Below are 71,091 nucleotides of genomic sequence, written 5' to 3'. Positions count from 1 at the left end.
GAGATTCAAGAGGTTCTACGAAGAAGAAGGTGAATTTGAGATACTTACCCTAGCTAATTGGTTCTCCCACTATTCATACTCGAGGACGAGCATTTATTCAAGCATGGGGGGATGGCTGGGTAAGTATTCTATGTTATCAAAAGTTCTAAGGAGCAAAAAGAAAGAAAAAGAGAAAAATAGAAAAATGAAAAAAAGAGGAGAAAAGAAAAATGAAAGAAAAAAAGAGAAGAATAAAATGCTCCTTAGTTCTTTTTGGCTTCATTAATTTTCCAAGTTACTTTGAAGAACTATTCCATACTCAAATCTTCCAACCATGTGCAATCCGATAACGAGAACTTCATTTGTGCCTCGGGATCATCCATTTGCCACTTGCACATGTCCACCTATCTAAATGTGTGTGTTTCATCTTTCTCCCTCTCCAACATTATTTTCCAATGGCCTTTTTGACAAGTCTCAGTAAATCCAATAGATCTCTCTCTTAATTTGACAATATTTCAGATATAATGTTTTGCTAGGATTGTTTTTACCTACCTAGCTCCACATAAGCCTTCCACTTTTATATATGAGTAGAATAGGTTGAAGACAATCTAATGTAGGCTTGAGAGACTTGATGAGATGAGTATTTCCATGATCTTTTGCAAGAGAACCTCACTTATGTTTGATATGCATTCTTTTGAAAACTCTTCATGATGAAACAAGGTAAAGGTTTGAAGTTCGCTTAAGTTTGAGAGCATTGCATTTATTTATTATTGTGGCTTGTTCTTTAATTGCTAGTCTATCTTCCATAATGAAAAAGTAGCCGGTCACAACATGAACTTAAATGCTAAATACTTGAGAGAGCAATATGTCTTGTTATGTATGACTAAGTGCAGAGAGGACATTGAGGGGCAACACTGATTTCTTTATAAGCAAAGCTCCTGGACTTACTCGAGGACGAGCAAGGTTTAAGCATGGAGGGAATGTTGGCGCTCCTTAAGTACCAATTTTATCCCTTGTTTATCCTTGATAATGGCATGAATTTAATATCAAAATCACTAACCGTCCTAACCCCGGCCTAATTATTGGTCATTTTCACATTTGCACATATATTTTTGGAGGAACTTCGTTTTTGCAGGTTTTTGGACTATTTTGGAGCATGAAATGACGAGGCCCGTGATCGAGCGCTAACACGGAGAAAGATGAAGGCCAAAGCCCAAAGGAAGGACCAAAGCCCATGTTGATTCGAAGCTCATTCATGCACATCCATCCTCCAAGAGAGCCCAAAGGACCAAGCCCACGAAGATGAGATCAATATACTTCGGGATTAAGCAAAGCAAATGAAGATTTAAGGAAAGATTCCCTATCATATCCTTTCCTCGAAGATATCTCCAAGATAACGACGTCCAAAGGGGTGCAATCGTGAAGGACATAAACTCTAGAAGATGTGAGGAGTCTACACGCGAAAGATGAGACCGAGGCGGGCCCGAAAGATGGTAGGCCGGCTGGCCTAGGCCCATGAAGCCAGCCGGCCTAGTCTGTTTTCGAGGCGGATCGGCCTCCCCTTCGACCGGTGGCTTCCTCGGCTTATAAATAGCTTGCACCTTATTCAACTCACGGAATCAATCCACCCAAAACTCGACGAAAACCTAGGGCCAAGACCGGAGGGAGACGATGGCTGCCGCAAGTCTTCGAAGGTACCTAGGAGATGGCTTAGGCCACCCCTAGCCGCCATGGCCTCCCTGCGAGGTTGTGCCATGGTGGAGTTCGGGAGTCACCCCAACATTCGTCGGGGTATGTACACACACGATGGCGATATCAATCTACTATTTATTCTAGTTGTCTCGACTTTGGTCTTCTTCAATGCATGCTTTTTTTTCTCATATGTGATGCATCCATATGTTGATAGTAAGATTAGATCTATTCGTGGTGATTAGTCTATATCTTGCGGATACATTGAGGTAGCGTGTTTTAGCTAGTTGGTTGATTACCCCGGTGTGGTGACAACATGGCGGAGGGAAAAGTTCTAGCGACGACATGATGTGGAATAGGATCGATGGCGAGTACCATGGGAGTCGTTGCGCGGCCACCAAGAGGAGGAGCTTCGAGTAAGAGCACTTGGTGGGCGTTTGGGGTAAAACTTTGGGAAACCGTAGGCGTCGACACGCACCTTGCACCGGTGACCTTGGGAAAGTAGGCCGCTTGCGAGCCGCCTTTTTGAGAGATGATTTCGTGTACCTTTAGTTGAGATGCAATCTATGTTTTGATCACCTTTTTGACTAGAACTGCACCTAGAGACGATAGGCCCTAGCTCCTTGGTTGTGTTATCTCATCTACGGTTGTGGGTGTGATGAACACTTATGCTTTATTCATATCTATCAAGTGTTCAGTTTATATGCAATATTCGCTTCATGTTTAGGATAGGTTCAATAGATTAGATGGTAAACTCTAGTCGGTTCGCTTCCGATCCACGGATTGATAAACCTTGGGGGAGTACTCTAAGGGAAAAGCTACCACGATCCGTGCGCTTGCGGTACATAAATTAGGGCTCTAAGGAGTGTCAACAAGCTTTTCTTCATCTTGATTTGATTGGTGATCTTCTTCATGCGGTTGTATATTTCCTTGACTATTTCATCTTTGTTCATTGACAATAGACTTATCTCATCCTCCAAAGTAATGGGAACGTGGGTTCCTGATCTTCCGTCAGGTTCTAGATAACTCTCGTTGTAGGCAGAGCGAGACACACTGATCCAGCTTCAGATCCTAAGACCCAAATCCAGCAATCTTAGCACCACAACTCCTCTGGTTATCAACCGTGTCACAACCCAGTTGACCTCGCCAAGAAGGCTAATCCCTACAAGTGCAACGAAGAACACAAGCAATAACTCAAAAGAACGCAGCTCAACTGAAGTGACTCTGCACATGAATGATTAATCTCACAAGTTGGGGTCTCACAAACCAACTCGGCGGCGAAACTGTTCTTGACAGAATAATCTAAGCAAAACCCAAAGTCTAATGATGGCGTCAGCGGCAGCTAATAAAGGGTTTAGGTCGTGCAAGACCCCCCTGGTCGCACCCCTAATGAGCTCAACTCGATACATGGCCCAAAGACCGAAAAATGGTGATGCAACACCGAGACAGATTCTGGTCGTCGTCTTGTTTCGATGATTCCTGTTGATACAGAAGGACTTTAGGGGTGGGACCAGATCCATTGGAAATGTCTTCGTCTTAGCTTTCCGTGAAAATGTAGAACGTCCAAAACCGAGCCCGTATGCGACCTGGGCGACTGTTTTAATGTTGACTGCTCCTGAATTACGAGTAGGACTCAGTCGAATTCGATTGGGCCTCCAACTTGGGTTGGATGCCCTTGCTGGCCTCCTAAGGAGGTGACCAAGGTGGAGGACGTCCAAAGACTTTCTTGACGCTGTCTTCATGGAGTGTGCTCCAACTTGGGCCAGGATACCAATTGTGAATAACAAGCCCGTGACGATGACATAGCAACTTTGATGGACTTGCACTTTGAGAAATATTTGCACCTAGAAGCAAATAATGATATGTACATGTGGAACCAAGTGAATTGTGCCAAAAATCACTATGGAAAAGTAGGAGCAAGCTCACCTTATAAGCAATGGTCGTATCCGAAGGTGTCATGTCTCCATCACAAAGTCTTGATTCTTGACTCACAAACTTTTTTTGATCCTTGATGATTTACTTGGAGTGTATACCAAACATCCTTGGCGGTAGGAGCATCCTCAATCTTGTCAAATTCTTCCACACTTACGGAAGTGTGAAGGATGTTCAATGCTTGAAAATTGTGTTGCAACACATATGATTGAACTGGTGTTGGAGTTTCATCTTTATCCGGAATCTCAAAACCCACTTTCACAACTTTCCAAAGATCCTTGTGAATTGTGTTCAAGTAACCAAACATCTTTGTTTTTCGTTGATTGTAGCCTGTCCCATCAAAATAAGGGGACTTTCCCATGTGAATTGATGCACCATGGTCACTTGGAAGTTGAAGTTGAAAGCGTGATTGTCTTCTCTTGTAATCGGTGTCGGAGCCATCACTTGACTCAATCACAATCTTGGAGTTGTGTTTCTTCTTCCGAGAGGAATGGCGAGTACAAACTTCCCGTAGAGCTCACAAAACTTGCTAAGCACTCACGAGCATGCCTAGCCGTCTAGGAGCACAAGGCTCCAAAAGTAACAAACTTGAATCCACCAGCTTGATGAAGACTTAGTGCTCAAGAGTAGGAATGAAAACTCACTAGCACGAATTTTCTCTCTTGCAACACTCTCACTTGAATCTCTCAAGGAAATCACTCAAGAGTGGACGTGAGGGAGTGAGAGAGCTCTTTCAAAGCTTGCAAAGGTGTTTAGGCTGAAATGAGCAAGAGAGAGTGTAACTGAACGGATATGCGGGTATATATACTCCTCACATAGAAAACTAGCTGTTGGCAAAAGGGTACCCGAAGACTCCGGGTAAATGTCCGGATAAAACCTGCAGATCAAAGTGCCTCTTGATAATACGGGGTTCCTATACTCAAATATAAAATAAAAGTCTAGTCTTCAAGTAAATTTCAACCACCGCTTTTCATTTCCTTTTTCAGGGAATGTGCTTCAACTTTTGTTTCACTTATTCAGCCTTAACACCTGCACACAAGCCAGATACATGGGATTAAACATACATGTGTTTTGTCACCCAAACACCAAAACTACTAAGGGGCCTAGATATCTTTCAACAATTCTCAAAATTATTTTATTTAACGGAACCAGAATATCCCATATATATCCACGCCGGCATTGTCTTATATTATTGTATATCATACTGATTGAATAATTAATATACTATAATTAATTAATGTACCTATGCTAAATCAACTAATACCACAAGCATGCATGCATTTGTTCCATTTGTTCTCTAATTGATAAAAGCTCAAATCCATCATCTCCAGCATATTAATTTCATTATTTACCAGCCAAGGAAAAAGTCCATTCTACTACCCTCACCTATTTACTTTGTCTGCATAACCCCCGTGAGCAAAATTTAGGCTCAATTTACATCTCCGAATTATTTCACTTGATTCAATCTATCCCTAATTAGATTTCTTTTCTCTATTTCTTGGCGTATAAGTTGAGCTTTAATTTCAGATTTTGTCGGATGACATATAGACATTAGAAAAAAAATATTAGATTTTTTTCATGATTACTTTTCGTACAGTCTTGTATATCTAAGATCAATTTCATATAAATATTCCTAACCTATGAAAATAACCATGAAAAATTCTTAGTATAATTTTTTAGCATAACGTATCATGTTTATTTTGTATCTGTTCACAACTTTTGAAGTCAAAATTCAACTCATACACAGGGAAGTAAAAAAGAGGAATCTAATTAGCGGGTAGATTGGGCCAAATGAAATTGTTTAGGGGAGTAAAGTGAACCAAATTTTCATTCTGGACAAAGTGGATAGGTGAGGGGAGTAAAATAAACTTTTTCCAGGTAATAATACTCTACAATTAATGTCCGATCGATAGATCTATGTACCTTCTAGCTAGTGGTTTTGCTAGCTAATGCGCAACACTTGTAGGGGTAGAGTATACGTACGTGCGTTCGTAGAGATGAGTGTGCATGTATTGCAAGTGTCTGAGTTGTACTGTGTAATTGCAAAGAAAAAAAAAGAATAATGCACGAGAACAACGTAACAGAACTCAAAACATAGAAACCAAGAGGGTGTTGGTTGTTGGCTTGTTTTGTTTGCTTGCTTGCTATAAAAAGAGAGAAAGAAATTGACGCTCCTATTTATTCATTACAGTGCTATATGGAGTATATGCGTGCATGCAGCAGGGAAGTCGTTGATGGTCCGTCCCTACAAACTATCTAGCTAGTCGACCGCCCGCCTCCCCCTCTCTCCTACCTTAATTTGCCACAGAACAGACTTGAGGAGGAGGAGGATGGGACGGGGCAATTGCTCATCGTCTCCAGCGGCGGCGCCAGGCTGAAGCACCGCACCAACAAGAGACGCCGCCATTGCTCATCCTTGCCGTCACCCGCTTCGTCTTCCTCTTCCCGCAGCGGCAGCACCACCACACAGCAAGAGGAGGAAGACGAGGAGGCGGACGTGGCCAAGGGCCTCATCCTCCTCGCCCAGGGCCCGCCGTGGTCGTGGAGCCACAGCCACCAATAATAATGCCCAGGAGCACGAGCCGCCGCAGCAGGCACGCCGGCGTGCCTGCGGCGTACGAGTGCAAGACGTGCAACAAGTGCTTCCCCTCCTTCCAGGCCCTCGGCGGCCACCGCACCAGCCACAGCAACGACAGGAAGAAGCAGCCGCGGCGGCCGGAGCAGGAGGCCGCCGCTGCCGCCGCTGTCACCACGACGCTTAGCCTGCGCACAGCAGCACCGGGGAGGCCCCCTTCCTCCCAAAAATTTTTGAGACTTTTAGTTTATTTTAGTAGTCCTCTTATTACAAGCAACTCATGTATCCGAGTTCATTCATGGATCTTGCAGGACTATCCAGAGAGGACCACGTGCAATCATGTCTATTGCTTTTCTTATATTTTACATCGTTTGACTGCGATTGCTGGATAATGCGTCGCGACGCTCTCTTTTTATTGTATTCGCTAGCTGTTGCTACCTCACTGGCTGCGAAACTCGCTGGGCACTGTCGCCTGGATATAGGAAGAAGAGCACAAGGCTCCTAAGGGGCTTCAACTAGTCACTTTGTCGATTCTTTTCTAAAATTTAACCTTGCAAGTTCATAGATTTGTAGTTTTTGGTGATAACTTGATTTTTATGCTAATTGCTACCCTCAAAAGCTTAGGTAGCTAGATTTATATTATTTGATGACTCATGCATACTTATCTAATATCATCGCCAAGCTTTCTTTCCATTGCGCTCTAGAGCACCATGACATGTGGCACTTAAAGCTTGCCTCCGGTGTGACATGTTGACTCTTTGAGCTTGAGCCTTCACAAATTGACCCCCTTAATTTTATCTCACGCTCCGCCACTGGTAATATAGGCAGCGGCTGCTGCTGCAGGAGAGGAGCGCAGGACACGTCAACCTGGAGCTTGACCTCAACCTGCTGCCGGCTCCGTTGACGGAGCAGGAGGTGACATCCCCGGCAAAGCGCACGCATGCACCACCACTTGAATTGATTAGCTAGCTATATAGCTTCATCATCATACATATCATCATCACATTTCATCACTCTGTTCGCTTGACTGGTTTGTCAACCAACAATATTTTTTTCTCCTACCAAATCAGCACCCGCCACCAGCCACAACCAAACAAATATAACAACCAAACAAATATAATATGGCGGCGGCGGCGGCTTCTTCACACACACTCCATTGTAATCTTTGGGATTTCTTTTATTTTCATTTGTGTTTGTCCTATTATTACTTATTCATGTACTACTACGCCTTACAGCCATATATGCAGGCATCAATCAATCAGTCAGTACGTACTGCCTTCTAGCTGCAGACTCTAATGATCTGAATTGATCCTTTCAATTGCTATAGTAGTAGTCGTCGTCGTAGTTAGTAACACTACACCGATTGATTCTATTCCTAGCCATTTTTGACATGATAAGATGGAGCAAAGTGATTTCTTGGTCCATCACATGTAAACAGGCATGATGAACTAAAAATTCACAAGGATACATACATAATACATACGTACATCAGTGAAGTGTCTCGATCAAATACACGCGACCGTATTGCTGGGCAATATATTTAATTACTACTAGTTACCGGCCGTATTAGCAGAATGTCATCGCAGCGTGCATTCTACCCCACGCACTTGCTAGTTTGGGCTCGCGGGCAGCAGCGGCATATGCATATGCGTACACACTCTCTCAGGCTCTCCCCTCGTCCACAGGTTCGGCAGCTCTCCTCTCTTCCACCCGAGCGCGATCAACGTTCCTGCACCAACAAGACACACACATTTGCATCATGCAATGCAATGGTCCCTGCTTGGTCATTCATAATCTCCATATATAGATATGCATCCACTGCATAGTCTCAAGCCATCTTCATTATTACCTAGTGTGAAGGGCACAATGTACAGAAGGGCAGGTTGGCCATGCCCATCCATCAGGTTCAGCGCAACATATGTGATTAGAAGTCCTGACCACGTGGCCACAGAAGAAATAGCCAGTTAGTCCACTAAAAAAGGGAAATCATGGTTCAATCTTCTGCCCGCTGCATGGACACAAACTTACCGGAACCGTAGGCCACCATTGACCACAAAAAGTAACCAGACTGAAGGCTCTTCTTTGCAACAAAATCGTATCTGAACAACAAACAATTCAAACAAAATTCACCGCTTGAACTCAAAGAAAAGACACATGTGCTTTGCAGGCTAGACTTACCTTAGGGCGAAAGCAACTACCAGCCCAGGAAGAAGGATATCACCAAAGCCAATGATGCTGTATCCACCCCAAGGATCAAACATTCGTGGAATTTTTAGCAACATGGGCACACCATCCTCATCAGTCTTATCACCACGTGCAACCTATCAGAAGATTCCGGCATGTACAACCACAAAGTCAGGACACTATCACTGCTAAACATTATAACACCCTTTCACAATACTTACCACAATCATCACACTCTCATGAAACCACCTCTTGGAGACGAACACCCAGAAGATGTCATACAGGAAGGCACAACTGAGAAGAACTGAACCCACCTGATCATGGTCAGAAGGTAAACAAAATTGATTCCTCAACAGTTACCAACAAAACCCTTGGCAAAGGTCAACAGCAAGCAGAAAGTAAGAAAATCAAGAGCTATTTGATTACCTTGAGGTTGGGTACTCTGACAATTTGGATGACCGTAACTATCAGTGTGATACCCTGATAAGTAGAGTTTGGAGTCAGTTGATATTACCAACTACATTTTTAAACCTTTTTTTTGGTTGGGGGGGGGGGGCATCAAATGCTACAGGCAGTGATACTCACAAGAATATCTTGCCCAATCCAAGCATACGGAAGTTGGCGGAAAACAGCCCATAGAACAGCAAATGCAATGCAAAATGGACAAACTGCCAGAGTAAGATGTGAAACAGCTCCAATGAATGGTACTTTCACAAAAGATTCTGCAGCAGGCTTGAACCATCTGAAAGGTTCCAGAATTCAGTCAATATAAGTAATTCTTGGGGGAAAGGTTTGTAGAAGAGGCTCTTGAACATAATGCTTGATGCAAACAGAATCCATTTTACCTGGACAACAGAGCAACCAAGCATGTTTGCAAACCCTGCATAAACAAAGGCTGTAGTTCAAGAAAGGAAAAGTAGCAAAGTACTAACTACAACAGTTTGTGTAGCAATCAACTGGAGAACAGCGTAGGATCAGTGAACTAAGAGCACACTATCATTTTAGGTCATTTCAAGGTACTTGTACCATGAAATAGAAAGTAAGAGCAGCTAGTACCATTAAACCTTGCAATTCGTAATTATGTTTCTGAAAGGTGAACGATAGTGAGATAGAATTGCACCTCTACACCGCCGATGCAGAAGATTACCACCAGTAGCTCCACAAACCAGTAAGACATGAGTTTGTAGAGCATTATTAAGAAGCATGACGCAACCACCACAAACATTATTGCTGATACCACATTGATATCTACCATGCCACTAGAACCTCCAGCTTCAATATTCAGTAGGCCTTCATGGCCATCCTTAACAATAACAATAAGTGCATCTGTCAGTACATCATTTTAAGCTGATGCTACATTGGCGCAAGTGTCATGGCATGGAGGTCAAAACCTTCAGGAGCTTCTCTTGTTCAATAACTGCTTCTCTAGCACTCCATGCAGACCAGTATGAAGCACCGAGGACTGTACCGACAGCCATAAGCCATAGAAATACCTCTGCAGTGTCAACTACAGGACGGTCTGGAGAGTACAGCTGCACAGAAACTAAGGAAGAGACAAGGACACATCAGTACTCAGTGAGCTACTTCAGATGGGACAAATAACCAAAATGCACGTCCACATAAAGCTGAAAGAAAGTCTAGATAACAATAGCTAACGGCCACACCCTTATGTTCTATATGGAAATTGAAATGTTGGCGACCATGCGAGCTAACAGTTTACCTGCGTTACCGCTTGTAAGAAGTGTGTGTAAAGCAGAACCTGCATCTTTTGGTAGAAGAACTGCAGGTATATGTATGTCAAGATCTGTCTCATTCTTTTCACAGACCATCTTGTACAGTTCTGCAGGGTAAATGCATGATAGAGTAAGTGAAACAAAAAATTCCTCGAGTAGTGATACACGGTGTCCATTTTAATATCTTAACGACAGTATAGAATGTGTTGTTCGCTAGGTTCATATGAAAAATATTACAAGTCATAAATAGGGAAACTACGCACCGTGGACATGGTTTATGATTACTATGGCAGAAGCACCAGCAGCTTCAGCAAACTTTGCTTTCTTTGTGAATTTGCACTTGCCCCTTTGAACTAAAAGAATATCTCCAGAAACCTAGAACAAAAATGGAGCATTTAATTTACCCACTGGGGTACACAAGTTGGGTTTGAAATACGGACAAATAATAATAAGTGTGACTTGAAGTTGCACAAGATAAAACCTTGTCTTTTGGAGGAGAGCAGCACTCCATAGGGTCCGCCAGCGTGAGTTTAGTTCGGTTTGCGTGCTTCTCCTTGGAGACAATTTTGGGACCAAAGCGAGCACCAACTCCAACAAATTCATCACCCTCCTTGCCGTTGACCCAGCTTTGCACTTTTACCTTACAAGATTAGCACGGGAGATATATGATAGTAATATAACAGGGCAGGCGGTGATCTCTACTCTAGTATCTTGTAATAGAAGTAGTACTAGCTAGGAACTAACTAGAAGCAATGCAATTTCAGTACGGGGATTCGGTTCGGGGGCTAATGGAAAGCTAAACTGAAGTGGGCAGCTTGTTACCAGGATGAAGTCGTTGTTGCATCCGGGGATCTTGGGTGCCTCGTCGTCGTGGTGGACGATGTCACCGCCGGCCGCGGGCCCCGCCAGCGCCGACACCATGAGCAGCGCCAGGACCGCCGCGGCGGCCATCTGGCACCTGAGACCTGAGCGAGCCCACCCTTCCCCTGGGACGACGGCGAGAGCTGGGAGGTGGGTGGCCGAGGGGAATCGCTCGGGTGGGAAGGGGATGGTGGGTTGTTGACTGTGCTGACTCGCTCGGGTTGGGTTTGGGTCGGGTTGCTGCGGCCCACTCGCTCGCTCCAACTTTATTCTTGTTTTTATTTATTTATTTAATTTAATTTATTCACCGGTTCGTCCTACTCCTCTTTGTTTTTCAGCCAGCATATATATTCAGTACTCGCACCATGCATCAATATAAGATCTCTTTCTTATGAGGAGAATGTGTTTACCTTTCAATTCCTCTTACTATACATCTCATCAAACGAGAACCTAGATGTTGAGTTCTTCTGATAGGTTGCATTTGTTCTGTGATAAAAAAATAGATTTCATTGACTCAGACCTGATTTAGATGTAAAATTCAAAATTCTAAAACTATAACATCGAACGTATGCAACACATGCATGAAGTATTACATCTAGACGAAATAAAAAATTAATTATAGTTTTGCTTGTATATTACGAGACGAATCTAATGAACCTAATTATGATATGATTAGACACTAAATTGCTACAGTAATTGATACAATAAACATGTTCTGATGACAGATTAATTAGTCTTAGTAAATTCATCTCGTAGTTTTACAGATGAGTTCTGTAATTAATTTTTTAATTAGCCTATGTTTAATTAAAACATTTTTTTTCAAAAAATTTACACCCAAAATTTTACTCCCTTGATCACTAACAAGCCCTTTTTTTGTTTTATTTTACGTCAGATCCTTTGGCATTCCCCTGGAGATCTAAATGTAAATTCTACTGTGAAGAAGGACCAGGACATAAAATTCCGTGGGCAATGGTGAGCACGAGCAAGTAGGATTGAAAACGGATGGAAATATTCCTTTTGTTCGTCTGTTTCCGTATTTGTGGGATCTTGTTTCTGTATTTACGGAAGTAGAAATAAGGTTTCTCCGTCCGTTTCCGAGGAATTCCGTTTTTACATTTAATTAACCTGTATTTATTCCGTTTTTCATCCCGTTTTTAATCTACATAAGATATGTCTAAAAATTGATATGTTCAAAAACATACCAATCACTAAGTATGCATGTTAACATATTAACACATGGCATACTAGTGAATATTGGACTAATAACTTCGTACGTGTATATTATTTTGTGACTTTGTTAATGTATACTCGAGAATATTTGATCGCGTTATTCTTTCCGGCTCAATGTCCGTATTGATTCGTTTCCGTACTTCCGTGTAACCCGATCCTATTTTCGTACCCGTATTTTCCGAATCCAATCACATTTCTAAAAAAAATATAGAAATAAAAATAGAAATGAGCTTTTTTTTCATCCGTTTCTGTCCGTTTTCATCCCTACGAGCAAGCATGTCAATCACGGTTGAGAATTCTGTCTGTCTCGACCAAATCCCAATCCCAATTCTGACTGACGACCCCTCCTCCTCACTCCAGGTCCTCACTCCTCCCCATCCCATCCCACCCCGTTGCAGTTGCAGACAGAGAGAGAGAGAGAGAAGTAATAAGTAAAGGGAGGGCAAGGGGATCAATCGATCGATCGGATTCCAGGCAGCTAGCTGCTGCCATGCTCTCTCGATCCAATCCGGTTCTTGCCGAATGAGTTGAGGATGACGGCGGCGGAGGGATCCACATCCACCATGGAGAACGAGCCTGACGGCGCCGCCAACTCCTTCGTGCTGCGCTCCGGCGTCCGCGCCGGTCTCAAGCGCGAATTCGCCTTCGCCATCGCCTCCCAGGCCGCCCTCTCCGCGCCCCTCGGCCGCACCCGCCGCTCGTCCCGCACCCTCACCTCATCGCCCGCTTCCGACCCCAACTTGTCCAAGCCTAAGCGCCGCCGCCCTCCAGATCCTCCCCCTCCTCCCCAAGGCCCCGTGCTCGCCTTGATGGCTGCTGAGCCCACCAGCCCTCAGCCGCCGCTTCCGACTCCACCCCCACAGCCGCAGCCCGACGCCGAAGCGGATCCCAACACCATCATCATCCCGCCCGAGTCGCCGCCTAGGCGGATCACGCGCTCCATGCTCCACCACACACCTCCCCCTCCTCCTCACAATGCCACTCCGCTCAAGCCCAAGCCTGAACCGCCGGAGGAAGAGGAGGACGACAGACCTGGTCCAGCGCTCCGCCGCTTCACTAGATCACTCTTACTCAAGGATAAGGACAGCAACGACGACGACCTCTCAGGTACCACCACCGCCAGCAATGCCTCCTCCTCGCCACCACCCAACGCCACCACAAGTATCAGCAGCAACAAGCGGAATACAAAAAAGATCCCCACCAACCTCAGGGAGCTTCTCGCCACCGGCCTGCTCGAAGGCCAGCCCGTCAAGTACATCATGAGGAAAGGCAAGGTACTTATGCTCTCCTCTCTCTTTTTACCCACCCAATGCTCAACCTTTTTGTGGTTAAATAGTTGTGTTTTTTTGGATCCACACCATTATAATTTTCAAAGTTTGGAGAAACGCCATTGCTATTCGTCTATTTCGAAACATACCATTACAATTTTTCGCTTCTCATAAAAATGCCACGGAATACGTATGAAGACAACCTGGGCCAGGTGTACACGAATACGTATATTGCATTGAAGACCCTCTCTCCTACCACTGACTCGCGGGCCCCACATGTCATCTTCTTCTTCCTCCTCTCGCTATCTTCCCATTGCTGAGCCGCATCCGCCATCGTCGATGGTGAGCAGCAGCAGCATGTGGCCAGGTGGGCGAGCAGCAGCACGTCGAGCTCCGCGTCGGCCACGTCCGCCGCCGGCCCCTTGCTCCGCGTGCGAGCTCCGCCCGCTGCCACGTCCGCCGCCGGCCCCTTGCATCTTATGCAGTTCGAGTGGGCGTGGCAGCACCCCATAGAGTCCCTCGCCATGCGCAAGGCCGCCTCCGAGTTCAAGTCGCCCGGCAGAATCAGCAACAAGGTCGCTCCGTGTCGCGAGCTCCGCCCGCTGCCTGGAGCGCGAGCTCCATGCCGGCCGCGTGCTACGCCATCCGCTCGTTCAGCCTCCCTCTCCCTCCCTGGCTTGGCCTCACGCAGATCCGGTGGTTGGCGGCGGCGCGCTCCCGGCGGCAGGCGGGAGACCTGGCGCAGGCGCATCGCGTCGACCAGCAGCAGCTCGCCGCCGCCGCCGAGCCACCCGAGCTCTGTGCCTTCGCCATTGACAGCCATGGATGGTGCTCACCAAAAGAAGAGAAGAGGAGGAAGAAGATGACATGTGGGGCCCGCGAGTCAGTGATAGGAGAGAGGGCCTTCAATGCAATATACGTATTCGTGTACACCTGCAGCTGGGCCCAGGTTGTCTCCATACGTATTCCGTGGCATTTTTGTGAGAAACGAAAAATTGCAATGGTATGTTTCGAAATAGACGAATAGTAATGGCGTTTCTCCAAACTTTGAAAATTGTAATGGTGTGGATCCAAAAAACCCTAAATAGTTTCATGGTTGCTGTAATTTGGGAAATTGGCTGCAGGACATTGTTCAATGTTGGCTTTTGCTCAAAACCACTAAAAAACATCTCTTTGCCAAGAGACACTATTCAACCATACTAATTTGCCTTAGGAAGCTATGACTCGTATAATAGTATTTTCAGCTCAATGGAGTCATGAAATCCATAATCTGGACAATTTTACCCATACCCTTCACACCATATTTTAGTAGAGGATGTCGCATGCCGGCAGACCCTCTGCCAAAGAACACACGCGTCGGGAGGGGCCTCCGCTGCCTAGGCTAGCGCGTTGCAAGGGCCTGCATGCGCCAAGCACGCGCGCTCGGAGCAATGCCGCGCGCGGTGGCCGTCCGCTCGTAAGGCCCTAGTCCGAGCTCCACACTTGCGAACCGAAGCAGCAGCGATACGGGCGAGCGGCAGTAGCCACTAGCCAGTAGGGCCGCTGCGCACCGAACCAGGCTATCGGCAGTGTTCTAAAAAACGTTTTTAAACGTCGTTTAATCTTGATTAAACGCTGAACGGTGGCCAAGCGTTGCGTTTAATCACAGTGTCGTTTAATCACAACACACGTTTAATCATGTTCAATCTACGTTTAATCACAAAAAACTCTAAACCATAGGCAAGCGTTCGCCTAGCGTCTAGCGTTTTTTAGAACCTTGGCTATCGGTAGGAGGGGCTGTGGCCAGAACCTCCGCACTCCGCGGACTGAAGTGTAGCAGAACGGGCAGGCGCCAGGAGGACCGCACTCACCAGAGCTAGCAGGAGGACCAACGCTTGCCGCCGGCAGGTGGACCGTGGCGGGAGCCTTAGTGGCCCACGGACCAAAGCGACAGCTGCGCAGCAGAACGGGCATGCAGCAAGAGGGTCTCTGCACGCTGGAGCAGGGGCAGGCAGGAGGGCCGCCACTCGCTAGAGCAGGAGGGAGCAGGCGCGATGCGGAGGCCGGCGGATTCGATGCATATGGGGTTTGACTGGCTGTAGGCAGCTGGGGTAACTTGGTCATTTCCCGTTCCTTTTCAATTAATCTGAATAAAGAATGGACTCTGGTGTCCTGCAGCAAATTGGAATGTTTGAAGAGTGACTCTTGGCAAAGAGATGTTTTTTTAGTGGTCATGAACAAAAATCAATTTTAAAGCATGTCCTGGAGCCAATTTTGACCAGGGATCTGTTTCTGGTCTTATTTCAGCGGGCAGTACTCCGGGGAGTTGTCAAGCGTGCCGGCATATTGTGCGCTTGCTCTTCGTGCAAAGGCCGAAAGGTGAGTTTCTCTCCTCTTCTCCAAAATCACCACCTTTCTATCCCAACTTTTGAGGGTTGAACCATTGTGCCTTTGAATTGCAGGTCGTTTCACCTTACTATTTCGAGGTGCATGCTGGCAGTACCAAAAAACACCCATCCGACTACATTTTCCTGGAAAATGGAAATAATCTGCACGATGTGTTGAGGGCATGTGCAAATGCTACCTTAGACATGTTGGAGTCAGCAATACGAAAGGCGATAGGCCCAGCACCTCAGAAGAGAACATTCAGATGCCAAACCTGCAAAAGTGGGTGGTTTCTCCTCTCATCCCTACCTAACTCGCCTAGCTCAGTTTTGTTAATTTCTCAAATATTGATTAATATCTAATCTTTCAGGTTCATTCAGCACACTTCGCAGTGGGAAATTTGCTTTGTTTTGCGATTCATGTCTTGAGTCCAAGGGAGCTAAGAATAGTACCAGGTAATCTTTGTAGTAGATGTGGCCATCCCATTTTTTTTATCACATCAAATGTATTTGCATGGGGTTCCAAAGCATTGGCTGTTGCCCTACTTTCATTTAGGTCACCAAAAATTGCACGTGGTTTGACTTCATCTGCCAAGGGATATAAAAGTACATCCCCAGGAGCGAAGTCTGTGAGTGCAGGAAGGCTTACAAGAAAGTAGGTATTGTCAATTGTGATAAGCATCCTTTTCCTTGAGTTATTCACACCTCATAATCCCCAATGTGCTGTTTTATGACAAAAAAATAGGGATAAGGGATTGCATAAGGTGGTTTTCATGAGTGGTGTTTTACCAGAGGGTACTGATGTCGGCTACTATGTTGGTGGAAAGGTCATTGTCTTATTTCTCGTCTCACAATTTTTTCGGCCAGTGCAAATGTTATTTTGTTTATTAACACTTGTAGTGACAACTTTCTAGAGGTTACTAGATGGATATATAAAGGAACTTGGGATCTATTGTCATTGTTGCAACACAGTGGTAAGTTGTAGCCCCTTTCATCAGACACATCTTGAAATTTAATGGCACGTAACAACTCAACTGATAATCAAGCCCAGTCTAAATCTCGAATTCATTTAATTCAATGGACAGGTTAGTCCTTCACAATTTGAAGCTCATGCTGGTCGAGCTGCTCGACGCAAACCGTGAGTATATTCATGCAGTTTATTTTTGTAATGGTACAATTCAAACTCTAATCCCTTCCACAAAAACACTTGTAGGTATCACAACATATATATGTCGAATGGTGTTTCGCTGCATGAGCTGTCAATTTCACTCTCAAAAGGTCAAAAGATGTCAAACAGACAAAGTGATGACTTGTGCAGCATTTGTTCAGATGGTGGTCAGCTTCTCCTGTGTGATACCTGTCCAAGAGCTTTTCACAGAGGTAATGACATTGTGCATACCCATAGCTTGTATGAGATGCTTCGTGTTTGCTTACTGCTCAATTAAGCTACATTTAACTCTTTCATTACGATATGCGTATGTCGAAATATATGTGCTGAAGTATAAGTGAATTGCCTACCTCTTCCCATCAGTATGGTATTAGGGCCGGAGATCTCGAGTTCGAGTCGTGGCAGACGCGATTAAATAAAGTAATTGCAGCCGACTCCTAATTTCCATGTTTGAGGCCTGAGGGAGCCTGCACGTGAGGGGGAGTGTTGAAGTATAAGTGAATTGCCCACCTCTTCCCATCAGCTTAAGCTTTTGGGTTGAATTGATTGGTGCAAGCAAGTCAATAATATGTTTTCTAGTGGAAGGCTAAATTTACTCTCTACAGATATTTTACTGATGCTTGAAATTCAGACCTTCCAAAATCTAACTAAATTATGTTGTAACACTATGCTCGATTTGTAGTCTACATGGGGATTCCTGTTGTATAATCTTTTTCTTTGAATTGCAATGCTGCATATTTTTCACTCATGTTCAACTGATTTTTACTGGCATCTTGCAGTTCTTATTTCTAACATCTGGTGAAATCAAGAATTATGTTTCATATATTCCTTTTAGTCAACCCCTTTGAACAGAGCTGCATTGGTTGATTCTCATTGTTATGCTGTATTTCCTCCCTATCCATCTATTGCAGATTGTGTTGGCTTGTTTGCTACCCCGAAGGGAACTTGGTGTTGCCGATATTGTGAGAATAGACAACAGAGGGAAAGTTGTTTGGCATTTAACAACAATGCAATAGCTGCTGGGAGGATTGAAGGAGCTGACCCCTTGGAAGAAATATTCACACGGTCGATACGCATTGCTACATCACTCGAAACTGGATTTGGCGGTTGTGCACTGTGCAAGTAAGTGTTCGTCCATAGTCATGGTCCTTGTATATTCACTCTGGCTTTGCTTTTCTTTTATGCTTTCATAAACTATATGTGCTTTTAGACTTCCCTCAAACATTTCCTAGGCCAACAGAGGAAATTTGCTTCTTACCAAGTACTGGTATTTGCTTTATATAGTGGTTCAGCTAAGGGAGATTAATATCTGAATGCTTAATATCTTTAACCCTTACCAACTCACTGATTACTTTTGCATAGATGTTAATTTTGTTATTTTTATTTATGCTTTAACTACCGTAGTTAATTCTGTATTAGCATTACTTCATAACTTCTAGTTGTTGTGCTTGTTATGGGTTTTGCACGAAGTATATTGGTTCGTGAGAGTAAAAAGAAAAAAAAAATAGAGGACTCAACCATAGGGGGGGACTCAACAACTCCCAAAGTTCAAACGCTCTAAACAGTCGGCTGCGAGAAGTACCTTTTACAAACAAAAATAATACAGATTGTTTTTGCTTAATGGCAACTTTGCCGAGTGCAATAGTATTTCTTCAGAACCATAAGTGCCATAACATCTGCTCCAGGATTTAGTATGCAGCAGTTTTGTTATTTATATATGCTTTCATTGGACTCTAATACTCGGAAGAGTCTTCCCTGGACATTGTCTGTTTGAATTATTTTGGCAGGCTCCATGATTTCAGCAAAAAGAAATTCAGTACCCGGACTGTGCTGCTTTGTGACCAAGTACGTTTACTAATCATATAGAGTTATAGACCATGGTTTACCTCTGTGAATGCTGATACTAGTGTCCTTCCATGATCTATATACAGAGTGTTATCCTGCTGTTTCTGTCTTGTGCTTTTTATAAGGCAGCAGTGGTAAATTTGTAACAGTAAGTTATTCATGTCTTTTTTGACCAGTGCGGTAGAGAATATCACGTTGGTTGCCTCAAGGAACATAACATGGCCGATCTGACGGTGATTTTTCTAACCTGAGACATCTGGAAGAGTTTGTAGCAGAAACTTAGCACCATATTAATAATTAACTAATGCAGGCATTGCCTGAGGGGGCATGGTATTGTTCCACCGACTGTGTGAGGATTAACCAGACACTGCAAGCCTTACTTAACCGTGGAGGTGAACCTGTCCATACCATGGATCTAGATGTTATTAAGAAGAAGCGAGAAGCGAAAGGTTTAGATGTGGATATTGACCTTGATGTTAGATGGAGAATTTTGAAGGATAAGAGTTCAGAAGACAGCAAATTGATGCTTTCCAAAGCAGTTGCAATTTTTCATGTGAGTTTCTGTCACTTCATACTGGATAATAATTTTTTAATGACAGGTGCCCATTGTTTGTCAACACTTGGTAGAATTTGCAATAACTTATGACCAGGATGTTGCAAATGTTTAGTGCGTTAAGAAAACAAAGTATCCTTACGCAGGGTTGTACGGAGTGCACTTTCTGATATGGAGGTGAATATAGTGGATACCTTGTTTTACATGCTCCCCATTTCATGTATAACTGTAAGAGAGGGAGAATAGGAGAGAATTATGGCTTGTATTCCTCCAAACCCTAGAAGTGTGGGATATATCGTTCCTATACATGGGCCTCTAGATCGGCCTCTATACATGGGCTCAATATACACCAACACCCCCCCTAGTCTGAACTACCGGCGCAGCGGTGTTCAAGACTGGACAACAAGAAAGCTAACACCCCCCGCAGTCTGAACTACCGACGCAGCGGTGTTCAAGACTGGACAAGAAGAAAGTACAAAGGGCAAATACCCCCCGTAGCCACAACTAGCTACCTGCTACGTTGAGGCTGGAGCGAAACTCCGAGAAAGTCGAGGAGGGTAGTCCCTTGGTGAAGATGTCAGCAAACTGGGAGGTGGTCGGGACATGGAGTACCCGAACATCGTCGTTTGCGACCCTGTCGTGCACGAAGTGCAAGTCAATCTTCACGTGCTTCGTCTGCTGATGCTGGACGGGGTTGGTGGAGAGATACACGGCGCTGACGTTGTCGTAGTAGACGAGCGTGCTCTTGGCGAGCGGGCTGTGGAGCTCCGCCAAGAGCTGTCGTAGCCAGGACGACTCCGCCACGCCGTTAGCGACAGCGCGGTACTCCGCCTCGGCACTGGAGCGGGAGACAACCGGCTGCCGCTTGGATGACCAGGAGACCAGGTTGCCGCCCAGGAAGACGGCGTAGTCGGAAGTGGAGCGACGAGTGTCCGGACAACCAGCCCAGTCAGCGTCGGTATTGACAACCAGCTCAGCAGAGGACGAGCGGTGAAGCACCAAGCCTAGGTCCACAGTGCCACGGACGTACCGGAGGAGACGCTTCAGCGCAGCAAGGTGTGACTCCCGGGGATCATGCATATGGAGACAGACCTGCTGAACCGCGTAGGTGAGGTCCGGCCTGGTGAAGGTGAGGTACTGCAAAGCGCCGGTCAGACTCCAGTAGGCAGTAGGATCAGCCACCGGATCACCTAGATCAGCAGACAGTTTTGCCTGAGTGTCGACAGGAGTGGAGCAGGGCTTGCAATCAGTCATCCCAGTCCGCTCCAGAATATCAAGTGCGTATTGCCGCTGGTGAAGGAGAAGACCAGACGGGCGGGGCTCAAAAGTGACGCCCAAGAAGTGGTGGAGCTGATCCAGATCCTTCATAGCAAACTCCTGCTGCAGAGAGATGACACTGAAGCAATCGCTGAGTGGAGGCGGTGAGCACAATGTCATCGACATAGAGCAGCAGATAGGCAGTCTCATCTCCACGGCTGTAGATGAAGAGAGACGTGTCAGACTTGGCCTCGGTGAACCCCAATGTCAGCAAGAACGTGACGAACCGAGAATACCAAGCTCGAGGAGCTTGCTTCAGACCATAGAGAGACTTGTTGAGCCGGCAGACCATATCCGGACGACTCGAGTCCACAAATCCCGCTAGCTGAGAGCAGTAGACAGTCTCTGACAGAGTGCCGTGAAGAAACGCATTCTTCACGTCCTGCTGGTGCACAGGCCAAGAGCGCGAGAGCGCAAGCGAGAGGACCGTGCGCACCGTAGCGGGCTTCACGACTGGACTGAAGGTCTCATCATAGTCCACACCAGGCCGCTGAGTGAACCCCCGGAGAACCCAGCGAGTCTTGTACCGCTCCAGTGTGCCATCAGCGCGACGCTTATGCGTCCAGATCCACTTGCCAGTCACCACATTGCAACTAGACGGACGCAGCACGAGGTCCCATGTCTGGTTGGCAAGAAGAGCCGCGTACTCCTCTTCCATCGCGCGACGCCAGTGAGGATCCGCCAAGGCGTCGCGAACAGAGGAGGGTACCGGAGAAACCCGTGGCTCTCCCTCGGTGGCGGAGAGTCGCGGCCTGAGACACCATCTGCCGAGTCACCATGGGATGGATATGCCGAGGATCCCGATGGATGACTGGCGGGTGGTACACCTCTGGCTCGGCACGAGAGGGACCTGGAGGAGGTGGCGGCGACGGCTCCGGTGTAGGCGTCGCAGGAGCCTCCGGAGCAGGAGGCGGCGCCGAACGACGCCGGTACACCTGCACCGGCTGAGCGTACCGCGCAGGTGTATGGGAAGGCACCGGGGCCGCGCGTGGCGCAGCAGGAGACACCGGGTCCGATCGCGGCACGACCGCGGGCACCGGGGCCGCGCTCGGCGCAGCAGGGATCACCGAAAGCGGTGCCGGTGTGCCGGGAAAACCTGTAGGGAAAGGACAAACAGGTAACGGTGGCTGAACTACCGGGTCAGTCGGAAACAGAGACTCCAGCTCGGGGTCAGGAGAAGGAGTGGAGGAGGTGGAGTAGGGGAAATCCGACTCGTCAAAGACGACGTGTCGGGAGATCAGGACACGGCGAGAGCTGAGGTCAAAACATCGGTACCCCTTGTGGTTAGGGGAGTAATCGTGGAACACACAACGAGTCGAGCGGGGCGCCAGCTTGTGAGGAGCAGTGGCGGAGGTGTTAGGGTAACACGCACACCCGAAGACCCGAAGGTGGTCGTAGCGAGGAGGGGTACCGAAAAGAACGTGGTGGGGAGTGGGAGCAGGAGAAGTAGTGGACGGAAGACGGTTGAGTAAGTAAGTGGCGGTGTGGAGGCTCTCAGCCCAGAAGCGCGGGGGCAGAGAGGCCTGGATCAGAAGGGTGCGCATGACGTCGTTCGTCGTGCGAATCATCCGCTCAGCCTTGCCATTCTGAGGAGAGGTATACGGACAATACATACGCAGCTGAACACCCCGAGAGAGGAAGAAAGAACGGGAGGTGGAGTTGTCGAACTCCCGCCCGTTGTCACACTGGACGGCCTTAACGGTAAGGCCGAACTGAGTGGACACCCAGGCAAAGAAGTAGAGGGTGGGGAAGGTCTCAGACTTGGCGCGCAAAGGAAACGTCCAAGAGTAGTGCAAGAAATCATCGACCACCACCAGATAGTATTTATAACCAGAAAGGCTAAGAACAGGAGAGGTCCACAGGTCACAGTGAACAAGATCAAATGCATGCGTCGCATGCGAAGAAGAAGAAAAAAAAAGTGAGCCGAACATGACGACCGAGCTGGCATGCATGGCAGAGGGGCTCAGCAGGAGCCCTAGTACCAGGAACATCGGTACTACGACTGAGCTGAGCCAGAACGTCGCGGCCAGGGTGACCAAGACGGCGGTGCCAGGTGGTGGAAGACGGCGTCGCGGCAAAAGCGGCAGACCATGACGGCCAGGGCGAAGAAGGCGAGAGTGGTGCAGCGGAAGAAGGAAGACGAAGGGTGTAAAGGGGCCCCGTGCTGTCACACCGGAGTAGCGGACGCCGGGAGGCCGAATCCTTTACAGTTAGGCCAGAAGGATTAAACTCGATGGAACAAGAATTGTCAGCTGTAAACTGACGAATGGAAAGAAGGTTATGAACCATCTGAGGAGCAACAAGGACATTGGGAAGACGAAAGAAGCCAGGAGCAGAACCCCACGGCGGTGACAGAAAGTCAAGACCCGTCACCAACCATGATGGAAGAAGGACAAAAGGGGTGTGAGAGTCGGACAGAAGAGAGGATACCGGCATGTGGAGTGGTGTGGAAGGAGGCACCCGAGTCGGCGATCCACTCGGTGCTGACCGGCGGCGTCCGCCCCATGGCGCTGAAGTACTGCGCGAACAGGGGAGCAGCAGCAGCGAGCATGGCCGCCGGCTGGGGCTAAGGAAGAGCCCCCCCCGACCCTGAAACGGCCACATCGGGATGCGCCCTAGCCATGGGTTGCTGAAGGATGGCCAGGGCGTACCTCCAGGACCAGGACCAGGAGTGGGAGCCGGAGTCGGGGTCGGAGTGCCCCGACGGCCTCCACCAGTACCACCAGAGGTAGCACCGCCAGCACCACCACCATGTCCGCCCCGACGACGACGCCCGCGGCCTCCTCCACTCCCGGTCTGGCCGGTGAGAGGAGCTCAGGAGCACCAAGGAGGGGGTCGGTCCGGGATCCAGATCCAGAGGGCGGAGCTTGGTGGGTCTTGGCGGCGAGGAGGGCCGCGGCGAGAGCAGCATCGGCCGTAGCAGCGCCGACGGCGATCGGCTGCCCGCTGAAGGCGGTGGCGGCGAATGGTCCGTCCGCGGGGGGCATCCCGAACGCAGGCCACGCGGCAGCGAGGGAGGCAGCGGTCCGCGCGGGGTCCCTGGGCGCGACGGCGAGGGAGGCGGCAGCGGCGGTGGCATCACCGCTCGTGCCCCCTGCGCCCGCAACCCCTGCAGCAGCAGCGGTCGGCAGCGGGCCGGGAGGAGGAAGTGGTGGCCCGCCCGCGCCGGGCCCCGCGGCTGCAGCCAGCGCGGCGGCGTAGGGCGGCGCAGCCAGCTAGCCAGCGGTAGCAGCGGCGGCGGCAGGCGAATCCGGCAGGGAAGGGGCGGCGGCTGGTCCGGGCGCGGCGGCGGCGGCCCCCTGAGGCCACGGCCGTGCCGTGCCGAGCGCAGGAACGACGGCAGGCCACGGCTGCACCACGCCGGGAGCAGAGCCGCACCAAGCCGGGGCAGGGGCGGGAGGACCCGCGCCCCCGGCGGCCAGGGCTAGGCGGGCGGAGCAGAGCCCCAGTGGCCCGCGCCTGCTACGCCAGAGGCCCTGCCAGATCTTGCAGCAGGGGAGGGAGGAGGGAGGGAGGAGAGTGCAGGGGCGGGAGGACCCGCGCCCAGGGCGGCGGCGGCTTGGAGCCCCGCCAGATCTTGCAGCAGGGGAGGGAGGAGGGAGGGAGGAGAGGGTAGGGAAGGAGAGGTCCGGCGGCGCCGGCGGCCGGCCGGCCATGGAGGCGGCGGCGGCGGCCATGAGCTAGGCTGATACCTTGTAAGAGAGGGAGAATAGGCGAGAATAATGGCTTGTATTCCTCCAAACCCTAGAAAGGTGGGATATATCGTTCCTATACATGGGCTCAATATACACCAACAATAACATTGGAAACCTGAAGTTTAAGCTATAAATCAACAAGAAAAAATCGACAGAATAAAAGCATCTTCACTTCACTAACATTATTCAAGTTCAGGCTCGACTTACAGTAGGGAAAATGATTGCAGATTCTGCTTAGCATACATAAAGAAATATTTGTTTATTTACAAAACTTGGGATGCACCCTTTGATCGATACAGTATACTATTTCCATTTCTGCAGGAAACATTTGATCCCATTATTCAGACAACAACTGGACGGGACCTCATTCCAGCCATGGTTTATGGGTACGGTCTAGTAACTACCTCGTTTACTTGTATCACACGCAAATCAAAATTATGGAAATAATATATGCTTATTTCCAGGAGGAGCGCAAGGGATCAGGATTACACAGGAATGTATTGTGCTGTGTTGACTGTGCGGTAAATTTTTTTCTTAGATTGTTTCTGGCAGAAAATGAAACGATATTGTCAATCAATTGTCTCTAGTTAGGCTACTCTAATTAATTTTGTTGATGCAGCAACACTGTAGTTTCTGCCGGTCTTTTCCGCATCATGGGTAGTGAAATTGCTGAGCTGCCGTTGGTTGCTACAAGTCGGGATAGCCAAGGCTTGGTAAGTTTGTAAAGCATCGTATGGTATTATAATTCAAGTTTTAGTTGGAACATAAAGTATGAGTATTTTGAGCGTATGGAGTCTGAAATAAACCAGCTCCATAGATCATGTATTTGATGCAAGCCTGCAATGCATAGTTGCACCAATGCCCCCTGTGGATAAAGGACAGCAAGAATGGTCTAACTGCAGTAGGTGTGTTAGCCTTTGAAAGATGGTTTTGATGATACAGGATGTTTTAGATCTTCGGAACAAGTTTTAGTAGTTGGATTATTAATTTGAGTGTAAATGCAGAATTGGGGCTTTCCTTGTTACAAATTATTTGTCATTGTTGAGACAAGACCTGATGTATTCTAGCATTGATCTTTCTTTTCTTCTGTGAACTGAGCAGGGGTATTTCCAAGCACTTTTTGCCTGCATTGAACGACTTTTGGCATCTTTGGAGGTGAAACATTTTGTGCTACCAGCTGCAGAGGAAGCGGAGTCTATCTGGACAGAGCGGTTTGGGTTCACAAAGATAAGCCAGGATGAGGTTTGCATATGTTCCTATGTCTAACTTGCAAGCATCTGTGAGACTGAAGGATTAGCTTGTGGTTGTACTTATGTAAATTTTATTGTGTTCTGCAGCTGCGTGAATACCTCAAGGGTGGGCGAACAACTGTGTTTCAGGGGACATCAAACCTGCACAAGCTGGTCCCCCTCCCAGAACAGGAATGCTAGTTCTGCTAAGAAACGCATCTCTTTGCGTGCATGCTTCTGGGATTGATAGGAAGGGAACCCTGAACCCTTTTTATGTGAAAAGTTTATGAGCATGGTGATGATCTGTTGTCAAGGCAAAGACAGAGATTGTGTAAGGTACCTATCAGGGACGAGCGGCACCTATCAGGGACGAGCAGCAAAGGCAAAGCCAGAGCTGAGTGAATTTCAGACAACTTATTGGGTGGCAAAGTTATGCGTATTGGTGGGTCGTTCTGCTAGTGTTGAGGTGGTGTTTGTTTGAAATGGCAACTGTGGAGGTGACTGTTGTATCCGCTGATGCTTTTGAGTTGTGATAGGAGTTAGCTGTGTGATAGTAGCTGTTAGGAGTGGGGTGGATTGGGAGGTCTCAAATTCAACGTACAGCAGGAACATGTGATTCCTCTTTGTTTGTCTGCCTCTCTTGTTATAGATCGTCTTTGTGGATGCCATACAGTGCAGTCAGTCCGTGTCCAAGAATGTAAAGTGTATTTGTTTCATTATGATATAAAGTTTAGGGTTTATCTGAATTTCATTATGATATTTTGTTTCATTATGATATAAAGTCTTGTTATTGATCATTAGAAATTTTTTTGTGATATAAAGTTGGTGTCATTAGATTCGTATTCAAAATTATGTACTTATGAGTAAAAGTTGTATAACCAAAATGAAATTAATAGGGTGATTTGGAGTTTAAGTATTGTAACAAAATGTGCAGGGAGTATTGTTTTTCTCTATTTTCCAACAGATTCGTCCATCTTTTGCGTGTCTTTAATTTGTATGAATTCCTTGAGGTCGTGCAGGTTATTGTTTAAAGAGTACTCCCTCCGTTCTAAATTATAAGTTATTCTAAAAATCTTGAAGAGTCAAAATTTTCTAAGTTTGATCAAATTAATACAACAAGATAATAATATTTATGATACTAATTAAGTATCATTAGATTTTTTGTTAGTTATATTTTTATAGTATATCTATTTGATGTCATAAATCTTTGTATTTCTCTTTATAATTTTGGTCAAATTTTAAAATAGTTTGACTCTTCAAGATTCTTGGAATGACTTATAATTTGAAACGGATGGAGTAATAAGCATAATTGTGACCGATACCAAACCAGTTGTGTGGCTTGTATTTTGTGGTTTTGCTATCGGTTGAAATGCACATTAGTTGAAATTAATGCCGTATACTACGTAAAAATCGTTTTCTATATATTTTCACTCTCCAACTGTTTTTCTATATCTTGTTTACACTCTAGAGAGCTATTTTCGCTATCTATATTTGGCTAACGAGAAATCCGAAATAGATGATGTCTATATTTGGATAACCATTTAGAGAAACTCTTGGAGGGTATTTTTTCATCGAAATCTCTATTTCTAACAATTGGGATGGATATAGACAATCTCTTAGAGTTGTTTAGCTATCAAAAACATCAAACTATCAAAACCATTCATATTAGCTATCGAATGGTTTTGCTAAGAGTTTGAATAACGTGGATACCACGCGACAGTGGTTTTACTGACTGACATGGACATCACATGGCAGTGGATCCATCTATCGGCCCTCCTCTCTCCTCTCTCCTCTCCTCTCCTCTCCTCTCCTATCTTCTCACCCTACGTGGCCGCCGCCCTCCCCCTGCACCTTTCCTGCTCGCCCAGCCAGCTTGGCCTTCGGCGGAGCTCCAGGTCGCCCTTGCGCTGTCCGCGCGCACTACACTCACCTTACATTGCTGTCACCACCACCTTAACTACATCTAGCAGCGGCGGTGACTCCACCCTGTCCTCCTCGTCACCACGTCCAACACCCCCTAGATGGCGGCTAGGATGCCGATGGCACACTCCCGCCTGCGGCCTGCCATCCCCTCCTCCAGCAGCATGACAAGAAGAGCGCTCGCAGCAGAGCTCGAGCTTGCCCGACTGGCAGTGCAGCAGGAGCGAGAAGGGCGGTGCAGAGCAGAGGAGAGGATAGAAAAGAGAGAGGAGGGCTGACAAGTGGATCCACATCATCCAAACCATCTAGCAAAATCATCTAATTGCCAAATATGAACGGTTTTGATAGTTTGGTGGCCAAGAATATCCGGTTTTAGAGTTGAATGACTAAAATCGAACTCGGTGGTAGTTGGATGCCTAAAAGTGGACTTTACCCCAAAACAAAAAGGAGAACAATAGCACAAAGAGACTGATAGTTTATCGTGTTTACAGGAATCGACTGTAATATTATTTCCAAATCTTCAAGCTAAATTTACCAAGAGGGAGAATGCTTCACGGATTCCTTAGCCCTTCGCGTCATTCCTATGCTTTATACAATTTGTGCAAAATATTTCCACCATATTACACGTACATATAGTATTGTGACTAGTGGAATTTAAGGCACGTTTTTCGCTAATAAACCAAGAAATCGCTGAGGCTGGCTGCTTCCTGCAGTCGGGAATCCAGGCAATTCAATAAATGTCTATCCTTGTCTCGGATAAATATCTGAAGATGGATATAGCAGCCAATTCTAGAACATGCTTTGAAACTTGCCTTGATCAGATAGCTCAATGCGAATGCTGAGAACCAATCCCAGGGTGAATGCTTGAGTTAAGGAAGAGAAGAAAGTGAAGACGGATGTAGCAAAAAAAAAAAAATGCAGATAGCCACAGTAAGTGCTGAATAAAGCTTCTTGCATTTTGCTCGTGAAGACTAGAAATTAATGGATCTTATGAGCTTTCAGGAAATATCGTCCGAATAAAATTCAGGAAGCGCTCCGAGTAGATATTGGGTTCCACGACAGATATTGACAATGAGTTATATTGGATGGACTTGTAAGTATGCTCAATCTTCTTCCTTAAGTTGTACTCCTGCAAGATATCAATTATTCCCAGGTAGAGCACCACATCATACACCTGACCAAATGAGTCGCTGTCATCATCTTTAGTGGTCTGTTCTGCTCTTGCAGGCATGTTAACCCCTAACTGGATCTGGAGCCTAATGAAGTGAATAGTTTCTTGTCAGCCTTCTGTGATGGTATACAATATACAACAATCCTTGTGAACTGGCACATAACGATAGAACTCACCTTGCGGTGCCTGTAAGCAAGAGATCTACTTCTTCAAAACTTGCACTTGATCGAAGACGGGCTCCCCTTATATGAGGACCAATAACTACAACATTTTGGCCACTAGCTCGCTGAACCAAAACCAATCCTTCAGAACAGTTCATAGCATCCTCCTCCAGAGCACCTACATGGCCTCAGAATGTTAACAATAAGTAAATGAAACATTAAAAGGAAAATCCTGTTGCAAAATAAGAAAAAAAAATTGGAGCATAGTATTAATTACATCTCAACGCAAAGTTATGCAGATTGGACTGTTTACATTGATAACATGGGTTGTAATGTTGACTGGACTTAGAAGAATTTGAAACTTAAAAGCAAATGAACAAAATGGTTTTTGGGTGAGTTGCAGGCCCATCATTTCTGTAACATTTTGGGGATCTTTTCACCTTTTCTTCTTAATATATTGATGCGCAGCTCTCCAGCGTGTTCGAGAAAAAATGAACAAAATGGTGGCAAAAGGTTTCTCATTGTCGAGCACACTAACTTGCAAGTTCTTGGAGGAGCCTAGTGATAAAGGGCATTCCCATACAACCGTGTTTATGTAGCTATAAGATTTATAAGCTACTGTACATGTCCAAACATTTTATTGTGCTGCATGGAATCAACAGTCAACACTAGTGCTTTTCCAGGAAAACTCCAGAGTAGTTTCAGCTTGTGCTTTACAATATCATGTTGTTGTGGGATACTAGAGGCATTGTGAACTTGTCATCAGCATGAGACCAAGTTCAGAGAAGGAAGAAACGAAGAGGTAATCAGACGGTACAAAAGTAGTGATGGAGAAAGATAGTGTAAGCAACTGAATGTACAATTTATCTAGTGGTCCGAATCTTTAGCGTTATGTAAGCGGAATGGAAGAGACATGTTATCAGTACCTGGATTCTGGAAACAGCCAACTAATTCACCAACTTATGGTATTACACGTTTAGATCTATCATCCTCTACTCCCCATCCAACAGGAACACAAACCGTAGGAAATGATTTTTGACAGGTTTCCGTAACACTATACCATGTCAAGAAAACGGTTCTTGTATTTACGTGCCAAAGGGTAAATGTATATGTACAAGATAGACAAGCCAAAGACCTAAATGCTACTACCTATGCAGGTAACTAAAATAGCTAAGCACACAGATAAGGTATGTTCATTCATAGATTAAGCATCTCAATGAGAAAAATATTAAGTTACCTTCTTCCGAAAGAACAGTGAGCCTATCTGGTACGATTGTCTGATTAAAGGATGCCTGTGTCCGCAGGTTTTGAGGAGCTCGATAATGGACGCCAAGAAGTAAGCTATAATCCATTATTGCATGATTCCTTAAAAATTTGCTATCAGTCTCAATTTGCCTACAGATAAAAAGATGATTACATCAAAGGTGCACGAACTCCAAAGAATACTGAAGAAATAGCATAATATTTGCAAGGTAAAATGCAAAGAAATAGCAGCCTTTTGTTTAAAAAAGTACTAATACAGAAATGAAATATGGCTGCTCTGAAACAATCAGAGATTTGGTTTCTTTTCATTTCAATTAGTAGGATTCTTTTCCTTGAAACAATTTATAACCATGCAGCTTTATAATGGAATATGCAATAGTGGAGAAACTTACTGTACATCAAATGACATTTTGGGTCAAACTTATTATATAAGCATATGGTAGTCGTAAATGATAAAGAATGACAGGACTGACACTTTCCAGCTAAAATATATGGTATACTTTACAAAATACTGCACTGTGATGGTGAAATTTCTAGCTACAAAGGATATGATGTACCTACCTGGAAGAAAAGGTACACGATTAGGTGGACTAAGTTTGGGGATGAGAACACAAATTTTTTTCATGCTGCAGCAACAAATAGGTACAGGCAGAACACAATTGCAAGCCTTGATAATTCTGAAGGGATACAAGTCACTGAACACTTTGAAAAATCAGCCCTGCTCTGGAAAGCATACAAGGCAAGAATGGGAATCTCATGTAACCCCCAGATGAGGTTCAATCTGACAAATTTTCTCCCTAGGTATTGTTGGCAGCCAAAATTGGCACTGCCGAAGGCCGACCGGTCTGATCGGTCTGGTCCTGTGTAATCCGAATCAGGTTAGATCTGAGTTGTAGAGTCCGTTTGTAACCCGATTTGGAAGGGGTACGTCCTCTCCGGCCTATAAATATAAAGGCCACGGCAGATTGAGGTGCTTCTACCCAATCGAATCAATCAATCTATAAGTTTCCTATTTTTCTCAAAACCCTAGTTTTTCCAACCTTGTGCTGCTCTTTGCTCGTCTCGACGGCGTTTAAGGACATCTTGAGTGGCCTACCGACCTCAAGACAATCCTAGATCTTCGAGCTCCGACGGGGTCTCTCCCGAGCTTGAGGTTCTAGGTCTTTGCGAAATTCTCTGCGCCCAACCGGTCTGACCAGTTGGCGCGACCGGTCTGACCGGTCGCCGGGGTCTTCGTTTGGTTGCGATCGTTGCGATCCTGTGCGTTCTAGCGCTTGTGTGTTGACCAATTCTGTGTCAACATATTTTTTGGCGACTCCGCTGGGGAAAGATCTGTATTCATCGGGCGCAATGGCCGGTGAGAAGGTTGACCCCAAGATAGATTCAACTCCCGTTGACATCAAGTACGAAGACATACCTGAGGAGACTCGCAAGCAATTCGAGGCTGCGTTCCAGAAGGAACAGGAGGAGGCCAAAAAGAGATTGCTTGCATGCTTTGGGAAGACTCGGCAAGGCATGTTCGAGAAGGAGAAGTTCGCCATGCCCATATTCGCGCCGCCACCGCCGAACCCATCTACTGCGACTACGGCTACAGCTGCTGCTTCATTTGCTTCCACTCCAAGAGAGGTAAGTTTTACCTTCGATTCTATTAAGCAGTTTGCCGATGCCTTTTTGAGTAGATTCGAACAGTCCCAAAAACTTACACAAGATATACTTCTGGACTTGAGTATACAAAATAAGGGTAAGAAAACTGTCAATGATTATTCTAATTTCCCCCCTATCCCTAGTCTTTCGGCCGCACCGTCAAGAAATTATCAGTATGGTATGCCGAAGAAATACTTCGCGGGACAGACACCCCCGCCAGGCTCAGTTCAGTCGTCCAAGGCCGAACCGGTCAGATCGGTCGCCCCGACCGGTCAGACCGGTGCCTCGGCGGGCGGACCGGTCAGACCGGTGCCATGGTTCTCGGTTCTGCGTCACAGCCACAAGTCGCGCCTCTTCCTACTTCAGCTTATACGAATTGGCAGATTTTGTGCTGCCATATACGACAAAGTCATACAGTGAACCTCTTTTTTCCCCCACCGTTGTCCAAAGATGTTTGGAATGATTGGCTTAGGGCCAATCCGCAATATGCCGCACAAACGATGTCCACTACTGATCCCGCGACACATCGTTTCGGCCAAACATCTACCAGTAACTATGAGGCCGATCTTGCTAGGATGAAGGAAGATCTGGCCGACATGTTTAAAGAAAAACTTGGTTTTGTTGCGGGTAGGAGTCGGCTATATCGTAGGTCGTACGTTGATGCTTTCGATTTAATTCCCTACCCCACTGGTTGGCGTGTTCCCGATTTTGTCAAGTTTAGTGGTGATGATAACCGGTCACTTGGGAGCATATTAGCCAATATATTGCTCAACTTGAGGAAGTCGGTTCTAGCAAGTCTTTGCGCGTTCGCATGTTTTCTTTGTCTTTGACTGGAACGGCTTTCTCTTGGTTTTCGTCGTTAGCTCCAACTCGATTCGTTCTTGGGACGAATTAGAGCAAAAGTTTCATGATCACTTTTATAGCGGGGATAATGAAACTAAGTTGACAGATTTGACATCAGTTAGACAGGGTAGAGATGAATCTATCCATGAGTACTTTAAAAAGTTTAAAGATATTAAGAACCGATGCTTTAATTTGTCACTTTCTGAAAAGGATTTGGTCGACTTGGCTCTTGCGGGTTTACATTCTAGCTATAGAAAAAAGCTTGATGGTTTGAGTTTTTATTCTATAAATCAGCTTCAGGCTAAAGCTTTGAGTCAAGAAACAAAGTTTAAAAAAGAAAAGGATACCTACAAATCCCATCGTTCAAACACTTATATTGTTGAATATGATTCCTATTCATTGGACGATGAGGATAAAGAGGTATATGCTGCTGAGTTTGTTTGGCCCACCTCGGCCAAACCATCTACTTGTACATCTCTCAAGCCGACTCAAAAGAATCGGCAAGACGAGATGAAATTTACTTTCGATGTGTCCAAGTGCGATCGTTTTTTGATGAATTATTAAGACTTGGGCACTTAAAGATTACTCATGTTATACTGCTGCTTGAGAAGCTAAAGCAGCGCGCTTATTGCAAATTTCATAATTCTTCATCTCATGCAACTAATGATTGTAATATATTTCATCGACAGATACAATCGGCCATAAATGAAGGACGATTGGCCTTTCCGGAGATGAAGATAGATAAAGCTCTATTCCCAGTTCATACCATTGATCTCAACAATACAAAGGTGCTGATTCGGCCGGATCAAGCCGAAGGTGCAAAGGGCAAGAACGTGATCATTGGTGATGATAGGCAGTTGACTGTTGATAACAAGATTCTGGCCAGACAGGTGATTCAGGAAAAGACTCCTGATGGGAAGAAGAATATGAGAATCATACTTAAGCCTCACACGCTCGGGAGGCAAGAAGGTTCTTCTTCAGGCGACCGGTCTGCATCTCAGCCGACACCGGTCAGACCGGTTTCTCCGACCGGTTAGACCGGTCCTGGCGGCCAATCAGACCGCTATGGTGGTCAGCCCCGGACATTCAAGCCAAAGTGTCCGGAAGTGGGTACGTGGAAGACTAATCAGCCAAAGGTGCAGGGCAAGCTTGCAAACCAGAAGCCTACCTTTGGCCAACTGTTGAACAAGTACTCAAAGGCCGTTCGAAACGATCGGCCCCTAAAAAGAGACCGAGGTCACCTCCGCGTCAAGGCGCGCCTTCATCTCCTAGGGGAGAATCAAGCAAGCGCAGGGGCGATGTGGTTACCTTATTCCCTCCTCAGCAGATGCAACCGATGTATGCTACAGTGCCATGGGTTCCACCGGCGTCGGATTCTCAGTTTCCCGCATGGGAGAACGGGGGATTTTGGATGCAATGCTATCCGATTCCGTATCCACCACACTTCCAGGGGAGGAAAGCTCTAGAGAACCTGTGTTTGACAGGTTGAAGCAGCCGGTTCACGACCGATTGGGACAGCACCAATCTGGTCAGGGGCAGAACCCCGGACCGGTTAGACCGGTCTCAGCAGAGGCCGGTCCAAGTTCATCTAGTTCGCTAAGAACATCGTGTCAAGGAGAAGAAGGACGAACCAGTGCTAATGCAAGTCGATTCTGAGAAGGCTCCAGCTGCTAAGATTGTGCAAGTTGAAGACGGGAAAGATAAAGCTCAAGATGCACAAGAGGGACCGGTGATCGTTGAGAAACCGGTCAACGTTTCTCAGAAGCTTTGTGTTGGCCAATGATCATGAGGCCAACAGCAGCAACCTCAAGGACCAAGACAAGGAGAAGTACTTTCAGCCTAGGTGGTGCCCGCCGGGATTGACACACACTCAGAAGAGGAAGTTGCAGCGTCTTCACCGCCAAGAACAAAAGGAAAATGAGGCGGAGAAGTTGAGGGATGAGCAGTTTGACAAGTACAGACCAAGAATCCCTCAAGGCATGGTGTGGTAGGTCAAGGCAGCTGACCAGCCCACAGGACCGGTCGGACCGCTCCAGCCGACCGGCCTGACCGGTGTCTTGGACCGGTTTGACCGCTCAGAGCAACCGGTCAGACCGGTCGACCCTGAGCCTGAGCAGAAGGCCAAAGAAGTGGTTCCTACTTCATCTCCTGGCGCATCTGAGGTTCTAACAGCTCCTTCTACAGCAGAAGACGAGGAGTTGTTTGATTATGATGCTTCTCCGAAACGCACAAATATGGAGATTAATGTTGTGCGCTTTTCTGATGACTATTGGGCGATTCCGGAGGAGACGACACATTTGGACTTTGGGCCCCGTGAAACTATATTTCAAAAGCCAAGGATTCAGATAATCACTTGAAGGCTCTATATGTGAGGGGGCATATCAACGGGAAGCCAGTTTCTCGTATGCTTGTAGATAGTGGGGCAATTGTCAACTTGATGTCCTATTCGCTTTACATGAAGCTCGGCGGGACGGACGAGGAACTCATCAAGACGAACACGACAGTCAGCGGTGTTGGAGGAGGTGATCCCATTGGTGCCAAGGGGGTTGCTTCGATGGAGTTGATCGTTGGAAGCAAGACGGTTGCAACGGCGTTCTTCGTCTCCGAGGTGCAAGGTAACTTCAACCTCATACTTGGATGTCATTGGATTCATGCCAATCAATGTGTACCATCTTTCTTACATCAGTTTCTTATTCAGTGGATCGGCGATGAAGTTGAGGTTGGTGATACCTCTTCTTGATACCTCTTCTACATCAATGAAGTTGAGGTGCATGGTGATTCCTCTTATTTCATTGGAACCGCCGATTCCGAGCTCATTGGTGCACATGATCACATCAAGTGCTTATCGGGCCTGGACTTGACCGATTACGACTTGATCGGTTGCATCAAGGAAGGTTTTGTCACTGCAGTCCTAAAGCCGATGGAGAATCGGCTACATTTACTTCTATGATGCAGCAGGGCAACAACACAGAGCCGACCGATCAGACCGCTACCGCTAACTGGTCAGACCGGTGCATCAGACCGGTCAGACCGATCCAGCGTAGAGTGGCTGCAGCAACGCATTGAGCACTATCGGGACAAGACGAACGATATGTGCGAGGCTATTGAAGACTTGGGTGGCTTAGATAAGTTAGGCCAAGGTTTTACGTCGGCTGATCCTTTAGAAAAGGTAGATATTGGAGATGGTTCTATTCCTAGGCCGACTTTTGTAAATGCAAATTTATCGGATGATTGTAAAGCCGATTTAATAAAGTTAAGAATATGTCGATTGTTTTGCATGGGAATACTCTGAGATGTCTGGTTTGAGTCGTAATTTGGTTGAGCATCGGTTGCCGATTAAGGCCGGTTTTAGATCTTATAAACAACCTTCTAGGCATTTTAATCCTGTTATGTATGACCGAATAAAAGAAGAAATCAATCGTTTATTAGAAGCTGGATTTATTCGGTCTTGTCGTTATGCGAAGTGGATCTCTAATATTGTGCCCGTTGAAAAGAAAGATTCGGGCAAGATTAGAGTATGCATTGATTTTAGAGATCTTAATAAAGCTACTCCTAAAGATGAATATCCTATGCCTATAGCCGATATGTTGATCAATGAGGCTTCTGGATATCGTGTTATCAGTTTTCTTGATGGTAATGCGGGTTACAATCAAATATTCATGGCTGAAGAAGATACGTCTAAAACGGCCTTTAGATGTCCTGGTTTCGTTGGTTTATTTGAGTGGGTTGTCATGACTTTTAGTTTGAAGAATAATAGTGCTACTTATCAAAGGGCTATGAATTTGATCTTCCATGATTTGATTGGCATTATATTGGAAGTTTATGTTAATGATATTGTGATTAAATCGGCTGGCTTGAGTCATCATTTGGCTGATTTGAGACTCGCTCTTGAGAGGATGCGTCAGTATGGATTGAAGATGAACCCGCTCAAGTGTGCTTTTGGTGTATCAGCTGGGAAGTTCTGGGGCTTCATTATTCATGAGAAGGGCATTAGAGATTGATCCGAAAAGGATTGAAGCTATGAAGAAAGTGGAGGCTCCTGCTTGCAAGAAAGACTTACAAAAGTTTCTAGGCAAAGTGAATTACTTGAGAAGATTTATATCTAATTTGTCCAGAAAGATAGATGCTTTTACTCCTATTCTTCGGTTGAAAAACGAGGCTGAATTTACTTGGGGTGAAAGTGATCGGGTGCTCTAGCCTAAGAGGGGGAGGGGGTGAATTAGGCACTAATAAAAACTTAGACCTATGGCTCCAACTAGTTTGCACAAAACTTAAACTAAAACATGCTATCTAGATGTGCAACTAGGTAGATCTAGTGTGAAACCCCTATCCCAAAAGAGTTTAGCAACCTATAGCCTTTCCTATCAAGAAATTATTCTATGAAAGTAAAGGCACACAAATTGCTAGTATGAAATGCGGAAGCTTAATGAACGGGATAGGAGATAGCAAACTCTTGACGCGGGTGTTTATCCCGTGGTTCAATTAGCCACAAAGGCACACCTACATCCACGTTGTTGTAGCACTCACTAAGAGTATTGCTACTCGGCCACCAAGTCTCTTCCGTGAACACAATCACGGTCACCTTGGCCCCGGGTTCCACTAAGGAGCTTCTCCACAAAGGATGGGGGTCTCCACGTCCCTCGCACAAAGTGTCGTCGCCGCTCCACACCAAGTCGGAGGGTCGATGACGTTGCCGGCGAGCTTCAAAGCTCCAAGGTGCCGGCGCACCAAGCTCTTGTTTTGGTTCACTAGAGAACCACAACACAAAGGCTCAAGGCCTTGCAATCACACTCACTAAAGCTAACCTTTACACAACACTCTCAAAGTGTGCTAAGGGCTAAGGATATGATCTTGATGCTCTTGTATGGCTTGGAGATGTTCTTGTGTGTGTGGGATGTCCAGCAACTCCAGCAAACTTCAAATGGCCGGGGTGAGGCGTATATATAGGCCACAAAGTCTTGTAACCGTTGCTCCAACGGTCAGCAGAAAATTTGTGTATCATCGGATGAACCGATGCCTCTGGATGGGGTAGCGTCGGTTCATCCGGTCACTCATAGCCTGAAGTAGCCGTTGAACTCTTGACAGCTGACGTCATTACACCGATGGTATGCACCGATGCTTCACCGGTTCAACCGGTGCTGAAGACTTGGCTCTTGCGCGACTTGCATCGTCTCTGGAACACAGTACGCCCAATGCACCGATGCCCCTTTTTGAACCATCGGTTCATCCGGTGCCTATAAGCTAACTTGGCTTCGATTCCCTTCTGCACCAAAATACCGTGGCGTCGCTTCTTCCGACAACCATCGGATGCACCGATGCTCATGTGTCGGTTCTTCCGGTGCTACCGACCGAAGAGCTTTCAGGGCGCTGCCCTGAGACCCGCGTCTTCTCTTTGTCATCACTTGAACCTAAAAGCCTGAGAATGATCATCTTAACAATCATATTAGTCAAAGTGTTGTGTGTGCATCAATCGCCAAAACAATATATTGAAATATGGCATGAGAGGCCATTTTTGCTAAGGGGGGCAGAACAGCAAGAGGCTTTTGAGAAGATCAAGAAGTATTTGTCTTCACCACCAGTTCTTAAGGCGCCTAAGAGAGGTATTCCTTTTAGGCTTCGTGTGGCTGCGGAAGACAAGGTTATTGGTGCTGTTTTGACTCAAGAAACCGGAGGAAGGGAGCATGTTATTACATATGTTGGCCGACGACTTATTGATGCGGAAACAAGGTATACATTTATTAAAAAATTGTGCTTATCATTATATTATGCTGGTACCAAGTTGAGGCATTACCTTTTATCAAGCACTTGCATAGTTACTTGTCAAGCCGATGTTATTAAGCATATACTACAAAAGCCGATTTTAAGTGGTAGAATCGGAAAATGGGCTTATGCACTTGTTGAATATGATTTGGCCTATGAGTCTTTGAGAGCTATTAAAGGCCAAATTGTAGCGGATTTCATTGTTGAACATCAGATTAGTGAAGAGCATGATTTGAAAGTCGGTTATGTTACTTGCACACCATGGAAGTTGTTCTTTGATGGATCGGCTTGTGATGATGGACAAGGGATTGGTGCCGTTCTAATTTCTCCGAATGGTACTATTTTTTAGTTCTCAAATCGATTAGAAGAAGAGCACACGAATAACCAAGTTGAGTATGAAGCACTTCTATTTGGCTTGGAGTTCTTGGAATCAATGGGCGTTAAACATGTGGAAGTTTATGGTGATTCACTTCTGGTGGTGCAGCAAGTATCCAAAATATACCAATGCTATAACGGTTCGTTAAATGCATATCTTGATAGATGCCTTGATATTATCTCTTGCTTTGATGAATTTGTAATCCGACATATTCCAAGAGATAGTAATAAGAAGGAAAATGCTCTGGCTCAGCAAGCATCTGGCTATGAGGTTACTAAAAATACTTTAACATGAGAAAGCCGATGCGAGCAACAGTTGAGTTACTGGTTCTGGATGAACCGGTCAGACCGGATGCTCCGACCGGTCTGACCAGTCTCTGGACCGGTCTGACTGGTCGGATTGCTGAAAATAGCAATTCGGACGATTCTTCCAAGATCAAAGGGAAGGCCGAGGTTGCTGATTGGAGGGTGCCTATTATGACATATTTAAAGGATCTTGGTCATGGTGCAGAGAAGAATATTCGGCATTTGGCATTTAAATACGTTTTGATCGACGATGAGCTTTATCGTCGAACCGCCGAAGATGTACTTCTCAAGTGCTTAGATTCTGATCAGGCCCGTGTTGCCATGGGGGAAGTTCACGAAGGCATCTTTGGTACGCATCAATCGGCTCCTAAAATGAAGTGGTTGCTTAGGAGAGCCAGTTTTTATTGGCCAACTATGATGGTGGATTGTTTTAGATATTATAAAGGGTGTGAAGAATGTCAGCGATTTGGTAATGTTCAGTTTGTGCCTACTGCGTTGTTACATTCTATTATTAAGCCATGGCCGTTCAGAGGTTGGTTGTTGGATTTCATTGGTCAAATTAATCCCCCTTCTTCAAAGGGACATCGTTTCGTGTTGGTTGCTACGAATTACTTTACTAAGTGGACCGAAGCAGTTCCTTTGAAAAATATGACACATCGGGAGGTAATTGAGTTTATTACAGAGCATACTATTCATAGATTCGGCATTCCTCAAACTTTGACAATGGATCAAGGTTCGTCTTTTATTTCAAAGGAGGTATGTGATTTTGCCGAGTCTTACAAGATTAAGATACCCAATTCATCTTGTTGGAGAGAATAATTGCCATGTATTCCTCCAAACCCTATAAGAGTGGGATATATAGTTCCTATACATGGGCCTCTATACATGGGCTCAATATACACCAACACCCCCCTGCAGTCTGAACTACCGACGCAGCGGTGTTCAAGACTGGACAACAAGAAAGCCAACACCTCCCCCCCCGCAGTCTGAACTGCCATCGCAGCGGTGTTCAAGACTGGACAAGAAGAAAGTACACGCAGGGCAAACACCCCCCCCCCCCCCCCCGTAGCCACAACTAGCCACCTGCTACATTGAGGCTGGAGCGAAACTCTGAGAAGGTCGAGGAGGGTAGTCCCTTGGTGAAGATGTCAGCAAACTGGGAGGTGGTCGGGACATGGTGTACCCGAACATCGCTGATGGCGACCCTGTCGCGCACGAAGTGCAAGTCGATCTCCACATGCTTCGTCCGCTGATGCAGAACGGGGTTGGTAGAGAGATACACGGCGCTGATGTTGTCGCAGTAGACGAGCGTGCTCTTGGCGAGCGGGCTGTGGAGCTCTGCCAAGAGCTGTCATAGCCAGGACGCCTCTGTCACGCCGTTAGCGACAGCCCGGTACTCCGCCTCGGCACTGGAGCGGGAGACAACCGGCTGCCGCTTGGACGACCAGGAGACCAGGTTGCCTCCCAGGAAGACAGCGTAGCCGGAAGTGGAGCGGCGAGTGTCCGGGCAGCCAGCCCAGTCAGTGTCGGTGTAGACCACCAGCTCAGCAGAGGACGAGCGGTGAAGCACCATGCCGAGGTCCACAGTGCCACAGACGTAGTGGAGGAGACGCTTCATGACAGCAAGGTGTGACTCCCAGGTATCATGCATATGGAGACATACCTGCTGAACAGCGTAGGTGAGGTCCGGCCTGGTGAAGGTGAGGTACTACAAGGCACCGGCCATACTCCAGTAGGCAGTAGGATCAGCCACAGGAGCACCCAGATCAGCAGACATCTTCGCCTGAGTGTCGACAGGAGTGGAGCAGTGCTTGCAATCAGTCATCCCAGCCCGCTCCAGAATATCGAGTCCATACTTCCACTGGTGAAGGAGGAGGCCAGACGGGCGAGGCTCAACAGTGACACCCAAGAGGTGGTGGAGTTGACCAAGATCCTTCATAGAAAACTCCTGCTGCAGAGAGTAGATGACACGCTCAAGCAACTGCTGACCGGAGGCGGTGAGCACAATATCATCAACATAGAGCAGCAGGTAGGCAGTCTCATCCCCACGGCGGTAGATGAACAGAGAAGTGTCAGCCTTGGCCTCGGTGAACCCCAAAGTCAGCAAGAATGTGGCGAACCGAGAGTACCAAGCCCGAGGAGCCTGCTTCAGACCATAGAGGGACTTGTTGAGCCGGCAGACCATATCCGGACGACTCGAGTCCACAAATCCCGCTGGCTGACTGCAGTAGACTATCTCCGACAGAGTGCCATGAAGAAACACATTCTTCACATCCAGCTGGTGCATAGGCCAGGAGCGAGAGAGTGCGAGCGAGAGGACCGTGCGCACCATAGCGGGCTTCACCACTGGACTGAAGGTCTCATCATAGTCCACACCAGGCCACTATGTGAAACCCCGGAGAACCCAGCGAGCCTTGTAGCGCTCCAGTGTGCCATCAGCCCGACACTTGTGCGGCCAGATCCACTTGCTAGTGATCACATTGCAACCAGACGGACACGGCATGAGGTCCCACGTCTGGTTGGCAAGGAGAGCCACGTACTCATCTTCCATCGCGTGACGCCAGTGAGGATCCGCCAAGGTGTTGCGGACATAGGAGGGTACCGGAGAGACTCGCAGCTCCCCCTCGGTGGCGGAGAGAGTCGCGGCCTGAGACGCCATCCGCCGAGTCATGGGATGGATATGTCGAGGATCCCGATGGACGACTGGTAGGTGGTACACCGCCGGCTCAGCTCGAGAGCGATCCAGCGGAGGCGGCAGCGGCGACGGCTCCGGTGTAGGTGTCGCAGGAGCCTCCGGAGCCGGAGGCGGCGCCGGTGTCGGTGCCAACCGATGCCGGTACACCTACACCGGCTGAGCGTACCGCGGCGGTGCCGGTGTCAGCGCCGAACGACGCTGGTACACCTACACCAGCTGAGCGTACCGCGCAGGTGCAGGAGGAGGCACCGGGGCCGTGCGTGGCACAGCAGGAGACCCCGGAGCCGTGCACGGCACGACAGGAGGTCCTGGGGCCGTGCGTAGCACGACTGCGGGCACCGGGGCTGCGCGTGGCACGAAATCGGGAACCGGGGCTGCACGTGGCACGACTGCGGGAGCCGGAAGCGGTGCCGATGTGCTGGGAAAACCTGCAGGGAAAGGGCAGACAGGTAAAGGTGGCTGAACCACTGGTTCAGTCGGAAACAGGAACTCCAACTCGGGGTCTGGAGAAGGTGTGGAGAAGTTGGAGTAGGGGAAATCCGACTCGTCAAACACGACGTGTCGGGAGATCAGGACGCGGCGAGAGGTGAGGTCAAGGCATCGGTACCCCTTGTGGTCAGGGGAGTAACCAAGAAACACACAAGTCGAGCGAGGCGCCAGCTTGTGAGGAGCAGTGGCGGAGATGTTAGGGTAACATGCACACCCGAAGACCCGAAGGTGGTCGTAACGAGGAGGGGTACTGAAGAGAGCGTGGTGTGGAGTGGGAGCAGGAGAAGCAGTGGACGGAAGGTGGTTAATCAAGTAGGTGGCGGTGTGGAGGCTCTCGGCCCAGAAGCGCGGGGGCAGAGAGGCCTGGATCAGAAGGGTGTGCACGACGTCGTTCATCGTGCGAATCATCCGCTCAGCCTTGCCGTTCTAGGGAGAGGTATATGGACAAGACATACGCAGCTGAACACCCCGAGAGTGGAAGAAAGAACGGGAGGTGGAGTTGTCGAACTCACGCCCGTTGTCACACTAGACGGCCTTAATGGTGAGGCCGAACTGAGTGGACACCCATTCAAAGAAGTGGAGGAGAGTGGGGAAGGTCTCAGACTTGGCACGCAAAGGAAAAGTCCAAGAGTCGTGTGAGAAATCATCGACCACCACCAGATAGTATTTGTATGCAGAGAGGCTGAGAACAGGAGAGGTCCACAGGTCACAGTGAATAAGGTCAAAGGCATGTGTCGCATGCGAAGAAGAAGAGGAAAAAGGAAGCCAAACATGATGACCAAGCCGGCATGCATGGCAGAGGTACTCAGCAGGAGCCCTAGTACTAGGAACATCGGCACTACGACTAAGCTGAGCCAGAACATCGCGGCCAGGGTGACCAAGACGGCGGTGCCAGGTGGTGGAAGACGGTGTCGCGGCAAAATCGGCAGACGTAGAAGGCGAGAGTGGTGCAGTGGAAGACGGAAGGCGAATGGTGTAAAGGGGCGTCGTGCTGTCACACCGGAGGAGCGGACACTAGGAGGCCGAATCCTTTACAGTGAGGCTAGAAGAGTCAAACTCGATGGAACAAGAGTTGTCAGCTGTAAACTGACGAATAGAAAGAAGGTTATGAACCATCCGAGGAGCAACAAGGACATTGGGAAGACGAAAAAAATCAGGAGTAGAACCGACGGCGGTGACAGGAAGGCAAGACCCATCGCCAACCATGATGGAAGAAGGACAAGAGGGGTGTGGGGGTCGGACAGAGGAGAGGATATCAGCATCAGGGTGGTGTGGAAAGAGACACCCGAGTCAGCGATCCACTTGGTGCTGACCGGCGGCGTCCGCCCCAGGCCAGGTCGGCTGCTGGCTGTGCTGAGTGGGCGGGGTCCAGAAAGGCGCAAACAGGGGAGCAGCACCGGCGAACATGGCTGCCGGCTGGGGCTAAGAACTAGCCCCCCTGACCCTAAAATGGCCACATCGGGATGCGCCCTGACCATGGGGCACTGAAGGATGGCCAGGGCGAACCTCCAGGGGCAGGAGCAGGAGTGGGAGCCGGAGTCGGGTCCGGAGTGTTTCGACGGCCTCCACCAATACAACCCGGAGCCGGAGTAGTGCCGTCAGCAGCACTACCACCCCCCCCCCCCCCGCGGCCTCCCCCACCCCCGGTCTGGCCGGTGAGAGGAGCACCAAGGAGGAGGTCGGGCGGGTCGATCCGGGTTCCAGATCCAGAGGGCAGAGTCTGGTGGTAGGACGAAGCACCGTGCTCGGGGAAGAGGACGACAGGCTAGTTGCCGGAGGAGACAATGAGGTACTGTTCCGCCTCGGTGACCCAATGAGTGAGAGCTTCAGCCGCGGAGCACTCACGCTCCCAAGCGAGGGCCGCCGCACGGACCTGCTCCTGAGCCACCGAAAACTCGGACTTGGCGGCGAGGAGTGCCGAGGCATCGGCCTGCTACCCACGGAGGGCGGCGGCTACACCGGCGCGGAGGGCGGCGGCGGTCGCGGTGGCGTCCAGGGCGGCCGCGGCGGTGCCCTCGTTGTGCGCGGCGCTCGCTCCTGGGCCGCCCGCGCCCCCGTCCAGGGCAGCGACGGCGGCGGCGGCAGCTGTGGCCCCCGCGCCCTGCCCATCCTGGGCGGCTACGGCGTCGGCGTAGGTTCCGCGGCGGCCGGCGCACGCGGCCAAGGTCGGCAGCCTAGGGCGACAACGGCGCGCGGGGCCACTAGGAGGAAGCGCCAACGTAGCGGTGGCGCGTGCGTCGCGCGAGGCCGGGCGATGCCGGCACCGGCCGTGCAGGAGCACGTGCGGGCGCTGCGCCGCGTGCAAGAGGGCGGCGGCTGCAGTGCTGCACGGGCAGGGGCACGCGTGGGACAGGGGCGGCGAGGCGTGAGCGGCGGCGTATGGGGCCGCGCCCGCGCGCGTGCCCTAGGCAGCGGCGGCGGCGGCGGCCAGATCCGCCCGTGCAGGAGCAGAGCAGGCGCCTGGGGCAGCGGCGCCGGCAGTAGGGGCCGGCCACGCACCTGGGCGACGGAAGTGGTGCCAGCAGTGGCCGCGCCCGCGCCTGGGCCGACGGTGGCGGCAGCGGGGGCCGGCCCCGCGCCTGGGGCGGCGCCGGTGGTGCCAGCAGGGCAGACGGCGGCATCGGCCCAGCCGTCAAGATCCGCCCACGCGGGAGCAGAGGAGGAGAAGGGGAGGGGAAGGAAGTGTAACACCCTAATTCAAATTTCAGTAATTAATAATAAATTTAATTGGATTTATTTAATTTTCTAGGATTTAATTTGTTTAGCCTTGCATTTATAATTTATTTTTGCTTCCTAAAGTAATTAAAATTTATTTTAGGGCTAAAATGTGTGTGCATTCATGCTGGTGCATTGTTTTATTTGTTTGAGTGCATAGGAGTTTGAATTCAAATTCGATTTGAATTCAAATAGATTTGATATGATTAGAAATAGAAAAGAAAAGAGAAAGAAAAAGGAAAGAAGAAATCCAGCCCAGCAACCCGAAGCGGCCCGGCCCGGCCCTTTTCCCAGCCTTTTCCTCCTCCTTCCCTTCCCAGCGCTCGGCCTAGCCCGCGTTTCCTTTCCTTCCCTAGCAGCCCACCTTTTCCCCTCGCAGCCCAAGCCAGCTCCTTTCTTTTCCTTCTGCGCGGCCCGTGCTCCTCTCTTCCGCTTCGGCCCAGCATCGCCGCGCACGGCACCCCGCTCCGCAGCAGCTTCCGCTCTGGCCCACATTCGCACCTCAGCCTACTCCGGCTCAGCCCGCGTTCGCGCCCGTGCGGCTGACCGGTGGGCCCCGCTTGTCGGCGCCACTCTCCCGCAAACCATGCGCCCGTCGCCTCGCTCTGGGTCTGCCGTCCGGACCCACTTGTCGGCGCCTCTCCTTTCCCCTTCCTTCTTCTCCACGCGCTGACTCCCTCCTCTATTTCCGCCCGCTCCGCCGTGAGCTCCGCTCCGCTCACCCCGCTGCCCTGTGGACCACCCAACCTCGCAAGACCCGCTGGCCAGCCTCATCCGAGCTCCCTCCTTCTAGAAGTTTCGCCACCAGAGCCAGGGATCATGCACGCGGGCGTTGCGCGATCCGCCCTCTGCGCAGATCACGGCCGTGATCGCCGTAGCCTCCCCGAGTGCGCGCACGCCCGGATCACCGGCCTTTCCCTTTTTATTTTGGCCCCGTGACCCTCCCGTGCGCACCACACCACCGCGGCCGCCGCCCAGAACCCCAGCACCACTGCCCTGTTCCACTCCGCCGTGCCCCGTGCGTTGCGCCGCCGTGGCCACACCGCTACGCCACACCCTAGCCTCTGCCAACCCCCGCGACATCTTCGCCCCGACGTCAGGAAGCTCCCCGAGCCGGACAATTTCGACCACCGCTTCCCCAGTGGCTGGAATTGAGCCAACACCACCGCAGGTGACCTTATCCGCGGTCTCAATTCGTTGCCACCGGTGAACTTCACGCCTTCTTGACCCACTTGGTCGCTTCGCAGGATGACCCCGCGTCACTACCACGCGGCCTCTCCCCGTGCGCCACCGACCTGCCAAGCTTGGAACCGCCGCGGATCCTCGTCGCCGGCCGCCGCTGCGTCACGCCCCCGCCCGTTCCAAGCCTCGGTGAGCACCGTACCATCGTCCTCCTTCTTTTGTGCTAGGATTCGAGGACCATAGTGTACCCCTGCGGCCGGAACACCACACACCGGCGAGCGCCACCGCGCAAAGCCGCCCCTGCTGCCGCGCACACCATCCCGGGCTCCGTTTCCCCAACATGAGCGCACAGGTGGATCACGCATGCTGTATAGATCACGCCTGACCCAAATCCCGGTCGAAACAACCCTCGGAGCATCGAGTTTGCGAACTCCGGCGAGTTCCTAGCACGGCGCCGCCGCGGGACCTCTGTCCCGGCGAGCCCTGCCGCCGCCGTCGATCGGATCGGTCCTGGACCGCCCGATCTGGAATGGACGCGCGTGATTAGATCGCCTTTGGATCTGATCTAAGCCGCGAGATCTCGATCCAACGGATCAGATCTGCAGATACCGGTTCGGCCTGTCAGTTTTGCTAAAGAGCCACTGCAGTTTCCAGTAATTAACCCGCAGTCTACCCACGTTCAAAAGTATTTCTAGTTAAGTCCTGTTTTTAGCGTTTCAGCCCTTGAGCTTTCCAATTTTTGAACCCGCCATCCAGCCTTAGTGTTTTTGTGAGTTAGACCACAGATCTAAGGTTTAATTATATTTTAGTCCCTTGTTTTTGCAGAAAGACCCCAGAAACTTAGTTTTCTTGCAGAAAAGCCCCTGGACCTTGTTTTAAGCGTAGTTTTCACGTTCTAGCTCCGTTTTAGGCGTTCTTTATGTCCACGCGATCGTTGTAACACGTAGAATAGTTCTAGCTTAGTTTTGTTTGCAATTTTCATGTATTGTTGTACTGTTTCTTAGTGTTTGCTCTTATTTGCATGTATGTTTATATTGTTGCCTTGTTTCTGGCCATGTGTTCGTGAGTAGACGTTGAGCTACCGGAGGAGCACCAGTACCAGTACCCGGAGCAGCCACCTTCTTTTGAGCAGTTTGAGCAGTAGGAGCAGTTTGAGGAAGGCAAGTATAACATGAACAACACCTATCACTTTAATTACATTTTCATACTACATTTTAATACTGTATGCCTATAAGGACTTTCCTAGCCACTTTATATCCTTTATATATCCCTTGGGTTGCATTTTGGTTAGTTGTGCTAGGTGCCGCGCTTGGTCCCTTTTAATTAATTTCATTAATGGTATATGCAACTTAATTCTGGTAGTGGCCTGTTTGAGTGGCTCACGTCTCGTTAAAAATTGGTTTTTCTAGAAACTTGGTTTAGGGGGCTCGCACTGTGTTTTGTGCTAGCTACTCTCCATAAGGACCGTACGTCATTAGAGCGACAACCTGGGACAACCGCGCAACCACAAGACTGGAATGGGACGGTCTTGGCTTACTAATTAGGTCATTTTGGTTCGGGAGTAACTTACCGACGGGGCAAGAGGGGGGTCGAGCTTCAATGGTGTTGGCGCTCCTTAAGTACCCATTTTACTATATGATTAGGAGTCATTTTGGTAAATTCTTCGGGATGATTCATGTACTAACCCGCCACTTGGCACCCGAACTTGACCGTTTTCGATTTTGTCCTGGATTTTGGAGCATGTTGCATTTTGACAGGAATTTGGACATTTTCGGAGATGTTTTGACACATGGTTACAACTAGGCTAAGATGAGGAATAAAAGGAAGATTCAACACACAAAAGATGGGACCGAAAGGGGCCAGAAAAGGCCCACGCCGGCCGGCCTGGAGTCCTTGGGCTGGCCGGCCTAGCCCTTTTCGGAGTCCAATCAATCTCGGTTTTCTTCAGCACGAAGTATGCGTCAACCCTAATCTATGTTTTACCAAAACCACCGACCATATCTGCCTATAAATACCCCGAAGCCGCCGTCAAAGAGATATAACCATAGAGGGATCGCAGAGATCGCAGAAAAGAGCATCTAGAGATACATTCGAGTTAGACACAAGAGAAAGACGACACCGGAGGCCTCATCGTCCCTCGGCGCCACTGCAAGTTGGAGGACAGCAAGGGATCCATCCCTTGCCGGAGATTTCACCACCATGATCGACTACGCTTCGCTTAGCTTCTTGGGGTAAAGTCCTCGTTTGTTCATGGGGTTGTAAGGAGATCTTGAGTTGTAATTGCCGAATCCTTTATGAGATTGATCTATCACGATTCTTGTTGATGATGCTTTGATGCTTAATAGTTCGTGACTTGGCTTTGGGTTTGCTTTGCTCGTGCATGGTTTACTTAGATTACATCAACTATCGTGTTCTTGTTGATTCGTTACCGATTATCCTCGTGTAGTGACAGTATGCGGGAGGGAAAGGTTTTGATCTTGGAACACACCTTTGGTAGATTAGATCCGTTCTTCGTTGCTTGGCGATTACATCTCTAGTGATCCTAGACCCTATGGACAAATGCTCTTCATATCTTGTGCACACATCTATCATTGCTCACTAGTCTAGATTAGATTAGATTGGTTAGATTAGATCTATTTCACACTCATACACTCAATATAGATATTTTACCAACATCATTAGTGCTTAGTTAAGCATAGTAATACACTTGTTCCGTGGATTGATAAACCTAGGGGGAATACTCTAAGAGAAAAGCTACACGATCTGTGCGCTTGCGGTACGTAAATTGGCGCTTTAAGAAGCGTCAACAAGCTTTTCTGGCGTCGTTGCCGGGGAACAAGCGATTTTGCTACGTTTAACTTTGTATTAATTTTGTTGGTTACTAACACCTAACCTTTTCTCTAGAAAATTTTTGTTTTCTTGTTTTTGTTTTGATTGTCTAGATGTGCCATCTCATTCAACACATGGAGGAAGGAGAAAAATCATTAAGGGATTATGCAAGCCCGCGATCGGAGGACTTCGACATGCAAAAATCAGATTCGGTGTTGCGAGCCACCGAGTACGAGATCAAGCCTCAAATCATCAAGATGGCTGCGGCAAACCCCTTTAGAGGAGATGAGACGGACAACCCATATAGACATATCAAGTGGTTCACAATGCTATGCAACACGGTACAACAAGACGGAGTTTCGCTAGCTTGGTTTAGATGGAATCTTTTCCCATACTCACTTGCGGAAGAAGCGAGAAGATGGTTTGCACTTGCATCCTTCGAGGTAAAATGAAATTGGGATGACTTGATGAAGAAATTTTGCGAGCGGTTCTTTCCGTTAAGCAAGGTTCAACATATTCGGAAGCAAGTGATCAACTTCACGCAAGGAGAAGAAGAAGGGATAGATCAAGCATGGGATAGATTCAATGGATTGATTGAACAAGGACCGAAGCTCGGATTTTCCGGTGAAGTACTCTTGCATACCTTTTATTTTTCCCTAACCCCCGAGTGCATGCAATTTGTTCAAATGTGTGCAGGAGGAGATCTCATGGAGAAAACACTCACGGAAGCCGCCCAACTCCTACAAAAAATCAGCAAGGGTGCGGCCATGCGAAGAGATTGGGAAAAACGATGTTCGGCAAGCTCCGAGGAAGAATCTCAAGTGCGGGTGCTTGCTGGAATTTTCAGAAAAGAGGCATCGGAAGTGAAGGAAGAACAACCGAAGTATGGAAAAGTCATAGAGACAAACCACGATGAAGAAGCATCAATCCGGAGTGCAACAAAAGACGACCCAGAAAAGAAAGGAAGAACCATGGGCACCGCCAAATCGCTAAGGGAATTCGAGCAAATGGATTGGATACCAATTGACTTCGGAAGATTGTTCGACAAAGCAAGACCGCATCCAAATCAGCGAGGAATGGCGAAGGTGATAGCGGAAGACTTCCCACCGGATAATCACACGGGATATACATTTGGCAAGGAATCGGCCGGTGATATTATTCGGAAACTTTTTGAAGAAAAAGAGGAAGAGATTGACTTAGACGAAGTGCTGGAGATCAAAAGGACCCTGGGAGTGAACTCGGAATCGTCACCCTACGCACACATAGCCCAAGTATATGCGATTGGAAGCGATCAAGGCGAAGGTAATCCATCACCCACACCTCGTGTTGATTGCATGATAGACAGAACAAAATGTTGCAATGTTTTATGTGACGTTGGCGCCCATGTTAGTGTGATGAGTTCCAAAGTTTATGTTGAGCTTTTTAACGAAACATCGAACCTAGATACCACAATCATTAAATTGATCATGGGAGATGGTAGACTTATCAAACCGCTAGGAGTGCTTAGAAATCTAAATGTTGCTATAACGGGTAAAAAAATTTCTACCGACTTTTTTGTGATTAATGCTAGTGATGATGAGCATGAAAGCATAATTCTTGGAAAACCCTTTCTCAAATTAGTAAATGTTGTTCTAGATGTTGGAAAAGGGATTGTCACTTTTGATCTTGATGGAGAGAAGCGCATATTTGAATTTCATTCAAAACCGTCTTTTGCTTCACCTCTACCTCTTGATAACGAAGAGGTAGAGAGCATTCGTTCCATTGATTCTTTCAGGGATCCCCTCCAACGCGCTTTGGAGAATGAAGACGCTCAAGATGATCAAGACGGAGAACTAGTGGAAACAATGGAAGAGTTGAAGCCGCAACACGGGAATTTGGAGGAAGAAAATTTTGAAGACATTGGAGAGTTAGATCAAGAAGAGGATGGTGCGCCCGATGTTGAGATGAAGCCACTCCCCAAGGGATTGAAATATGAATTTTTGGGAGACGGCAAGACTTTTCCGGTGATTATTAGCGACGAATTGAGCCCGGAAGAGATGGAGAAGTTGCTGAATTTATTGAAGAAGCACAAAAAGGTGATCGGCTACTCGATTAACGACTTGAAAGGTATTAGCCCCGCTTTTTGCACACATCGTATACAACTCGAGGAGCAATACAAGCCGGTCGTAGAACATCAAAGAAGGTTGAGCCATGCTATGCGTGATGTGGTGAAGAAAGAGGTTATCAAATTGTTGAATGCCGGAATAATATACCCCGTGCCACATAGTGAATGGGTAAGCCCCGTGCATTGCGTTCCGAAGAAAGGAGGACTCACGGTTGTGAAAAATGAGAAGGAGCAATTGATACCACAAAGAACCATCACGGGATGGAGGATGTGCATCGATTATAGAAAATTGAATAAGGCAACAAGGAAGGATCATTTTCCACTACCATTCATTGACGAGATGCTAGAAAGGTTGGCAAAGCATTCACACTTTTGCTACCTTGATGGATACTCGGGATTCTTCCAAATACCTATTCATCCAGATGATCAACATAAGACCACATTTACTTGCCCGTATGGAACTTTTGCATATCGGAGGATGCCTTTTGGATTGTGCAATGCGCCCGCTTCTTTTCAAAGGTGCATGATGGCTATATTTTCAGATTTCATAGAAGAGATTATGGAGGTATTCATGGATGATTTCTCGGTGCATGGCACTAGCTTTGATAATAGCTTGGGAAATTTGGAGAAAGTTCTTAAAAGATGTGGAGAGGTTGATCTTGTGCTTAATTGGGAGAAGTGTCATTTCATGGTGAAAGAAGGAATTGTTCTCGGTCATGTTATCTCCGAGAGAGGGATAGAGGTGGACAGAGCAAAAATAGAAACCGTGGAGAAGTTGCCACCACCTACGGACATCAAGTCTTTGAGGAGCTTCCTCGGTCATGCCGGATTCTATAGAAGGTTTATAAAGGATTTTTCAAAAATCACCAAGCCATTGACACAACTTCTCCAAAAAGATGTGGAATACATCTTCGATAGTGATTGTCTTCACGCATTTCGAACACTCAAGCAATCCCTCATAAGTGCTCCTATCATGCAACCTCCGGATTGGAATCTACCTTTTGAAATCATGTGTGATGCAAGCGACTACGCCGTAGGAGCCGTTCTTGGACAAAGGAAAGAGGGGAAGGTAAATGCTATCTACTACGCAAGCAAGACTCTCAATGAAGCCCAAGTTAATTATGCAACAACGGAGAAAGAATTGCTTGCCATGGTATTCGCCTTCGAAAAATTCAGATCATACATAGTAAACTCTAAGGTGATAGTTTATACCGACCATGCGGCAATCAAGTATCTCTTGTCTAAGAAAGATGCTAAACCACGCTTGATTCGATGGATCCTATTGCTACAAGAATTCGATGTGGAGATAAGGGACAAGAAAGGTGCAGAAAATGTTGTGGCCGACCACCTATCAAGGATGAACCATGGAGATGATGGAAAAGAACCTATCGAGGATCAAATGAGAGATGATCACCTATATAGAATTCTCGACAAAGATAGTTGGATGAATGAAATAATAAGGGCAATAAAAGGGATGCCCCTGGATCACTTGGACAAGAATGCAAAGAAAAGAGTGACCGCGGAAAGAAGAAAATACTATTGGGATCCACCATACTTATATAGATATGGAGAAGATGGGGTCTTAAGAAGATGCATACCGAGGGAGGAACGTGAAGAAGTTCTAAGAAAGTGTCACTCGTCGGGATATGGAGGACATTATGGGCACTTTAGAACTCAAGTTAAGGTATGGGCTAGTGGATTCTATTGGCCCGAGATGCATGAAGATGCGAAAAGATTTGTTTCGACTTGTCCGGAATACCAAAGAACGGGGAATATCTCGCAAAGGAATGCCATGCCATTGAACTACAATTTGCAAATAGATCTATTTGATGTCTGGGGAATCGATTTCATGGGACCATTCGTGAACTCACATAGATTTGAGCATATATTGGTGATGGTGGACTATGTTTCAAAGTGGGTTGAAGCTATGCCATGTCGGAAGGCATCAACGGAGGAGTCCATAAACATGATTAAATCGGTAATCTTCCGTCGATATGGCATCCCGAGAATCTTGATAAGCGATGGAGGAACACACTTCACGGGCAAAGACTTTGGTAAATGCTTGAAGAAATTGGGAATTGAACATAGAGTGTCCACGGCTTATCACCCCCAAACAAATGGACAAGCAGAAACTTCGAACAAGAAATTGAAGGATATCTTAAAGAAGACTGTGGTAAAAGGAGGAAAAGATTGGTCGAAGAGACTAGATGATGCACTATGGGCATATCGTACGGCACACAAAACCCCGATTGGTATGACTCCTTATCAATTTGTTTATGGAAAAACATGCCACTTGCCGGTTGAGCTAGAACATAAGGCGTATTGGGCAATGAAGGAAATGAACTTTGATGCGGAAGCCGCTGGAATTAAAAGGAGAATCCAAATAAGCGAATTGGAGGAGTTAAGATTGAAAGCGTACAATAGTGCATCAATTTACAAAGAAAGGATGAAGAGGTGGTACGACAAACGATTACAAAACAAGGAATTCAAAGAAGGAGACAAGGTCCTACTCTACAATTCAAGATTCAAACTCTTTGGCAAAGGAAAATTACAAAGCAAATGGGATGGACCATACGTCGTACACTCGGTTTCACCCACGGGAGCGGTGACAATCATGGATGCGAAAGGCGACCAATATGTGGTGAACGGACAGCGACTAAAGGTATTCTTGGAGCCCGACGTCGTGCCCCTTCATTACATTGACATATACACCATGGATGAGGAACCGGAACGTCAAGCCTAACGATGTTAAGCAAGGTAAGTTTGTAAATATTCTCTTTTAGATTTTATTTTCATTGTTTTATTTCTATTCTGGACGAACTTTGAGTAAAACATAGGCTTCTAATTTATTGGTGTGCACCTCGAAAAAAGTTAGAGTCCAGGGGGCTGAAAAAACCCCTGGGCCGGCCGGCCCAACACCCCTAGGCCGGCCGGCCTAAGCCACTTCGTGTGTGTTTCGGTCTCGATTTTTGGTAGGTTCGAGATAAGGAAATTTCAAACCTGTGCCTTATAGATTTCGCATGACAAAACCGAAGAGATTTTGGACTTCTCGTCCAAGTCTTTTCGGGATATAAATAGAGGCGCGGGTTAGATCTATTCTCTCATACTTTTCAATCTACACCACCACCTCGTGAGAGACTTTGACAATGGCCGGTCCAGCGAGCACAAGAGCCATGATTGCAGCAATGGAGATCGAGGAGAGGGGTTGGACGCCCGACACCCCCACGCCAAAGACGCCTAGCCCCATCTCGGCAACCGGTGCGCAGCCCCTCCTTGTCGAAGCAAAGTGATGTGAAGCGAAAGCCTCTCCGAAGAAATTCAATACTCAAGCAAGGATGAGCGTCGGAGGGAAGGGCCTTCAATGGTACAACAAGAAGCTAGCTAAAGCCCGAAGGGTGGTCGTCGTCATCAGCAGCGACGAAGACGAAGGCGAGAAGCGACAAGACAAAAAGCCACCCGCGCCTAGGCGTTCCTTGCGCCTCCTCGGAGTCAAAAGAAAGAACTACATCGAGCACACCCCGGAGCCGAAGGATTATGCGGGGGACAGCGATTGGAAGAGCATCATGAGCCCTGGTTCATGGGGCGCCACCGGTCGTGACTACGATGATGATTGGCCGGGGTGGGCCGAAGAGGAGAGAAGGGAGGAAGACGACCCCTCCGGAGGTGATAGCGGCAAGAAGAAGAAGGACGACGACGAGCCCGAAGATGACAGCCCCAACCACGGCGGCCATCACTTCGGGTGCTGTTTCAAGTGCCGCAATGAAATCGCGGATCTCCGCACCACCATCGATAGGTGTCACGATCGAATCGAGGCAATGGATTGAAGGATGGACGACATCGAGAGCTTGGTTGAGAGAGACTACAACTTCCTTGTCCGCAACATAAGGAAGTTATTCGGGATGGTCGGAGATCTACAAAAGCAAGGAGGAGGGCGTCCAAGATGCAATTGCCCGAGGTGCCGTTGAGAACACCGACGAGCGTCACACCCGTCTTTTATATCATTGCGACGAGGACGCCGCATAATCTAAGCATGGGGGGAAGGTGTGACGACTCGTAGATTGAATTTTGGTCTTTGTTTACTCGAAAGTTCGTCGTGTGTGTGTGCTTTATTTTTCGCATGTGTGAGAGTCATAGTCGTGTGAGAGTAATAGTCTAGCGTTGTGTGCTTTATTTTTCGCATGTGTGAGAGTGAGTCTTAAATTAGCGTTGAGTCATGAAAACAAAATAAAAAGAGTCTTTGTTTTTGTTGGATCATGCATTTTTATTTATGCATTCAGTTTTACTTTATTTTCTTTAAAAGCAATTGTTCACGAGCGTTGTCATGAAAATTAATTCGTATTTGTGGAGCTTAGTAAATTATTCATTCATGTTAATACCCACACTTGAGTTTTGATCTAGCACTTGGTTTTGATTACGCTTGCGAGTAAGGCATGATTTGGAGGACTTTAATTTCATAAAAATAATAAAACCCCTACAAACATAAGGTTGATCAAGTTCTTGGCAAGTTGAGAGTAAAAATCCTATCATCCACAAGCTATATTCGTTCTACCATAAGTATTGGATGTACATTGAGTTGAGTTAGGATTTCTTTCTCTTGGGAGTTTTAATTTCGAGCAATGATCATGTCCGTATTTTTCATTTCTGAATTGCTAGCCACGTCAATATTCGGTAATGAGAATTCCTCATTGGAACAACTCATGAAATCTACCGGATTCCAAAACCCGAACCAGAGATTATCTTGTTTATTATCATCTTCCTTGACCACAACCCAATTGTGAGGATACGTTTTGTTTCTGCGCATGATTTGTATAATACATAACTTTGGGATGAAGAAAGGAAGGAGTATTCAAAAGATGGACCGAATCCGACCTGGGAAAGCCCCAGGCCGGCCGGCCTGCACCTCTTGAGCCGGCCGGCCTAGGCCTCTCTGGTCTCGGTTCGGGCTCTAAAAATTTAGGGAGACACTTTGGAGATTTGTCTATCTATGTTTTATAGAAAGTGTCCTATGAAAAGGGTCGGAACAGAGAGAGAAAATTCGGGAGAGAAAAAAAGAAAGAGAAAAGAAAAAATGTATGAGAAGAGAAGAAAAAAATAAATGAAGGGATTCTATGGTTAGAGAAGTGCAAAGAGATATCACCTTGTTGTTTGAGAACAATATCCTCAATTCCAACCATGTGCAATCCGACAACGAGGACGATGCTTGTGCCTTGAAGTCAATCTTTTTGTATGCCTTTGCACATGTCCACCATTCTAAATCTTCTTACCCTTGAACCCTTTACATTATGGAGAAACTCTCATGATCGTTGGCTCGGAAGGTAAGCAATCATTAGAATGTTTTCTTAATTTGACAATATATGTATATACTTTGCTAAGCCTCACCTATAGCCCCACTTTATACTTGAGAGACTTTTGGGAGATGAGAGTTTGCAAATAAAAATAGGATAGCCACTTATATTGAGAGACATGAAAGGACTTGTGCAAGAATTTTTGGTCTAACCTTTGTTGCAGGGTATTTTGTTTCTTAAATAAAAAAAGAGAAAAACCTCCAAGGATGGCAAGAAAAGCGAGTGTTGTCGATATTCGAGTTGCCGGTTAAAGGTAAGAGTTGTGGAGTAATATTGGATGAGTTTTTAAACGCCCATGATATGATTATCCTCGCTGCTCCTCTGACCTTTGTTTGAAGAAATATTGTTAGACTTGTTTGCATAAGTAAATTTTGTAGTTCGAGAACTCTTGAGCAACCCATGGAAGGATTTGATGATTTGATTTGCTCGAGGACGAGCAAAAGCTAAGCATGGGGGGAATGTTGGCACTCATTAAGTACCCATTTTACTATATGATTAGGAGTCGTTTTGGTAAATTCTTCGGGATGATTCATGTACTAACCCGCCACTTGGCACCCGAACTTGACCGTTTTCGATTTTGTCCTGGATTTTGGAGCATGTTGCATTTTGACAGGAATTTGGACATTTTCGGAGATGTTTTGACGCATGGTTACAACTAGGCTAAAATGAGGAATAAAAGGAAGATTCAACACGCAAAAGATGGGACCGAAAGGGGCCAGAAAAGGCCCAGGCCGGCCGGCCTGGAGTCCTTGGGCCGGCCTAGCCCTTTTCGGAGTCCAATCAATCTCGGTTTTCTTCAGCACGAAGTATGCGTCAACCCTAATCTATGTTTTACCAAAACCACCGACCATATCTGCTTATAAATACCCCGAAGCCGCCGTCAAAGAGATATAACCACAGAGGGATCGCAGAAAAGAGCATCCAGAGATACATTCGAGTTAGACACAAGAGAAAGGCGACACCGGAGGCCTCATCGTCCCTCGGCGCCGCTGCAAGTTGGAGGACAGCAAGGGATCCATCCCTTGCCGGAGATTTCACCACCATGATCTACTACGCTTCGCTTAGCTTCATGGGGTAAAGTCCTCGTTTGTTCATGAGGTTGTAAGGAGATCTTGAGATGTAATTGCCGAATCCTTTATGAGATTGATCTATCACGATTCTTGTTGATGATGTTTTGATGCTTAATAGTTCACGACTTGGCTTTGGGTTTTCTTTGCTCTTGCATGGTTTACTTAGATTACATCAACTATCGTGTTCTTGTTGATTCGTTACCGATTATCCTCGTGTAGTGACAGTATGCGGGAGAGAAAGGTTTTGATCTTGGAACACACCTTTGGTAGATTAGATCCGTTCTTCGTTGCTTGGCGATTACATCTCTAGTGATCCTAGACCCTATGGACAAATGCTCTTCATATCTTGTGCACACATCTATCATTGCTCACTAGTCTAGATTAGATTAGATTGGTTAGATTAGATCTATTTCACACTCATACACTCAATATAGATATTTTACCAACATCATTAGTGCTTAGTTAAGCATAGTAATACACTTGTTCCGTGGATTGATAAACCTTGGGGGAATACTCTAAGGGAAAAGCTACACGATCCGTGCGCTTGCGGTACGTAAATTGGCGCTTTAAGAAGCGTCAACAAATGGTCCCTGCACTACGAGGCTGGTCTGTGTTATCTTGTACCCCCTTGAGGTGGGCACCATCGTTGCATTGCCTGAATCCTTAGCGGTTACCCCTTACCAACGTGGTCCTTTGTAACGGCCTCGTAGTGAGTTTGCTAGTCATCTCACCTAAGGAAGTGTGATGAACAACTAGCGTAGCTCACGACTTGTGGGTAAAGATGTGCAACCTCTGCAGACTGTAAAACTGGTATACTAGCCGTACTCACGGTCATGAGCGGCCCGGATCCTCCTTTTGATTAGTGGGTTACCTTGGTGGTTTCGGTTTGGTTCTCAGTAGTATCATAATTAATTCTGATTAATTACTATGTATCTGGGGTATGGTAACTCATCAACTTGTAGTAAATAGCTTTAATAAAATTTTGCCAAGATTAAAAGCTAATACAGTTGAGTCAGCCAACCTTAGAGCCTCATATTTTGTGTTATACTTGTTGAGTACAAGTTGTGTACTCACACTTGCCTCCTCTACTCTTTTTCCTCTTGTCCTTTTTGGGGATACTCTACTGCTGCTCAGTTCCTGCCGACGCGAGGGAGTTCTAGGCATTCGTCTCCCAGTCGACGTCCCTGTGGCGCCCTGCTTCCGAGAGTTTCTCGTATATGTTTTACGCTTCCGCTGTATCAGATATTTTGTCATTAATGTAATAAATAACATTCGTACTCGCTTTATTATATCTTTTACGTGATATGTGCTGTGATATATTATTCATTCTGTTGTATATAGTGTGACTTGATCCTGGCACGTATATGATTGCTCGGTTTATGTCTTTTTATAAACCGGGTGTTACAGGAAGGAAGAGAGAGAGGGGAGCGGCACCGGTGGCCGGTGGCCGGCCTGCCATGGCGCCGGTGGCGGCGGCGCCGGCGGCGGCAGTGGTGCGTTCGGGTAGGGCCGCCGATGGCTACTAGAGGGAGGGAGGAAGGCTGGATACCATATTGGAGAGAATAATTGCCATGTATTCCTCCAAACCCTAGAAGGGTGGGATATAAAGTTTCTATACATGGGCCTCTATACATGGGCTCAATATACACCAACACATCTCCTTACTATGCTCAGGCCAATGGTCAGGCCGAGTCTAGTAATAAGATCTTGATAAAGCTCATCAAGATAAGATAGAAGAAAATCCCAGGATGTGGCATGAGGTATTATCTGAAGCATTGTGGGCTCATCGTATATCTAGACATGGTGCTACTAAAGTTACTCCTTTTGAGCTTGTTTATGGTCAAGATGCCGTTTTGCCTGTTGAGGTGAATCTGGACGCTTATAGATTGTCTAAATAAAATGATCTTTCTGCTGTTGATTATTATGATTTGATGATGGACAATATTGATAAAGTAAGCGCCAAGCGGTTGCAAGCTTTGAAAAAAATTGAGAAAGACAAGCTTCGGGTGGCTAGAGCTTACAACAAGAAGGTAAGAGCAAAATCTTTTCAGGTTGGTGATCTGGTTTGGAAGACAATATTACCTCTTGGGATAAAGAACAATAAGTTCGGCAAGTGGTCGCCAAGTTGGGAAGGACCGTATAAGGTCATCAAGGTTATCTTCGAGAATTCTTATATGGTGGAGACGATGTAAGGATAACGTCTTCCAAGGGCTCTTAATGGAAGATATTTGAAGAAATACTACCCCAGCGTGTGGCAAGACGCTTGAAAATGAAGACGGCCGGTATAGAATATCGTCCTTAGCGGTATTTTTAGCCTTGTATTTTCTGTGCAAATTTATATAACTAGGCTAGCTTTTGGTACTTGCTTTTTATTTTGTAAAGCTCACTAAAAAGCAGGGGGCATATGTTGGCAGCAAAAATTGACACTGCCGAAGGCCGACCGGTCTGACCGGTCGGGCCGACCGGTCTGACCGGTCTGGTCCTATGTAATCCAAATCAGATTAGATATGAGTTGTAGAGTCCGTTTGTAACCCGATTTGGAAGGGGTACGTCCTCCCCGGCCTATAAATATAAAGGTACGGCCGATTGAGGTCCTTCTACCCAATCGAATCAATCAATCTACATTTTTCCTATTTTTCTCCAAACCCTAACTTTTCCAACCTCGTGCTGTTCTTTGCTCGTCTCGACGGCGTTCAAGGATGTCTTGAGTGGCCTGCCGACCTCAAGACAACCCTAGATCTTCAAGCTCCAACGGGGTCCCTCCCGAGCTTGAGGTTCTAGGTCTTCGCGAAGCTCTCTGCGCCCAATCGGTCTGACCGGTTGGCGCGACCGGTTTGACCGGTCGCCGGGGTCTTTGTCTGGTTGCGATCGTTGCGATCCTGCGCATTCTAGCGCTTGTGTGTTGACCAATTCTGCGTTAACAGGTATGACAACCTAGAACACTTATCAGACCCTGTTACAAGAGAAGAAATTGATAGAATAGTGGATCAAATATGCCTATAGATAAATCACCGGGCTCTGATGGCTTTAATGGGCTGTTCTTCAAGAAATGTTGGAATATTGTCAAGAAAGACGTTTATGAACTCTGCAATGAGTTCTTCTCTGGACAGCTTGATCTCAAGGCAATTAACAACAGCTTCATCACCTTAGTTCCAAAAACCAACAACCCCACCACTGTCAATGATTTTAGACCAATATCTCTACTCAACTCAATTCTGAAGCTCATAATAAAGATCATGGCTGACAGGCTACAAAGGGTGATCATACCAATCATACACAAGAACCAGTATGGTTTTATTAAGACCAGGACCATCCAGGATTGCCTGGCACGGGCTTTTGAATATATTCACCAATGTCAACAATCAAAAAGAGAAATTGTGATCTTGAAGTTAGACTTCGAGAAAGCCTTTGACACAGTTGAACATAGCACCATCCACACAATTCTTACTCATCTGGGATTCAGTCAGCAATGGTGCAACTGGGTGCAGAGACTACTTGAATCAGGCTCTTCATCTATCCTTCTCAATGGTGTCCCAAGGAGAGATTTTTTTTCTCGAATGCGCAGGAGAGCTGCGCATCAATATATTAAGAAGAAAAGGGGGTAATGATCCCCAAAATGTTACAGATCAGAAGGGCCTGCAACCCACCCTAGCAACAAGGTTAAGAGACTCTTACAAAAACAGACATGACCAGAAACACTAGACCAGAAAACACCCCTAAGTGGCTGGAACTGCCAGGGCGAGGAGGTGGGAAACTCCTCGAGCCCCCGCAAAGGACCATTGCTGCATTTCTTCTTTGATAAACCTGATAACATTGGATGAGTTAGGTCTGATTCCCCTAGGAGAGATTTTCACTGCAAAAGGGGTGTCAGGCAGGGTGATCCCCTCTCTCCTCTACTTTTTGTGACTGCTGCAGACCTTCTCCAACACATCATCAACAAGGCACATAGTCAGGGCTTCCTCAGTCTTCCAATCCCATCCAACTCATGCAATGACTTCCCAGTCATTCAATATGCAGATGACACCATCTTAATCATGAAAGCATCACAGGAGGAGCTACTACACCTCAGAGGGATTCTGGAAGAATTTTCTTCCTCTACTGGGCTAAGAGTTAACTTCCAAAAATCATGCCTGGTTCCTCTAAATACCCTTCATGTGCAAGCACATGCACTAGCTGCTGCCTTTGGGTGTCGATTGGGAGCACTTCCTTTCACCTACCTAGGGCTTCCACTGAGCACTACTAGGCCCAGGATTGTCGACTTTGCTCCCTTGATAAATCCGATGGAAAGAAGGCTGAATGCTACTTCAACTTTTCTTGGATTTGCTGGGAAAGTGGAGTTGACAAAAGCTGCCCTCTCAGCTTTGCCCACCTACACCATGTGTACTTTGAAACTCCTCATTGGTGAAGTGAATAATTTGGATAGAGCAAGAAGAGATTGCCTGTGGAGGGGATCCGATGTAAATGATAGGAAAAGACCATTGGTTGCCCTCAAGAAAATCTGTAGGCCCAAAGACAAAGGTGGACTGGGAGTAATCAACTTAAGAAGTCAGAACAATGCACTGCTATTGAAGCACCTGGACAAATTTTATAACAAGAGGGATATCCCCTGGGTTAACTTGATCTGGGAAACCTACTACAGTAGTGGTGAAGTCCCTCATGCAGTAAATGAAATGGGTTCCTTCTGGTGGAAGGACATTCTGAAGCTATGTGATCTTTTTAGGGGAATTGCTACCTGCACTATGGGAAATGGACAGAGTGTCCTCTTCTGGGAAGATACTTGGAATAATAGGCTACTAAAGGAGTTATTTCTAAGACTATGCAGCTTTGCAAGAAACAAAGGAATTTCAGCTGCCAAGTTCCTACAAAACAATGACATTCAGGAACAATTTCTAATACCCCTTTCATTTGAGGCATTCCAAGAATACCAAGATCTTCAGGAGATTATTCAATGACTACAAGTTGGAGGAGATGAAAGGGACTGCTGGCAATATATCTGGGGCTCAGGAACTTACTCATTCAAAAAAAAAAACAACCTCCCTTTCAGAAACATCAAACCACCACCTCCTTTCTTATGGATCTGGGATTCGAGATGCAGCAACAAGCTTAGGTCATTCACATGGCTTCTTATGATGGATAGATTGAACACTAGGAATCTACTTAGGAGGAGGAATTATAGCATAGAAGGCAACAACTACAACTGTGTGCTCTGTATAATTCAGAGGAAACTGCTTTCCACCTCTTCTCTTGCAACTTCAGTAAATCATGCTGGCAGACAATCGGTATTGAATGGAGAAGAAACATGAATTTCTTTCAAATGATGAAAAAAGCTAAGCAGGATTTTAGTCACTGGTTATTTATGGAGGTTTTTATAATAGTTTCTTGCCTTCTTGGCACCTATGGAAACAAAGAAAAAGTGCTATTTTTGAAGGGAGAAGGCCATCAGTGAGAAATTGGACAGCAGACTTTGTGGATGAAGCAAGGCTCCAAGCTCATAGGATCAAGGATAGCAATAGACAGGAGTTCCTTAACTGGATCAACCTTGTGCAAATTTAGTTCTTTTCTTTAGTTGTTCTTTTGAGTTTTCTTTCCCTTTTGGGCACTTCGTGTACCTGGGAGCTTTGCTTTGTATAGTTCTTTTTCTCTTTCCTATATAATATATAATACCACAGTGGGGGTCGCCCCCGCTGTACAGTTTCAAAAAAAAATGATGTACCTACTGGTAGAATAGTTACTAATTTGAGGTATATTTTTTCAATGAATTATGATGCAAAAATATTCATATAACAGGTACAAAGTCGTAATTCAACAAAAGAAATCGTAAGATACCCTTTATGACACAATCTATGACTAGGTTACAAGTTGCTTACTTAAGCAGAGTCTCCCGCCAAGAAGGATCGACATAAAATGAATAATTCAGATCCAAGTCTTTCAGTGTTGTGTTCTCATCAATTTTAATTTTGTCCGTTGAACGGCCTAAGGATGAACCTTTCAAGTCAAACCTCCTGTGAATTCTAAGTTCGGTGCAAAACATGTTTCCCATCACTACAAAATGGAACTGCAAACACAAACGACAACAGAAAGCATCACTTTAGGATAAATGGCTACAATTAAAACCATATGTACAACATTCCCAATGTAAAAAATATGAAACATTAGACAAGGAATGGTTGCAGATATGACCTTGAGCATCACTTTTCATCAGGAATATTATAGCAACCAAAAGAAAGGAAAAATTATTATATCATGAAAACACTTTTCATTAAAATCTCATAGACTTTATGTACAGCAATGGTCAAAGTTTATTTTTCTTTTTATAGAAAATTGTGTGCACAAATCATTAAACTTCTACTCTTATGTATCACGTGAAGTAGGAAGGAAGCATAAACAATAAGTCAAGCTGTCTGCAATGTAATAACCTTTTGACCGCTGGACGGTTTAACCCTGTGGAGGCCAAAAAACTTAGTTATCAGTGTGTTCTCATAGGTACGGACATGGTAATAATACTCTGGAAGCATTCGTAGAAGAACCTGCAAGAAACTTTTGACAATTTAGAACTGTTTTGATCCAAGTATCAACAAAGTGAAACACATAAAGGTTTAAAATATAACTCCATATAACAATAAAATGAGCAACAAAAAGGCCATGTTATATTTTTGTCACACAAATCGAGTACCAAGCCAGATAAGCTAAAAACTCTGGATCATTGAATATTTTGAACTCTTTACGATTGCTATAGTTTAAAAAGATGGAACCATTGTCTCTATGCCTGGTCCCACTTCTGTTTACCAAAACCACATGATCTATACATTTTACCAACCCACAATCATAATGTAATAGGATATACTTTCAAAAAATTATTCATAGGATGTCACGGGCAGACTTATGGGCGGGCGGGCTACAGTAGCCGGTCCAGTGCTGTAGCGGCAGGTACTGTAGTAGTAGCGCTATGTTACTGTAGTAGCAGCGGCTACTGTAGCACGCCTAGGGTTAGTAGTCTATTTAAGGAGAGGTTAGGGAGTCATCAAGGATATGCTTAGAATAGATTAGATCTAGTATCTATTATCCCTGCCCTTGGAGTGCGGCCGCCGCCTTTACGAGGCCGCGCTCCTTGGGTCCAGGCCCATCCCGATCCAGATCCATAACAATTGGTATCAGTTAGCTCTGGTTTCGATCTGATTCCATGGCTTCTGCTGCCGGTGATCCATCGGAGGATTTGTGCGCCGACATGCTGGAAGGCTGCACAAAGCTCAAAGCCTTACTCTTGAAGTTGAAGGAGAACTTGCTACGCGACAAGGCGGCGGTGCGGCTACAGGCTGTGGCACTTGGATTCCTCGCACGGCAGCGGGCGCGGCTTCCACGCGGGAGCAAGTGAACAGATTGTACATGTCTCCATCAGTCGGAGGTGGCGGCGCCGCTCCTTCAAATCAGCACGCCGATGGCCATCTGCTGGGAGCCGTTGGCCGTTGTTCCATGTAGGGACAACATCGTCGGAGGACTCGTGCTTGCGGTGCCGCTGGCCATCTACTCGGAGCAGCAGGATGTCATTCTGCGCAGAAGGGCAATCACGGGTGGAGCCGCTCTGACAACCATCCGTACGGAGCCGCCAGTCATCGTTCTGCTCCATGTTGGTAGATTCGTACGTTCTTGGTCTTGGCCTTGGCTCTGGATGGCTGTTGGCAAGTTTGCTGGTTTTCCATGGGATCCAGGAGAAACAAGCATCACGCCACCCCCACAGATAAAGGTTTTTAGTTTATTCATTGTTTTAGTTGTCAATAAAATACTCCGTCGAGATGTAAAAGGCTGAGTATTGTGTCTTAGTTGGTTAGTTGAGTCGAGTTGTGACCGCCCAATCTGCAGCTCGAGGACGAGCTGCTTAAAAAGGAGGGGTGAAATGTCACAGACTCACAGGTAGACTTATGGCCGGCGGGCTACAGTAGACGGACCAGTACTGTAGCGGCGTATACTGTAGCAGCAGCGGCTACTGTAGCACGCCTAGGGTAGTAGTCTATTTAAGGAGAGGTTATGGAGTCATCAAGGATAGCCTGAGAATAGATTAGATCTAGTACCTATTATCCCTGCCCTTGGAGTGCGGCCGCCGCCGTTGCGAGGCCGCGCTCCTTGGATCCAGGGCCATCCCGATCCAGATCCATAACATAGGATATGGTAGTATATTTTGGGATAAGAAAATTTTGCGGAAAGCATTGATGTCCAGTAAACTTCTAAAATCATTGAAATGACATGAAACCTGCACTTCAGACTTCCGTAGAGTCTTGATCATAAATCGATCATCCTGTGATAGAAAGAAGACACTTCCACTCTTTCCAGGGGATGATAACTCCCTAAGTGCATCGCTTCCACAAATGGAAATCATATAGTCTGCTGCATCAATCTTGAACATCTCCCTCAAATTTCTGCACAAACAAGTAGACTTTATTATGTTCAGAAACACAAAAAGCGCAGGTAGAGTCATTTGTCAGGTGCCAAATAAGGAAAATCTCTCATTGTTGTGATCCTAAATAAATAGTTACAGCAGTGGAAGGTTCGTAATTTAATAGTTTTTTCAGCGCATTAAAAGTAACAAGATTACAGGATAAGACTCAAAAGAGCATCAAACCCTTCAAACTATTGCATATGCATGACACCCTTGACCATATGTCCAGTTTCCTTTGTCAAGGTTGTGAACCTAAGCAACTTCAGTGAGAAGAACATGAAGCCTCTACAGATTACAATAGAAGAACTTATAGTGATCATAAATATAGTCTTAGCGAATGAAAATTGGGACACCATGCAACAAACCTGAAAACCATTGGGCAGTAGTCTTTCCATTTAAAATCATCAGCATGATGAGAAGGAGTAAGCCGTGATCCATTTTTAGGGAAGTTCATCCAGAAACTTGCTCTGGGACCATAATCAGAAGCTCGCACTTCACGCCTCTGAATCAGCGTAATCTTTCCAACTGTATACCTGAGTACAATCACAATCGTAACATTCAGCGATGACCAAAATCATTCAGTTGGATATTTCAACAAGACAACAGTTGGATATTTCAACAAGACAATGTCCTGTTGATATGAAATAAAATAATAAATTAGAGCATACTACCACATTTTCTACACCGTTGAGAAAAAGAACTGCAGAATGTTCATAATAATGAAATTTTCTAAGACTTGGAGCTTCCATTAGTGTTTTATAATCAATTATATGCTTAACCATCATTCCTACTCCCTATAATAAATTGTGTATAAAAAATCCTATTATGAAGATCTTTACACTTCCAGAACAACAAAGAATCTACTGTCCTTCCACTATATTCTGTTGTGCAACATGACAAGATAATTGACCCAGTTATATCATGTAGCACTTACTTTGTTAAAGCTTGTAATTAAAATGTCTGAAGCTATAAGCCTACTGATCAGCTATCAAGTTGGTATTCCATATGTAACTTGTAAGCCTCCCAGTCCCACTTCACCACTGCTAATCTTAAGTAAAAAATATGGGTCTAAGGACTATCAGATGGAAAGACCTAGTTCTCCATCAGTAGATAATTACCCAACCTGTCAATTATGCTCTACAGTTACTTTTGATGACAGATAATAACTTGTGCAAGGAGGCATCCTTAACATTTTATTCACTGAAAAGACGAAAATTCATAACTATTTGGGCAAATGAAGGCAGATACAGCAAGTACAACAGTAGGTAACTTAACTATGACATGCTAGAACTTTGCATATGGTAATCACTATCGAATATTCAACAAAATATAGCGAATAATATTCAAATTTTCAGTGAAAAATAACCTTGCATTACCTGATTCCAAGCTGCAGGCTGAGCATTAGATCATAGCTCCTATGTCCTTTAATTATTGTTTGACCAGGCTTCTTGATATCCTTCACCACTTTCTTCTGGCGACGTGACACTTTTCTGAATGAATTTGAGAAGCTTCTGCCCACCACAACCTCGCTGATAAGAACACCTTGCATGTATTCCCTCTCCTGTATAGGGAAGTTGGAATCATCCCTGTTTTCACAGCTCTGAATTGCAGTTTCATGTGTTTCACGACCAATGAATTTTTCAATAGCCGCTCCAAGACTCCACCGTCTTTCCAGTGATACATTTTTTGAGCGAGTTTTCTCAAAAGTCAAGCTTCTAATAGATGAAACACCTGCAGAGTCCTGATTTCCGCTAGCCATCACATCTGCCATGTCGAATGAGGAGGAGTGAAGGATACGTGAATCATGATTCAGAATTCCAACACCAGGCAGCGCACCTCTCTTTCTTAAAGCATCCATGTATAGCTCATGGGGAACCAGAATTTCACGACATTTTGGATAGAATGCGCCTTTTCCATCCTTCACCCCCCTTGTCCATGTTCCTACATAGTAGCCAGAGTCCTTCCATGTATAGACTCCATGACCATGCATGACACCATCTAACCATTTGCCTTCAAATGAGTCTCCATTCTTCCATGTGAAAATTCCTTTGCCTGACATGACCCCGTTTTTCATCGTGCCAACATAAGTGTTCCCATTCGCCCAGGTATACCTGCCATGTCCTTGTATTTCTCCCTGCATCCAAGAACCTTCAAATATGTCCCCATTGGGATATGTCTGTAAACCAAGGCCATGCTTAAGATTCAACTTCCAGCCTCCCTTGTAAGTCAAGTTGTTTTGCCCAATATATGTTCCTTCACCATAAATGTAGCCGCCAGAGTAGTCACCCTCGTAGCTGGCCCCTGTCGGCCATAGCGTCTTTCCTTGCCCATGCCTGAGGCCTCCCCTCCACTCACCCTCATAAGCGCAACCATCGGACCAGAAATAACAGCCTGAGCCATCTGGCGTGTTGCCTAGTAATGTGCCACGATAAATATCCCCATTGGGTAGTATAAGCTCTCCAACTCTAGAGGCAGAATTTGTTTTAGAAGCATGTGAATGTTGACAGTTGGGCAGAGCAGGCAAGAACCCCTTGTGAAGATTCGAGGCAGCCTCGGTTGTTTCAGGGCGCGAGATACCAACTCCAAGTCGAAGCTCATGCTCATCATCGACAAGAGGCAAAGGGGCCGTCATGCATACGGCTCAGCAGGGGCCGAGGCAAGAAGAAATATACAAAAACAGGCTGCACACAAGATGATGGAGATTACGCTTGCAAGATGTGGTGTCTCCGTATTCATGACTTTGGTAGTGATAAAATGCGTCAAAATCAGAGAGTATAGTAACGAAAGATCTGATCCGATCCCCCAGACCCAGAGAAGAAAAGGTAAACACATCAAGAGCATGCAGAGAAGAGCGCAGAACTGAAACTGGGCACGCCTGGTCTGTTGATTTTTTTTTATTCACTTGTCGGTTGATGTTGAAGCAATGAGACGAGGTAGATTAATGGATTACTTTTAGAGAGAGTTATATAAGCCTTTCAGTAACTTTTAGACACATTTCTTCAGAAAAAAAGAGAAACTTTTATTAGACACCGATAAAAAGAAATTCTCTTCTGTATCTATCAATATATGTAGTATATATAATTTGGGCAGATTTCCTGTCAAGTGGATTGGATTAACCCTGATTGGAAGATTATATTAATGGCGGCAATGACAGTGATAATAAATTGAAGAAGAAGAAGAAGCAGATCGTACCTAGCTTGGACGACGACGATGGATGATAGATGGCCTGGCTTGGCGTGGGGGTGGTAGCATCAATCCTGGACCGGAGCAGGAGCAGCAAGGGCAGATCTAGCCTAGCCAATCGTATATATGCAGCTCTGTGGTAGCATCTTTAATTTGTTTAAACAATATAATATATAATATATCGTCATCATCCCACATGCATGCGTTACACAATAGTACTACCTAGCATTTAATTAATTGAATTTAATTTAATCCTGGACCGGGATGCAGCTTTATTTCTTGTCTTTGCAAAAGATAGATGGAGTAGTCACCGAACTGAATGGAAATTGCTAGCTAGCTGCCTTGCTTTTTCATCAACAAATTAAATAAAAATAGTAATAAAGTAAACAATCACACATGCATATGCGTTATGCGTATGCATGCATCCATCCATCCATCCATCGATGATGTGTATATATATGCTAAAGTTCGTCTCGATCGACCGTATGTAAGATCGATCGGATTGAATAATGAATATAATACAACAATCTACTATACAAATTAAAGCTATCTAGTACTGTACTACAAGCTAGTGGGAGGACCGGGAATATATGCTTATATTCCCACAAATAAAAAAATAAGTATAATATGCATGCATACATGTACCAAAAAAACAAACAAATCAAAATTTTGTTATATATGTTGGAATTATGGGCTTGGCCCATTTCTTCTAATCAATGCAATAAAAGAATTCAAAACCCACTATTAAATGCTAGGAAATCAATTACTTAATTCCGTATCGGGATTTGAGAAGGATCTCAACCGACTTAAAGAGTGGACCATGTGTACACCACTTATGAAGCCGGTAGGAGGAGGTTGGTGAACCGTGCGCGCGCTCGCCTCGCCGGGCCGAGGCTGTGGGCGCGGCCGGCCGGACGGGCGGTACGTGTGCAGGTGCGGTGCGGTGCGACGTGCTGAGATGAGAGAACATTTTACTGTTGAAAGCATTAAAAACAGAGACAATAAAATGTTGGCATTAACAGGTGAATGATGACATAGAATAAAACTTTTGTGGTTAATGAGATTCCTGTGACTCAATTGCACCCCTCCTCTTCTCATCTTCACACAACAAGCACTCTTGCTTTAAGTACTCCTGCTTAGGAGACCTCTCCCTTCTCCCTCTGTTGCTTTCTGGCTTTCCCATCACTAGCGCTGCGCGCACAGCGCTAGCGAGAGCAGGCCTCTGGCTTTTCCATCGCTAGCGCTGCGCGCACAGCTCTAGCGAAAGTAGGCCTCCAGAACCTCTGCTCGTTGAAGGTCCTGCACGGGACGCGGGCAATCAGGTTTTTGGGGAGCGTCTTGACGCAACTGCTCGCTCCCTAAACGACTACTTCGTCTACATCCCGGCGTGAACGACTACTTCGTCTACTTCCTGGTGACCGTTCGTGGGACTGCACTGTGAACCTCTTCCTGCATCGACGTCGTTCGGCTACATCAGACAAGGCCAGTCGAATAGAATGTCTATTCCAGCTGGTAACGGCGCAAGTGCCTCCGGCACCGGTCCCGCCTTGGGGTACACTCTAAATCTATTCTGGTTTAACATTTTGTTCATGCTTATTAGTGAGAATAACTTGAACACAAGCACATATTTTGTTCACACATTATCACTCTTTTATGTCATGAATTTGCTAGTATTATTTGGAATTAAAATATACCGAAAATTGCCTATTTCTCTAACAATCTAAAAACCTGAACTTGTTAATAGGCTTTCGGTTTCTAGCTTTGCTGCAACAATCAAACCACCACTTTTTGATGGTTCAAATTATAAACATTGGCAAGAGCGGCTTATACTATGGTTGACAGTGCTGAGAGTGATGCATGTAAAAGAGGATAAGCCTGAACAGTTCACTCCAGAGGAAGGGAGTGTGTTCGATGAGGCTGATACCCTCTTTCGAGGCTGCGTCATTAGTGTTCTCGCTGAAAACCTGGTGGATTCTTATGTCCT

The 71,091-nt window shown here is 46.6% G+C and overlaps 3 protein-coding genes across 3 annotated transcripts; 1 reads left to right on the top strand and 2 right to left on the bottom strand.

Annotated features, from left to right (window-relative positions):
* Nucleotides 1-7,574: 7,574 nt before the first annotated feature.
* Nucleotides 7,575-11,203, bottom strand: LOC120668959 (signal peptide peptidase-like 5). Its single transcript, XM_039948787.1, has 14 exons — nt 10,915-11,203; nt 10,574-10,732; nt 10,356-10,467; nt 10,080-10,199; nt 9,751-9,902; nt 9,480-9,662; nt 9,205-9,239; nt 8,945-9,101; nt 8,786-8,839; nt 8,581-8,673; nt 8,354-8,496; nt 8,204-8,274; nt 8,025-8,108; nt 7,575-7,904 (listed from the first exon to the last, which is right to left on the bottom strand). The coding sequence occupies exons 1-14, from the start codon at nt 11,041-11,043 to the stop codon at nt 7,786-7,788; spliced, it is 1,611 nt and encodes a 536-aa protein (XP_039804721.1). The 5' UTR covers nt 11,044-11,203; the 3' UTR covers nt 7,575-7,785.
* Nucleotides 11,204-12,497: 1,294 nt separating this feature from the next.
* LOC120668958 lies at nt 12,498-26,393 on the top strand. The gene is made up of 18 exons (XM_039948786.1): nt 12,498-13,457; nt 15,738-15,809; nt 15,893-16,097; nt 16,186-16,270; nt 16,371-16,469; nt 16,560-16,641; nt 16,729-16,788; nt 16,900-16,952; nt 17,028-17,194; nt 17,894-18,104; nt 18,770-18,827; nt 19,004-19,060; nt 19,138-19,380; nt 24,714-24,778; nt 24,857-24,913; nt 25,012-25,105; nt 25,494-25,634; nt 25,730-26,393. The coding sequence occupies exons 1-18, from the start codon at nt 12,717-12,719 to the stop codon at nt 25,820-25,822; spliced, it is 2,583 nt and encodes an 860-aa protein (XP_039804720.1). The 5' UTR covers nt 12,498-12,716; the 3' UTR covers nt 25,823-26,393.
* A 1,992-nt stretch (nt 26,394-28,385) lies between these two features.
* LOC120668957 (phosphatidylinositol 4-phosphate 5-kinase 9-like) lies at nt 28,386-68,595 on the bottom strand. The gene is made up of 8 exons (XM_039948785.1): nt 67,301-68,595; nt 66,290-66,457; nt 65,739-65,904; nt 63,910-64,020; nt 63,361-63,548; nt 30,111-30,268; nt 28,889-29,051; nt 28,386-28,797 (listed from the first exon to the last, which is right to left on the bottom strand). Exons 1-8 carry the CDS (start codon nt 68,554-68,556, stop codon nt 28,530-28,532), a joined length of 2,478 nt encoding a protein of 825 aa, XP_039804719.1. The 5' UTR covers nt 68,557-68,595; the 3' UTR covers nt 28,386-28,529.
* Between the last annotated feature and the right edge of the window lie 2,496 nt (nt 68,596-71,091).

Source organism: Panicum virgatum, chromosome 4N (genome assembly GCF_016808335.1).
Source record: "Panicum virgatum strain AP13 chromosome 4N, P.virgatum_v5, whole genome shotgun sequence".
Classification (NCBI taxonomy): Eukaryota; Viridiplantae; Streptophyta; class Magnoliopsida; order Poales; family Poaceae; genus Panicum; species Panicum virgatum.
Note: the sequence above shows the minus strand (reverse complement) of the source record. Positions and strands in the feature narration are given on the sequence as shown.

What these genes read in the sequence shown, in the direction of transcription:
- LOC120668957 (XM_039948785.1), bottom strand. Translation starts at nt 68,556, where the DNA reads ATGACGGCCCCTTTGCCTCTTGTCGATGATGAGCATGAGCTTCGACTT. An exon ending in TACGGAAGTCTGAAGTGCAG is followed by an intron (nt 64,021 to 65,738) that starts GTTTCATGTCAT and finishes AGTTTCTTGCAG; the next exon opens with GTTCTTCTACGAATGCTTCC. An exon ending in AACCGTCCAGCGGTCAAAAG is followed by an intron (nt 63,549 to 63,909) that starts GTTATTACATTG and finishes TTGTGTTTGCAG; the next exon opens with TTCCATTTTGTAGTGATGGG.
- LOC120668959 (XM_039948787.1), bottom strand. Translation starts at nt 11,043, where the DNA reads ATGGCCGCCGCGGCGGTCCTGGCGCTGCTCATGGTGTCGGCGCTGGCG. An exon ending in GCAACAACGACTTCATCCTG is followed by an intron (nt 10,733 to 10,914) that starts GTAACAAGCTGC and finishes TAATCTTGTAAG; the next exon opens with GTAAAAGTGCAAAGCTGGGT. An exon ending in AATCATAAACCATGTCCACG is followed by an intron (nt 10,200 to 10,355) that starts GTGCGTAGTTTC and finishes TTTACCCTGCAG; the next exon opens with AACTGTACAAGATGGTCTGT.
- LOC120668958 (XM_039948786.1), top strand. Translation starts at nt 12,717, where the DNA reads ATGACGGCGGCGGAGGGATCCACATCCACCATGGAGAACGAGCCTGAC. An exon ending in GGAGCTAAGAATAGTACCAG is followed by an intron (nt 16,271 to 16,370) that starts GTAATCTTTGTA and finishes ACTTTCATTTAG; the next exon opens with GTCACCAAAAATTGCACGTG. An exon ending in GGCGGTTGTGCACTGTGCAA is followed by an intron (nt 18,105 to 18,769) that starts GTAAGTGTTCGT and finishes TTATTTTGGCAG; the next exon opens with GCTCCATGATTTCAGCAAAA.